This window comes from Haliotis rubra, unplaced genomic scaffold, assembly GCF_003918875.1.
Source record: "Haliotis rubra isolate DU_JTF1 unplaced genomic scaffold, ASM391887v1 Scf49, whole genome shotgun sequence".
Classification (NCBI taxonomy): domain Eukaryota; kingdom Metazoa; phylum Mollusca; class Gastropoda; order Lepetellida; family Haliotidae; genus Haliotis; species Haliotis rubra.
Window position 1 is genome coordinate 1343731 of NW_025767179.1, and position 72089 is coordinate 1415819.

General features: G+C 39.6%; 5 protein-coding genes across 6 annotated transcripts in view; 3 read left to right on the forward strand and 2 right to left on the reverse strand.

Moving 5' to 3' along the window:
• Nucleotides 1-585: 585 nt before the first annotated feature.
• LOC124291327 (MFS-type transporter SLC18B1-like) lies at nucleotides 586-29400 on the reverse strand. 2 transcript variants are annotated; one of them, XM_046728303.1, is made up of 15 exons: nucleotides 29347-29400; nucleotides 21090-21168; nucleotides 20411-20600; nucleotides 15955-16050; nucleotides 14623-14696; nucleotides 13461-13608; nucleotides 12924-12992; nucleotides 11575-11665; nucleotides 9657-9808; nucleotides 7021-7119; nucleotides 4263-4357; nucleotides 3753-3848; nucleotides 1851-1925; nucleotides 1407-1500; nucleotides 586-1225 (listed from the first exon to the last, which is right to left on the reverse strand). In XM_046728303.1, the coding sequence occupies exons 3-15, from the start codon at nucleotides 20555-20557 to the stop codon at nucleotides 1091-1093; spliced, it is 1371 nt and encodes a 456-aa protein (XP_046584259.1). In that variant the 5' UTR covers nucleotides 20558-20600; nucleotides 21090-21168; nucleotides 29347-29400; the 3' UTR covers nucleotides 586-1090. The 2 variants fall into 2 exon arrangements, with proteins under 2 accessions (XP_046584259.1, XP_046584260.1); XM_046728304.1 differs by lacking the exon at nucleotides 29347-29400 and having other exon boundaries at nucleotides 21090-21277.
• A 4631-nt stretch (nucleotides 29401-34031) lies between these two features.
• On the forward strand, nucleotides 34032-35681 carry LOC124291282 (MFS-type transporter SLC18B1-like). The gene is made up of 3 exons (XM_046728255.1): nucleotides 34032-34366; nucleotides 35305-35452; nucleotides 35554-35681. Exons 1-3 carry the CDS (start codon nucleotides 34260-34262, stop codon nucleotides 35632-35634), a joined length of 336 nt encoding a protein of 111 aa, XP_046584211.1. The 5' UTR covers nucleotides 34032-34259; the 3' UTR covers nucleotides 35635-35681.
• A 1111-nt stretch (nucleotides 35682-36792) lies between these two features.
• LOC124291369 (MFS-type transporter SLC18B1-like) lies at nucleotides 36793-42427 on the forward strand. Its single transcript, XM_046728356.1, has 8 exons — nucleotides 36793-37128; nucleotides 37969-38117; nucleotides 38599-38697; nucleotides 38943-39040; nucleotides 39244-39339; nucleotides 40866-40940; nucleotides 41491-41584; nucleotides 42086-42427. Exons 4-8 carry the CDS (start codon nucleotides 38967-38969, stop codon nucleotides 42251-42253), a joined length of 507 nt encoding a protein of 168 aa, XP_046584312.1. The 5' UTR covers nucleotides 36793-37128; nucleotides 37969-38117; nucleotides 38599-38697; nucleotides 38943-38966; the 3' UTR covers nucleotides 42254-42427.
• Nucleotides 42428-44473: 2046 nt separating this feature from the next.
• On the reverse strand, nucleotides 44474-45544 carry LOC124291380. The gene is made up of 2 exons (XM_046728366.1): nucleotides 45081-45544; nucleotides 44474-44803 (listed from the first exon to the last, which is right to left on the reverse strand). Exons 1-2 carry the CDS (start codon nucleotides 45313-45315, stop codon nucleotides 44637-44639), a joined length of 402 nt encoding a protein of 133 aa, XP_046584322.1. The 5' UTR covers nucleotides 45316-45544; the 3' UTR covers nucleotides 44474-44636.
• A 20422-nt stretch (nucleotides 45545-65966) lies between these two features.
• The window catches only part of LOC124291371 (tenascin-like), a 7628-nt gene continuing 1505 nt past the window's right edge, over nucleotides 65967-72089 (forward strand). Inside the window, exons 1-3 of the mRNA XM_046728358.1 lie at nucleotides 65967-66102; nucleotides 68091-68233; nucleotides 68860-69120. Coding sequence (XP_046584314.1) covers nucleotides 68164-68233; nucleotides 68860-69120 — 331 coding nt within the window. The 5' untranslated portion in view covers nucleotides 65967-66102; nucleotides 68091-68163. The remainder of the gene's footprint in view (nucleotides 66103-68090; nucleotides 68234-68859; nucleotides 69121-72089) is intronic.

The window sequence follows — 72089 nt, forward strand, 5'->3', positions numbered from 1 at the left end:
TGGTGTCCCCCGCCATGATGTTGCTGGAATATTGCTAGAAGCGGCGTAAATCCAAACTCAGTCAGCCAGTCAGTCAGTCAGTCAAGGTAGGGAGGAGGATTTCGGATGAATATTTGAAGAATTCACCAATCAGCAAGCAAACAAACACCAATACAATGCATTTGACTGTAATCACGTGATAAAGACACATCTCGTCGTGTCTGCAAACTTTATTTACACCTGTTCCACGATTTAGCAAATAATATGTAACAAAATAACCCCTTCGGACATAACACTGGTTGGCTTTAAATCACGGAATTGTTTCTCGTACGTTACTGTTGTATGAATATGAGAAATAAATCCGTGATGGCTTCGAGAATATGGAACGGAAGGGGGTGTATCTTTGGTTTTCACCACGGGTTAACTGATAGTAATTCCATAGTGTGGAAGGACGCGTGATATCTCTTTGACCGTATGAAGCTACATTATATCGTTGCGCGGCCACAGTCCCAGGACGGTTATTGGTGCTTCCGTATCTGGTGGAGAATAGAGTCATATTATGTCTGGATGAACGTCGCAACCTTAAGCTGATTCATGTACCGTCATTTGCGATGTGCGTACCGTGATCATCAAACACGAGGAAAGTCCAAAGTGACGACAGATCGTTGATGTATCCTGTTTTCATGACACCGATGTGTGCTGGCGTATGGCATTGACTACACAGTGTTCAGACATGTGAAGATCCTTGTCAGAATTCGTCTTCAGACAGACATGTTTGTCGAAAGAGGCGGCTAACGTGGTCGGGTGTTCAGGCTTCGCTGACTTGGTTGACATATGTAATCGTATCCTAGTTGCGTTGATCGATGCTCATGGTATTGATCACTGGATGGTCTGGTTCAGACTCGATTACTTACAGACCGCCGCCATATAGCTGGGATATTGCTGAGTGCGGCGTTAAACAACAAGCACACAAAACACAATATTCATAGTTCATAATCGAGGCGAAAGTTAAAGTTAATTCGGAAAGGTTTCTTGTATTAGCTGTTGTAAGTTGCATTCAGTGTACAGATGTCACTGGTAAGCAATATGGACTCAGATTATAGTACTCCGATCACTTTAACGTTGTCATGACAATGTCGTTGTTTGCAATTACCTCTCCATTCAATGTATCATAATTCTTCTTGTCAGCCTTTGATTTGCACTTGTCATAAGCAACGTACACCAGAAAAGGACTAAAAAATACTATCTGCAAAAAGGAAAATATTTTTTATGAGAACATGTTGGACAAAAGTCTGCTTACTTTATATATCAGTTATAAGGTACTAAAATAATATCTTGAACAACCAATAATAGATTAATTTTTTTTTGTCAAAGAACAGATATAGTTCAAGATATCGAGAATACCTAATAGGAAATGATCATATTACCGGTATCAAGGCAATGATAGCTCCTGCTACCATCATCCAGGCAAATCCAAAACGTTCGGTGAGGGAACCTCCTAGCAGTGGACTGATCAGCGTGCTTGAAGCATAAAAGTTGGCTATACACAGTACTTACCGCCGTACAGTAGACAACAGTCACGTTTACCAAGATCGAACTACAGGAGTTCCTACATTTAGAGGATATAACTTTGTGAACATTAAACAAAATATGCTGTCCTCTTCCCAAAACATACACTACTGAAGAGTGGCCGCATATTTGCTTGGTCACACATAGTACATCATACTTTAAACGCCTTTGTTTTCATATATAAAGGTACATGATCTTTATAAAAATTGAACAGAACATGATAAGAGTGTATTCAGCGTATTTCTTATCTCTCCACACTTAAGATTAAAATCAATGGTTTTACGTTGACATGAGCAACTTACCCCAAGCAAACTGAGGATTGGACAACTCCTCCTACAACACCATAGTTGGCACCATTTGCAACGAAACCAAGGTCCCTGGAACACATGAAGGATTGGCATTTCCCTTGGAGACAAACGGATAGGAAATAGTCTCCAACACCATTTGCTTATTGTACGAGACGATTCGATTGGAACGAGTGGCCATGATAAGACTCCATGTTTACCCAATGGCCGTTACAGATTTATATTAGACCTATCCCCGTATGCGTATGCTTTTGGAGGTTCGAACCCATTCTTAGTGACATGGATGAATGCTTCCATCACTCTCTCTGAACATAAATCAAGTAGTTCAACGGTAATATTGCTGTGTGTGACGTTAAGCAACTGACAGTAACCAAGAGGTACTGTAATCAAATTATGATTTAATAATCGCTGTTAGAAACATGGACTTGAAATACTATCAAAGCAGTTTTAACGGACTGCTGTATTATACACTTCAGTATTGACGAACAACAGTATTGGCAGGGCTACAGTCTTAAAGAACTAAGGTCACTATCTTACATCACATTCTAAGATGCCTAGCGGTTAGAACAATCGAAAAAAAAATACATTATCAGACAATAAAGGTATAGTTTTTTGATGACGTAACAATTGAATGACGTTATCCCGTCACTGCGCCATTCTAGTGTGCCCCCTCGTAATCGAACCATTTTACATTACGTCACAATGTAAGCGACGTCACGATGCATGTCAGTTGTCATCGCCTCGTACGGCCACCTACAGTAAACTACACCGTTGCATCCAGTTTCTTGGTTTGCTGTTGCTTCACGCAGCTAACATCACTTGTGGAAACATTACGTTTATGTTTTACGACGGTTAAAATGAGTCATTTCGACTCACAAGTTTTCAGCGACATGGTAACGTTTGTAATGTTTACATTCCCACAATGCAATTGTGAAATGTCGCTTGACTACTCAACTTCCTCTGGATGTACTGATTTAAACTTACGCTGGTAGTAGAAATGCAACGTTCATATTGCCCCATATGGTTTACGTTAATGACAGATGTAATTAAAATAATTCAGAGAAGATATTTAATCCGGACGTAAACCGTCATCAAACTGTTATCATTTGTTTTTTTCTGGCAACGTTCGTCTTAACGTAGGGGGCAGACACATCAATAGAACAGCGCGCCAGTTAGCCCTGTGCGAGGATTCTTAATTTAGGTCACCGACACCGTCGTTTGTTTTCTGCCTTAAATTAATCGTAATTATCTTTAGAAAGTATTAAATTTGGCATCTTAGAAAAGAAATACACTTCGCCCTACCACCATGTATAGTGTAATAAAACACACTTTCGCCCTGAACTATTATAACGTTAAAGCACTCGGACGCAAGCTAACTATAATAGTTCAGGGCAAAAGTGTGTTTTATTACACTATACATGGTGGTAGAGCGAAGTGTATTTTTTAGTTAACATGCTAGTTAGGTTACTGAAGTGATGTGTTGAGGAGCGGACAGTTCTTCGTATGATGATAGCCTGTTGATGCCGCCATGTAACTCTTGTCCCGGGATACATCGGCGACATAACGTCATATAGATCTCAAGAACGGGTGCGTTTTGTTCGTTTTGTTTGTTCGTTGCTTATCTCCGCACTCAGCGATATTCCAGCTATGTGGCAGTCGTCTGTAAATAATCGAGTCTGGACCAGACAGTTCAGTGATCAACATCATGAGCATCGCTCTACACAACTGGGATACGATGGCATGTGTGAACCAAGTCAGCGAGATTGACCACATCTACTGTTCTTAGCTTCTTTCGACAAACAGGGGATGGTAAAGACCGATTCTAATCCGCAAGTATTGTTTCAAATGATGGACAGTAAATTGAATAAATAACTACAGAACTTTGACTATGAATCTTACCTTGCTCCTTCAACCATGCACTTGATGGAGCTGATGATCACCGGTCCCATGCACAAGCCCATCAACACTAAGGTCACTATACATGTCACCATATCACTATGGAATACAAAATACCATTTAAACAATATTCTGATGTGTTGCATATTGTAGTCTCCCATGTGTTAAACAGGGAAAGGTACTTAACAAGAAATGATGCAAGACACTATCATTAGATCAAGGAGGCAATCGCGTCATTTGAGAATTTTTTCCATTTCCAACATCGTTTTACATTTCAATGTTTAAATATGACGCTTTTATCAGCATGCCTTTTAATACATTATAGGATAGATGAACAATGATATACCCGATATAACTCGCAGTTTATTGTCGAATTTCATTATATAATTCGCCAGTGCAAAAATTATTTTAAGTGGTCAAATATATAACACCTGAAATATTTTGTTGCTAAAAACGGAGCTTTTCTGACACTGAGAATCCACTGATGATATATATAATCTATTTCAAACATACTTATGTACAAATGGCAAAAAGGGAGCGGGTCCAAACACCAAGCACATAATCGAAAGAAGAATAAGGCCGACGAGTATCAAGACGATGGGTGGAATCTGAAAAGGGTAAACATATGGTGTTATGGTGATGTGTTAACTTTCTTATTCAAATACTCAATAACACCCGGAAATTGGCCAACACATGATGTATATCGACATTGTAAACACAAAAGTAAACCAAAAGGTCCACACACGTTTTTGTGTCTGCACTCATTGACATCGAGTACGGGTACAGCAGTGTAATGTCATCAGCCGGCCGTTTCGGCTGTCTCCCATGGTAGCATCTAGAACTGCTCATTTGTGACGTCATTCGGACTTTACGTCACAATATGATTTGAATGACGTCATCTCAGCTGACGACGTAACAATGCAATGGTGTGAGCGATGTTTTTATGTATTAATACGCAGCGAATTTCCGGGAATCGAATACCATTTGATCACGTTTTTCAACCAATCAGATTAAAGAACACAGTGACTTTAGGTTTACAAATTGTAATAACACCGGCGGAGGAGAGTGAGTGTGAGTTTGTGAATTTAGTTTTACGCCACTTTTAGCAATATTCCAGCAATATCACGGCGAGGGACACCAGAAATGGGCTTCACACGATGTACCCATGTGGGGAATCGAACGTGACGATCGAACGCTTTAACCACTAGGCTACCCCACCGCCCCCGACGGAGGAGAAACATGACAGGCTGGATCACACTGATACATTCACACACAACTGCGTCGTTTTGGACACTGGATTGTTTGGCCCAGACCGCCGCCACATAGCAGGAATAATCCTGAAAGCGACGTTAAGCTACCAACAAACAAAAGCACTTGGGTCACACCATGTTCGACGTGACCTTCTCCCATAGCCAGTCCTGTTTGGGGAGATGAGCCCCTCATGAGGTGAGGCTTCTGTTTTGGCTCAGTGATGGTTTCGGAAGGTAAGGTGAGGTGAAATTGGGTTTTACGTCTTACTTGAGAATATTTCGCTCATATGACGACGTGCATGCGTGTGTATGTGTGTATGCGGCTGCTTGTACTAGCCCAGACTTAAGCTGGTTTTATAGTGCTAGCCCACTGAGATACCATGCCGCAGTGAAGCATGAATACCCCACTCAGACACATTATACTGACTCCGAGCCGACCAGTCCTTGTTGTACCCATTAATGCCGAGCGCCAGGCAGGGACCAACAAGTACCATATTTTAACATCTTTTGGTATGACGCGGTCGGGGATCGAACCCGCGACCTTCCGCTCTCCGGGCAGACGCTCTAACCACTACACCACGGAGGCGGTTGGTTTCGGAAGGCCTGATCTTCAACTAACCATCACTCACGATAGTCCAGTGGCATGTGTGCGTCATCATAGTGGTTTAACAAATCAGTGGGTGAAAGTAAGTGGTAATATAATTGAAGTACATGTACTTGGGTATTTATCAGATCAAGATTTTTATCATCCTATAAAAAAGCAGAGAACACTGATCAAAAAATGATTCTGACATGGGTCGCTCATAACTTCATCACCGTGGGGATTCTTTGTTTGAGATTGGTTGTCACATACGTACCTTTCAAATAAACATACAGTTAAAGGCACTAAATTTCACCCCACACTTCTCTAAAAGTAAATGATGCATATCTCTCAATAATACATACTATCAGTCCTCCGGCAAGCTACCATATCATTTATCCCCCCCTAAAAAGTACGCATTGAGATTGCATTCAATGTTAAATTAAAAAGTTCGAATAAATTAATGCAACGTTGCATTAAATTGACTATCACTCCCTCTACCGGCCGAACAGTATTTTCAAGAGTTCCATAGAGTTGTCCCTTGGAGGACTCGTTACAAATAGTAGTCTTTATCTCCTTTGGAGCCAGAACTCAGTCCTCGACAAAAAGACGCTCATGTCAGGCGCAAAAACATACGCGCAACTTGTGATTGAAATCAGTACGTACGACAGTTTTCGATGTACGGAGTAATTGTTTACAAGACTTTTATTGATTCAATAGGAAACTAAAGTGGGTGCATATGCCCCAATATATAAAATATAGGCCAAAATATTGTCGAAAATGTGTGAAATTGTGCTTTAACCTTTTAGAACTTCTTAAATGGTTAGGCCTTATAAAACGTGTCTTGGTCACATATTAAAAACCCGATTATCTATCTAGAAAACAAAAGTGATGAGACACGAACACTTTGGGGATTTTTTCCCAAACATAAAAAAGCGACACACAAAAAACCCACAACTACACATAAATCCCACCTCTTCAATGCAATACCAGGTGTCTGTCATACATACCAAAGTCATGACGCAGGCATTTGAAAACGATTATTTCTTGGTAATTGACAAGTGGGCGGCATATAGCGGGACGCCGACGCAAGAAGCGGGTCATTGTTTAAGCCTAGCAAGTTATATATGTGGACCGTGAAATTGTTTTTTACACCATCCATTTCAAAGTATCAAAGACCATTCCGTTTGAAGAACCTTGTTCTTGACGCGGATTAATTCATTGATATTTCAGCTATATAGCGTCGGTCTGTAAATAATCGAGTCTGGATCAGACAATCCAGTGATCAACAGCAAGAGCATCGATCTACGGAACTGGGATACGATGACATGTGTCAACCAGGTCAATAATTGTTTTCTAACACTGACCTTCACGGATCTAAATGCAGCATAAATGTTAAGCGGGAGAATACCTGTCACTTACTGTAGCTGTTTGAACATACCTTCCTGTCAATAAGATACCCCCAAAAGGGAGTCGTAATGGCGTACATCCCTGGAGGGATAGTGTACAATAGACCGATTGCAACCTGGCTTAGATGAAACTGTAACAGAAATACGACACAGTGTGAAATATGCGGTTGTTCTTTTCATTAGTGAGTGATTGAGTTAAAATTTTACATCGCGTCGGCAATATTACAGCCATGTAGCGATTCTTTTCATTAGACAGATTAATGAAAAAAAACTCACAACACATTATGCTCAAATGTCCAGCACATTTTCACGATTACAAACTAGTTTGTCCATCATTTTCGATAGGGCTGCGCAATATAACCGTTTTACCGGTATTTACCGGTTCAGACATGAAAACGATACGTATTGCTATACGCTGATCGAAAACCGGTATTTTGACGTGCATTCGGAAAACTTCGTAACACTCGGAAATCTCGGATATTTCCGTTTTTTTAATCGTTCTTTTGCCTGTTTCAAAAGTGCCAAATGTTACTTACATTTTGGTTTTGTCATGATTAATAGTTTTTATAAAAGGTTTATCAATCATAGTGATTTTGTTGTGTTTTTCCTTTATAATCAAGTATTAACTCGATTATAAGTAGTTTTTGTTAAAAAAATAATCCTTGCAATATATTGCAATACATATCGCAATATATGCTTCCGCATCGCAATATATCGCAATATGAAAATTCTCTGCAATACCCACCCCTAATTTTCGAAACCATGTATTATTTGTAATCCAAATTCTAATGTGATCTTTGAAACCTGTAATAGGTTTGCAAACACTACGTGGCGCTGCCATTTGTAAATGTACTGAACAAAAAAAAACATTTTAGGGGCTATGGTTATGAAAGTTGTGCTCGGTCGCCATTTGTGTTCAGTATACGTTCGGTGTATTCGCTATGTTGTACCAGCGCACCAAATATGGTCACTCTCAGAGCAATAGTTTGTGCTGAATGGATATCAGTATTGGCGTAAATACTGATTGGATTTCTTTCTGAAAATACCTGATTCTGTCAGCTTCCAACACTATTCCGAAGTTAAAAACAGGGACAACCTTGATTTTAGCATTCGAAAGCAGCGATAACACCATACCTCCTTAAGTGCAGCGATATCATACCTCCGCAAATGCAGTGACAACACCATGTCTTCTTCAAATGCAACGATAACACCATACCTCCTTTAAGTGCAGCGATACCATACCTCCTTTAAGTGCAGCGATAACACCATGCCTTGTTTAAGTGCAGCAATACAATACCTCCTTTAAGTGCAGCGATACCATGCCTCCTTTAAGTGCAGCGATAACACCATGCCTTGTTTAAGTGCAGCAATACAATACCTCCTTTAAGTGCAGCAATAACACCATACCTCCTTCAAATGCAGCGATAACACCATGCCTTGTTTAAGTGCAGCAATACAACACCTCCTTTAAGTGCAGCGATACCATACCTCCTTTAAGTGCAGCGATAACACCATGCCTTGTTTAAGTGCAGCAATAACACCATACCTCCTTCAAATGCAGCGATAACACCATGCCTTGTTTAAGTGCATCAATACAATACCTCCTTTAAGTGCAGCGATACCATACCTCTTTTAAGTGCAGCAATAACACCATGCCTTGTTTAAGTGCAGCAATACAATACCTCCTTTAAGTGCAGCAATAACACCATACCTCCTTTAAATGCAGCGATAACACCATGCCTTGTTTAAGTGCAGCAATACAAATACAATACCTCCTTTAAGTGCAGCAATAACACCATACCAAATCCTTTTGTTTAAGTGCAGCAATACGATAACACCCTCCTTTAAGTGCAGCGATAACACCATGCCTTGTTTATACCTACCTCCTTCAAGTAACAGCCTTGTAACACAACACCTCCTTTAAGTGCATACCATACCTCCTTTAAGTGCAGCGATAACATCATACCTTGTTTAAGGGCAGCAACAGCAATAGCGACACCATACCTCCTTTAAGTGCAGCGATAACATCATACCTTGTTTAAGTACAGCAATACCATACCTCCTTTAAGTGCAGCGATAACATCACACCTCCTTTAAATGCAGCAATACCATCATACCTCCTTTAAGTGCAGCGATAACACCATGCCTTGTTTATAACAATACCTCCTTTAAGTGCAGCAATAACACCATACCTCCTTTAAGTGCAGCGATAACACCATGCCTTGTTTAAGTGCAGCAATACAATACCTCCTTTAAGTGCAGCGATACCATACCTCCTTTAAGTGCAGCGATAACACCATGCCTTGTTTAAGTGCAGCAATACAATACCTCCTTTAAGTGCAGCAATAACACCATACCTCCTTCAAATGCAGCGATAACACCATGCCTTGTTTAAGTGCAGCAATACAATACCTCCTTTAAGTGCAGCGATACCATACCTCCTTTAAGTGCAGCGATAACATCATACCTTGTTTAAGTGCAGCGATACCATACCTTGTTTAAGTGCAGCAATACCATACCTCCTTTAAGTGCAGCGATACCATACCTCCTTTAAGTGCAGCAATAACATCATACCTTGTTTAAGTTAACACCATAAGTGCAGCAATACCATACCTCCTTTAAGTGCAGCGATACCAGACCTCCTTTATGTGCAGCTATAGCATCATACCTCGCTTAAGCGCAGCGATAACACAGGCATCCATATTAAGGCCGAGCCATAAGCACAGATGTTCGTACAGCTTCCAAACCAGACCCATGGACTTGTGAAGATGGTCCAGACAGACTGAACTTTATCATCAGTGGCACTGCATTCCTGTTTTCCTATATACATATTAAATGTCATACTAAGTACAGGAACACTTAAGTACTCTACAGACCCATGGACTTGTGAAGTAGACAGACTGAACTTCAGTACTCACAGAACCAGAAGATGAACACTTGTCACCTTATCATGACGCTGGAATGTAAGCATTCATATTAACAATGGTGAGATATACCAAACACATGATTACGCCTATGCTCGTTCAGTTATTTCTTTCTCAAATAGATGTTACACCTCATGTATTATCCACGTTCGACAAACAGGCTGGCAAAAGACCTCTACAACCCATGGTGGTCATGTTCGGTGACTTGTTTACAACTCAACCCAACAAGTTGAGAATGTGTAATCCCAAATGTAACAAACGTTACATTTGATCACTTTCTAAATGGTATTGCGTATTCACAGCTATCGGCCGTGTCAATTTTCGAGCTGAGTCAATTTACACTTAGCAGAGGGGTACACAAAGTCGGGGTTCTGGACTACTTTTTGTGGAAGCGGCTGTGGCAGAATGGGTTAGACGACTGACTTTGTGTGCTGGAGATTAGGTGCCTGTTTCTGAGGGTGTGGGTTCGAATCCCGGATGGGACTTAACCCAACAAAAGTACAGTACTAGACAAAGTGTACACCCAAATATTACATACATACTTACAACAGTCAAGCTCTCAGTAAAATTTTAGGGTAGACACGTGAAGGGCCGTTGCAATTCCTATTTTGTCTTGTGTAATCGATTCCCGATCCTTTGTTTATCCTTTTCGTGAACACGTGGTATCATTACTATTTGATAACGATTCATAAACACATGCTCGGTCAACTTACTACTGTTCTGCCACCTAGTTTTGAAAAACACTGCACATCGTTGACATCATTTACGTCATCCAAAGTTTCTGTTCAATATTATAATCAACATGACATCTTCACATCGTTAATGAAGAATTATTCCGCTTACTTTTCCACTAATTTATCCTAGTCGTGATCGATATACATTTAGCCGCCCTAAAGGGATTTCGGGTTATAACAAATCCAAGCAATATGCATTTATGCCAATGACAGAGTGAGTGAGTTTAGTTTTACGCCGCACTCAGAAATATTACATCTATCAGACGGCGGTCTGTCAATAATCGAGTCTGCGCCAGACGATCCAGTGATCAACAACATGAACATCGATCTACGCATTTGGGATACGATGACATGTGTCAACCAAGTCAGTAAGCCTGACCACCCGATCCCGTTACTCGCCTCTTACGACAAGCATGGGTTACTGAAGATCAGTTCTAACCCGGCCAGTGTAAGGCCATAACCGCGTGTCATCGTTCCCCGAAAGCGGGGCCTTTGTTTAAGTTGTCAGTTACTGTCTGGTCCACACTTATCAAATTACCTGCTACCGTTACCTATGATATTTCTGTGTGAGTTGGTATGTAGGTATATATCAGACCCGTCCCTGCAGGGGAATACCCATTAATGCTTATTAAATACTCAGTGACTTGGCTAAATGCTTCCGTCACTGTCTCTGTGTGAGTGTGTAACTTGAGTTTTACGCCGCTTTAAGCAACATTCCAGAAGTATCACGGAGGGGGACGCCAGAAATGGGCTTTGCACATTGTACCCATATTGGGAATCGAACCTGGGTATTCGGCGTGACGAGGGTAACCACAAGGCTACCCTACCGACCCTGATATTGCTGAGTGCACGGTTACACAACAGACACAAATTATAAGAAACTGAATCTGTTGATGCTGAAAAGAAATACTTTTACTTAAGTACTCACTCTGTTTAGTTGGCAACAGAATCCAGGATGCTAGTCCGCAAGCAAATGTGCAGCCACCAAGAACCCAGAATGGAAGACCGTATCCACCTAACTGAAACAAAACAAAATGTCATTGCCATATCACAGCTATCGTGAAGGTCCGGGTTAGAATTCATCTTCAGAAACCTATGCTTCTCGAAAGAAGATAATAAGGGGATCGGAAGTCATCGTATCCCAATGTGTCGGTGTTCAAATAGCTAAATACATTTATGCCATGTCATGTTCGCATAGATGACCATGCTGTCGATCACTGGATGGTGTGGCCCGGTCCAGGCTCGATTATTCACAGACCGCCGGCAAAAAGCTGGAACATTATTGAGTCGGCGTAAACAACAAACAAAGACACCAACCACAGCTATCTGTTCTGTAACCTACGATTCTAATTGTCATAAGCATGGGTTTGCCAAGGTGTTGTCACTGATTAAGCTATTTCTAAGCTGTACCTGTGATGATAGCAGGTGTGCCTGTGAAACGCTGACAGTGGTATCCTGTCTCCTTGAAATTTGACATTGAAGCTTAGAACATTTGAATCATGCATAATTTTTTACCTTGGTTTGTTTACAGCTAATCTTCGGTGAGAGAAACTGTTGTAGTTACAAGGATAAGCAATTACAGTCTCTCATATAAAGACATATCGCCCAAAATAAGTTTGTATAAATATCATTTCATTATTATTGATGATGCCTTTGACGGAGCTGGAGAAAACCATCGACTATTACTCCTGTCTTGTCTAGACATGATACAATCAAGTGTCGGTTTGTTAGTACTATTCAAAGATTCGCGTACAATCTTTACGATAATATAGTCCTTGACCGGAAAGTGAAAATGCTCATAAAATGCTCATATTAACATGTAAATGCATGCTAAGTCTCTTTAATGTCTATCTTTAGAAGTATATTTGATATTATTGACCAGAGTGAAAGGTAACAGCTGGACGCGGTGACAATTTTGAAACCTTAATTATAGAATTTCCGAAGTTCGTGGACACGAAAGGTCCACTGTACCATACAATACCTTCAACTTCAAAGTGTCATTCAATGTGGACATGTTTTATTCCATGGATTTGCATAAACAAGCCATACACGTCAGAGTGAGTGAGTTTAGTTTTACCGCGGTTTTAGCAATATTCCAGCAATGCCACGGCCGGGGACACAAGAAATGGGCTTCACACATTGTACCCATGTGAGGAATCGAACCCGGGTGTTCGGCGTGACGAGCGAACACTTTAACCACTAGGCTAACCCAGCGCCCCTCAATACACGTCAGAGGTTGATGATTGATAATATGTAGTTACTGAGAGTATTGCTTACCTGGTACAATCCTCCGCCCATCGCTGGCCCTGCCATAAAGCCTAGGCCAACCGCCGTCTCCAAAATACCCTGGAGATGCAGGAATTTCACGATCATATTATACATCTTCCAGGTTTAGCGATGCTACTATCCGCTTTTGATGGGATACCAAGAGGATTGTAATTTTTTAAGGTTTCATTTCATCTGTGAATCAATGGGCATTGTTGAATTGTGTGGGAGCGAATGTAGGGAGAGCAGTCTAGTGAAGACCAAAGTTCACGATCAGCAAATCAAATGCCTAGAATGACAGTGAAGTGAGAGAGATATGTGATCCTATAAGTTTCACTTGCCAACCAGCTAATTTTTAGTGAACTGTGGTCACTAATCCTCCAGCTGGCCGGATCATATCTCACAGGGAAGAACAGTATTTGTACAATCAATCAAGCATAACTGTTAATCCCCCTAAGCTGCCCGATAAAACAAATATTAAAAAAACATGTCGTAAAACAAATTCCCCAATTAAGAGATTTAAATCTGGTAATGTCTTCCAGGTCTTACATATATAGTCCCTATGTTATCGGGATAGTTTTGGCCTGCTATCATGAAAGATGCAGATATCAATGACGCGACTCCCGTTGCTTGAATCATCCTGACAGCAAAACAGGTGGCGATGAAGGGAACGTATGGTGGAGACTTGTCCAACACCCTGAAGTTTAGGAAGACAAAAAGCAAATGAATATGTAATAACCCACATAGTGACTCACAAAATGTTACCCTTTGTATGATTGGTAAATAGCAATCACATAAACTTTGTCTGGTTACATTATCCAAATGTTTCATCACAAAGGGAGAAACAATGTGTCGGTGTTTAAATAACTGAATACCTTTATACAATGTCATGTTCGCATCGATAGTAGCGGGTGCTCATGTATTTCAAAAGATGTTTTAATAGTTTATCATCCCAATTATCTTTGACATTATCTTTGAAAATCTTTCTCCAATTTTTAACGAAACTATGCTCTGTGTTCCTTAAATACGAGGGGATATAAAACGTTATAATCATCGCCATGAATTTATTGAGACATTATGATGAAAATGTAAAGCTCACTTCAGTGATCCTTATCTAGTAATGGACCCAAAACTATTTACTTCACTTTTTCAACCTTGTGCTAATTGATCCTAAACACGAGTAACCAAAGTATAGATAAGATCGAGAAGCGCAGTGTTATCACGTTTTTGCACTTGAAGGGTTGCAATGCCCGACAGATTCACGTTCAGATGAAATCTGTTTATGGTGAAGATAGCCCATCTTATGACAATGTTGTGAGATGGAAAAGGTATTTTCAAGCCGGCCATATGTCCCTCACAAATGAGCCAAGAAGTGGACCCCATTTTGACGATACCAATGATGTCATTCAAGAGGTGGAAGGTTGGTTGTAAATGATACTAGGGGGTTTCTATTCAGGCGGTCTACGCAAGGTCAAGAGATGCTGGGAGACATGTGTAACTCTGGATGGTGACCATGTTGAGACGTCTTTAAGACAAGAAATCAAAATACAGTTTCTGCCCTGAATACGTCTCGGTGATAATCAGAAATTGTTGATAAACACTCATATGCTCTGTACACTACGTTGGTACTGTAAATAGTTTGGAAAGACCAGTTTTATAGTTTGTTTTGTGTGTCGTTGACCTACATTACTGCCCATGTACAGCAACTCACCCAAAGAGAATCCCTGTCACGCCAATCACCAAAATACCGGTAATGTAGAAGAAACGTGGACTGACTGTAGAAATCTGAAGAAATAAACAATGAGTCAGTCAGTGAGTTTTACGCCACACTCAGCAATATTGCAGCTATATGGCGGCAAAGAAATAATGTGTATAGAGTCCAAGGTTAATTATTCATGTAAGAGTTGTGAATGTCATTTGTTATAGTAACAAACTGCATCCATGTTTATCGGCGGCTACATATGAAACACAATAACTCAAAATAACTAAATCAATACATAAGATGTAATGTGAGACAGCTGACGCAAAATTAGTTTCCCTAATATATACATTGTATACGAAAACACTACCAGAACTATATCTAACTCTCCGGGTCAATATACACTTGAATTTTAGATAATGTGTCTAGAAATGTCCACCTGTACCGTCTACCTGTAACCAGCACACCACGCCCTTCTATGGAAAGCTTAAACCCGTGGATGCCGAGTTCCTGTTCTGAAGCTCATCTACACTTGCTTGATTAAGATGTTAGCATCTCCACTGAAACGCCGCTTACATTAATAATAATTAAGTTGCATATCCATATATTTTCCCCGTTGTTCTTCACATTTTCATAAGATCTGTAAAAACAATACTGGATCTACCTACGACTATAAAAATTGAACAGCTTTAAAAATGTTTAATTTTCTATTTAATGGTGTAAATACAAGTGCAGACACTGTTTAATTTTGTTATGCGTTAAACATTTCAGGGAAGTCTCTCCGAAAAAGCACATTGCGACAATTTTGTTCATTTGGTATCTTAAGGGAAACTGCGAACCAACAAAATACTTCTTCATGAATTAACCACATAACAAAATATCAAACGAATGTGTTAGCCTTTTAGTATAACGTTATACATTCAATATTTAAAATGGCTCACCATTGATTATGACGAAACGTAATTTTCCTCTTTTTAATGTTGTCCAAATGTAACACTATTGATCAATGTTTCCAAACACTACCACAAAACAACAACATGTTCATTAGTGTAGTTTGAGACACATTCTCTTCATTTTGTTCAAAGTTATATTGCACTGACCATGTGATTCATATGAGAAGCGAGGTTTTCAAACCGGATTTCCTTATAAAGAGAGTTATTAAAGCAGCTGGACGAATGGGACTTTCTGTTAGTATGTCATGTGTTTTCTCAAACGAGAAGCACCAAGCACAGTTAGACGCATGGTAGGCCTATTGGCTTTTTTTCTTCAAAGTTGAACTGAAGGGTATATGTTGCTAATCACAACCGGGAATGACTGCTGAGCTTGAAGACGCATCCGACTTACCAAACGTCCCATCAGCGGGGACATCAAGAAGATCACCAATTCCGAGCTACTGTAGATTAGCCCTATGACAGTTTCCCCTAATCCTTTCTGCTTGGCCTGGAAATACGCAGATTAGCATGCATATCACGTTATATATAATCATATGAATGTGTGTTCCTTAAGAAAGAATATAATAATTGTCACAATGAAATACATGACTGAATCTATTTGTTGTTTACCGGTTTCGTATCTCCTTTCTGTCAATATAACTTAACATAAACTACATAAGTCTTGTATAAAACAAGGTTTTGCTTGTAAGCAGACTCAGCCTATCAGAGTTCAGCTGAACCTTGTTTGAAAAAGACCTAGTCGGGACCAAAAAATCCAGTGATTGATATTGTCAGCAACGGCCCTCGCTGTCGAAGCAAAATGACAGGCTATAAGCGGTCATCGTGCCTGTCATTAAATGACCAAGACCAACTCCAACACTGAACTCCCACGTGGTCAATGATTTACAATAGGAATGACAAGTCTTCATGGATGATCATCTTCTTTATTGTACAATAGCGACGTTTCGGTATATATACTTACACCGTGAGGTCTGAAGCATGAGGTCTGAAAACGGTATAGGTATCTATACCGAAACGTCGCTATTGTACAATAAAAAAGTTGCTCACAACTTCTAGAATGCCTCTCAAACAGTTCAATGATATACAAGAGCAACAAGTTATTGTTGCGCCCCCAATCTCTTAATCAGGCTGAATTTGTCTCTCAATTGAAATTTCTCTCTATATATACCCTTGGAATATTCAAAATGAGTGAGTGAGTTTAGTTTTACGCCGCTTTTAGCAATATTCCAGCAATATCACGACGGGGGACACCAGAAATGGGCTTCACACATTGTACCCATGTGGGGAATCGAACCCGGGTCTTCGGCGTGACGAGCGAACGCTTTGACCACTAGGCTACCCCACCGCCCTATTCAAAATGAACTTTCAGCAAATGATACTTAGTCTTTTTGTATTTTGGCAATTCCAAATGACCAATGAACATAGCTGGAGCCACGTGACCATGCGGGTAATTCGAAATAATTGTCCCGCTTTAATGCGGGAATCGAGTTTTCTATAAATCTCTAATTTAAACACATTCTGTGCTTTTACTGATCAAAAACGTTAATAAATGGATACACTTTCAGTTCAATTCAATTTACAATTAGAAGCAATTCTGTAATAGATGGAGGTATGGTTAGGCCATCCACATTTTTTTTATGCTTCTCATCTCAAAACTGGTGGTGATGAGGGGCGGGCGGGCGAAATAAAAATAAGCAAAAAAAAGTAGTTTGCCATCTTCTTTTTACGCTGATGACAGAAAACGCCATGAAAAATCGGTATATTGTCACGGCATGTCCTACGACAGAACACGAGACAGTGTAAATCTCGGGTGTCATAGTATCCATGAAATAATGAAAACTCACTTTATATATCAGCCCGACGGCAATTCCTCAACTATTGCCGTATTCAAATTAGACAAATAGTTCTCATACTACCACCGACCTCAATGTAGAAAGAATCAGATATACATCTCCAAACAGCGGACCTGTATCCCCTGGAAGGCCTTTATCGCAAATTTGTAATAATTACACCCCCCTGACATTTGACGAAATTCCGTGTAGAATGTAACCTTTAATTATAAATATGAATAGTACGTTTTGATCAGCAGTTCCTCACACATTTCATTTTGTTTTTAAATTCTGACACCTTGTTTCTGATGCATACTTAATGTACCATGCACCTATTATCCAATAAGTCGTTGCAGCATAAATACCAGTCATCATAGTTTGAAATAAAAGATTTAGCCCTTATAAAATGTGCCCATCAGTGAGTGCTGTGAGTCATTATATATGTTAATTTATTGATGCATTTATAACATAAGTTTAACACTATTTAACCATGTACTATCTAGTTCAAGGTTTATATTCTGATTTCCATTCAACAGTTCTGAAGAAAACTTTAGCGACATGTCTGTTTGTTAGGAATTAACATAGAAAATGTATAAACTTTATAATCAATATGTTTTTGATGACATAAATTTAAATTTAACCCCACAATTATTCCATGTAGATATGTGTATGCATTATTATTTATATTTTACAGATTTAACAGATAATACTTATGTACTATGACTGAATAAAGTCATGCATGTGTAATGTAATATAAAAGTACACACGCACCATCATACAAAAATATCAGATACAATTCACCACGAAATTCACAAATTTAACAATGCTTTCACATTTCGCGCACCGCATTGACTGAATGTAGCCTAATCGGCTTAATACGATATAGGTTTGAGTGCAGATGCAATGAAAATACACTGCAAGCTTATAAGTGTGCTATTCATACATCTAGTGCCAGACTTAAATTACCGATTGCAAAACGTCAACAAAACGACAAAACATGACCTGAAAAAAACCCCGATCAGCTGATTCCACCGCCTCGCCTCGAATGGCCATTTCGCGATTCATTAATGCAATATAAGCAGTCATGGCTATCCCCGGTATATCATGGAATGACGGAACAAATATTTCAGGATACCACACTTGATATATCATCGGTCAAGGGAAACGATGTACTGTCCATATGCACTAGCGAGAACGTTACGGTGATGGTGAAGGCTGTACTGGTTAACTGTGTTAAAAGTGTTTAGTAACACGTAAATTTTGTAAATATAATCTATTTTTTGTTTTTGTTCCGTCGGAAGGAAAATTTAGGTCGGTCGGGAGATGAGAAACACAGGAAAAAATACGGACGGCCTTATCTTGATGCTCTTCAAATCAGCTTCACCTCCCAAAGCATCTCGCGTCCTTGTCATTAAATTTCTTAATTTACTTAATTTATACTTTTAGGTGCTTTTTGTGTGTTTCCCGGAACTTTTCTCACCCTTTTCTCTTCTATACCTGCTATCCCCGACCGCGTCATACCAAAAGACGTTAAAATATGGTACTTGTTGGTCCCTGCCTGGCGCTCGGCATTAATGGGTACAACAAGGACTGTTCGGCTCGGAGTCAGTATAATGTGTCTGAGTGGGGTATTCATGCTTCACTGCGGTATGGTATCTCAGTGGGCTAGCAATATAAAACCAGCTTAAGTCTGGGCTAGTACAAGCAGCCGCACATACACATACACATGCATGCACGTCGTCATATGAGCGAAATATTCTCAAGCACGACGTTAAACCCAATTTCACCTCACCTCACCTCTATTCCTGCTGCGTTTCGCTATGGTTTTTTGTCGCAGACGAACATTATCGGTGGATATTCAAAGGGCCATAATTCTTCTTGACTTAATAAACTACCCTTTAGAATATATCTTCATGTCCAATCTATTTCACTTGATGGGGCGATAGGGTAGCCTAGTGGTTAAAGCGTCCGTTCGTCACGCTGAAGACCCGGGTTCATCCCCAACATTGGCACAATGTGTGAAGCCCATTTCCGGTGTCCCCCGGCGTGATATTAGTGGAATATTGCTAAAAGCGGCGTAAAATCATAGTTACTCAATCACTATTTTCACTTGATACATAAATAACATATTCTTAAAAAATGATAAAAAGATCTGTTCGTGATAACAATAGTTGAATTCTCCAAGTGACTTGGATGTCAGTGTCAATGGTCACCAATTGCAAAGTTCAAGGTCGTCCATTCTACTCGTTTGAACAGGGTAAGATGGATTCATACTATACCTAAAACTTTGAAGTGCGCTCTCATATGCAACCAGTCGAAAGTCTTCTAATCTATCTAAATGGTAATAAATGGCTCCGTGGTACATATTCCGCTGCTGGTAGGCCAAAATCCCAATTTTTTCGTATGTATGGTATTTCGAATTTCACCGTGCCAATGCTAAAGATACAATGCAGAATAATTCGCAATAATATTAAAGTAAGTTAACCATATAGATCACAACAATTCCTTTATAATTATACAATGCCATTTAGAAAGTGGTCAAATGTAACATATGTTATATTTGGGATTACACGTTCTTAGTAAAGTACAGATTCTTGTACTTTTGTTGCGTTGAGTCCCATGCGGCATTCGAACCCGCACTTCCACGAAGTGGGGGTGGCTGAGCGGGTTAGGCGGCTGGCTTTGTGTGCTGGCGATTAGGTGCCTGACTCTGAGGGTGTGGGTTCGAATCCCGGATGGAACTCATCACAACAAAAGTACAAGAAGCTGTACTTTACTAAGAAAGTGTAATCCCAAATATAGCATATGTTCAATTCCTTTATAGCCTAAGATGCTGCTTAAATATCCTAATCAGGTGTTTTATATCACGTAGATATGCAATTGTACCACAAAATAGTTAAAAGTTTGTAAATAATGTCATAGCTTCTGCGTTGTCTTTGAGTGACGTTTGCCAACAAATGTAAGATATATATCTGTGCGTTGTAGTCATCTGCCTCACCTGTTCAGTGTTATACATACCTCGATTGGAAAAAATGGAGCCATCAACGATAAACATGACCAGGCAATAAAGTTGGAAACGATCATCGCTGATATAACAAACTTCTTCTTGATTCCGTCCTTCGGCTTTGGCAGTAGAGCTTGTCTACCTGGATTTGATGCATCCATGGCTAGTCTGCAGTTAATCGCCTTGATTTGTAATTGGACGTATCTAAATGGAAATGACAGATACATTTTAGTTACATGTTCCGGAGGCGTGGCAGGTTGTACTATTGTGACATTTTTCAAAGACTGATTATAACACTGATTGAAATTTGCGTGTGTGGTGTTAGTAAAGAATGTGAACACAAAGAATAATGGGTCGTGTGAGGACCCCGTGTCAGCTTCATTTCTACATGTCTATGATATATATTTCTCTCTCTCTCTGGTGGGAGTTTTAAATATATTGTCTTTCAAAATCAATTTTTGTGCATTTTACCTGTCCAGCATGTAACCTATAGGCCTATTCATTGTTGGACCACACTATCAAGTTATCAATTTGATAAAACAGTTCGCGGATTCAGCACTCTTTACGAACATGCATTACATCATGTTGCAGATGATCAATAAAAATTGAACGCGTGCACTTACGAATAAAACTTTGGAAATGGGATTTCCTGACACGAAGTCACGCCAATGCTATACCTAAAACAAATCTTACCTTACTCAAAGCAAATTGGCTAGAGTGCTGTCATATCGTAGTTCTGTCTGCTGGCGCTTCACTTCCAGTGGTTCAGGTTCTACATTAATCGTAAGAGCATTAATTGTAAAGTGGCGATTGATCAGTTTAGGAATCAGAGCCCCTATTGCCCAAATTGAAAATAAATATCTAGATTGGCCGTTGTAGGATATTTGTTCATTTCGTGGTTGCAATCGATAACGACCAGTAATTGGTGAAGATATGCATTAGCCTATTAGAACGTGACGCAGCACAATACTGCAACATGTGGGGAGGTAAATTACCAATGATACCTCGCAATTAAGGATAATATGGAGACAGCCGGAGCCCAGTTCAATAAAACTGCCCTGGAGTATCATAGCATAAGTGATGATAATATGATTAATGCGAATGGAATAATTAGAACACTGTTCATCCTGTTGAGAAAACAGGCTGTAATTATCAATGACCATGATGGCTTCACTGTGCTTTCTGCATTCTTCCTTGCTTTATTTCAGCTGTATAATATTGCTGCCTTACACATTGTTCCATACTTGGTTTCTACTATAAAGAATATTATTTTTCAGTGTGTTTCAATATATTTCAATAATTATGTATAATGGCGCAAAGGACATATGCAGCGCCAAAGCACTCTTGCTTCAGGCAACAACTGACTAACTGAGTATCAGGTAGATACAGTTGAAGAGAGATAAAACTTGACGGTCATGTCACACAGCGGGGTGGATTGACGCTCATCGATCAAAGGTTTTCTTTGTGCACGTCACTGTTAGTGCTATAATATTGCTAATAGTCGTCCATCATCATCCTCGTTTATTTCTCAAATTAATTCACCATCGGTGGTACATGAGTATAACAAAGGACTACATACAAAATGTACAGCAAGACGACTAAATGATGCATCAATTAAACTGTTTACAAACAATACTAATGAACTTGGATACATTTTTAAGCGTAGATATTTACTTGAAAAAAGTTGACGGTACTTTGACAAATTCGGCCAGGAACAATAAGGTTCTTTTAACAATGATTAACATATGTTTGCGAAATAATTACATTTAAATAAATAGTGAAACTCATCTCCAATCAAATTTGAATCACATAAGTTACAAAATCTGAATTCTTTAGGGGTATTTTGACATCTCCCAGTTTCTATGGGAAGTTTATGGTCGCATGTTCTAAATTTTAGGATCGGTTTAGAAACTATATATCATCTGAGAGAGGTAGGTATTGTTCAAATTTGGGAGAGCGCTTCAGAACTTTATAATATATTCCTTTAGGGCAATTTGGCATATCGCTCGTCCATGATTGTAAAATTGGTCTTTTAAAATTTGATTCAACATTTGAAATGATTCATGAATTTGAGTATAGATGTGGGTTGACAAAAACATCAGGCAATCCGCACTTACAGAGAATATGTTTAATATGACTTAGCCAGACATAGTTATTTGATTTTTAGTAATATATTGAAGAATAAAAGCTGATATTTTGTTAATAGACGTTGAAAACGACATGTAATCAGTTCCTGTCATGTTTTTGTTAGAACGTAGTTCGCGATGAGGACATCTAGCACACGAAGGGCAAATTGTCCGAGCTAGTTTGAACGAGCAAAAATACAAGTTGAGTAAGAAGAAGAAAATCTTATTAACGTTTCACAAAACATAAACATTGCATACAATGTTATACATAAAAAAACAAATACTTCTACGACCAATCCCACAGCGATAATAGAAATATATGAAGTTAGTTCGTGTTCGTATTGACGGTCAGCTAAGTTTCTGATCCAAAATTGTCTGAGCCAAAGTTACAATTCGCAAAATTTCAATGAAACATAGTGAGGTTTTGTCTGCCAGAAAACCAACACTCCATGTGGACATTGTCTCACATGTGTATTTCATCGTTTATCACTATAACTACAGAACGAAGGTGTGTGCCAGGACAATAACCTATGACGTCATTTGGGAAACTTGCCTATAACATTCACACGAAAGAACGCTCAGTGACGTCAGTCACTGGGGCCAGCGAGTCCGTATTAGTTCTTGTCACTGGAACAATTCATACGTTCAGTAATATGTAAGAGATGTTTTATATTTTGCTTCCAGTTAATCAGACATAAACAGTCTCGCCAAGTGTTGCATTACCATTCCACATGCTCTCTAGTTTGTCCACCTATGTCATCTTGACTTCATATGAAACAAAAGAAGACACAGTGAATACACACTGAAAATGTCTCTGGATTGTAAGAATGGGCAAATACACACAATGAAATATATTTGGGTGGTTGTAGGGACAGGGGCCATGTCTTGCAGAACTTGTTGCATAGAGCCCGACTCCAGCCGTCATATTTGAGTACCATCGTGTAAGGTTCCCCGAAAGCTTGGCACTGGTACAACTGAAAATTCAATGTGAATGTATGTGTGTTCAGATTGAATTTCCAATTGCGCCAGTTATATATATCTGTGTTGTGTTTTGTTCAATCGTATATTGATACCAATCCTTTGTTGTGATAGAATGCCAGCTAATTTCAAACTCCGTTAAGTAAATCCGCAAAATAATGTGTTTTTGTCAGTGGACAATAGAGTATATAAATATAATTACAATTGTACCAAGACGATTATGATATCGCCATTTGTCATTATAATTATAAATTTGGGTTGATTACCCGCATGCACGCCCGTTTCACATACACAGTGTGGTCGAGAGTTGCCTGTATATCGTGACCATATACACAGTGTGGTCGAGGGTTGCCTGTATTACGTGACCACATACACAGTGTGGTCGAGGGGTGCCTGTATATCGTGACAACATACAAAGTGTGGTCGAGGGTTGCCAGTATTACGTGACCACATACACAGGGTGGTCGAGGGTTGCCTGTATTACGTGACCACATACACAGTGTGGTCGAGGGTTGCCTGTATTACGTGACCATACACAGTGTGGTCTTGCCTGTACATGACACACAGTGTGGTCGAGGGGTTGCCTGTATTACGTGACCACATACACAGTGAGGTCGAGGGCCACCGGTATTACGTGATTACACATACATACACAGTGTGGTCGAGGGTTGCCTGTATTACGTGACCACATACACAGTGTGGTCGAGGGTTGGACCACATACACAGTGTGGTCGAGGGTTGCCTGTATTACGTGACCACATACACAGTGTGGTCGAGGGTTGCCTGTATTACGTGACCACATACACAGTGTGGTCGAGGGTTGCCTGTATTACGTGACTACATACACAGTGTGGTCGAGGGTTGCCTGTATTACGAGGGTGCCTGTACGTGACATACACAGTCGTTGGTCGAGGGTGTGGTCGAGGGTGCCTGTATATCGTGACAACATACAAAGAAGTGTGGTCGAGGGCTGCCAGTATTACGTGACCACATACACAGTGTGGTCGAGGGTTGCCTGTATTACGTGACCACATACACAGTGTGGGTCGAGGGTTGCCTGTGTATTACGTGACGTACATACACAGTGTGGTCGAGGGTTGCCTGTATTACGTGACCACATACACAGTGTGGTCGAGGGCCTGTATACGTGACCATACACATTACGTCGACCAATTACATACATACAGTGTGGTCGAGGGTTGCCTGTATGTACCACATTACACGTGAGGGTTGCCTACATGACACATACACAGGTGGTCGAGGGTTGCCTGTATTACGTGACCATACATACACACCACATACACAGTGTGGTCGAGGGTTGCCTGTATTACGTGACCACATACACAGTGTGGTCGAGGGTTGCCTGTATTACGTGACCACATACACAGTGTGGTCGAGGGTTGCCTGTGATACGTGACCACATACACAGTGTGGTCGAGGGTTGCCTGTATATCGTGACAACATACAAAGTGTGGTCGAGGGCTGCCAGTATTACGTGACCACATACACAGGGTGGTCGAGGGTTGCCTGTATTACGTGACCACATACACAGTGTGGTCGAGGGTTGCCTGTATTACGTGACTACATACACAGTGTGGTCGAGGGTTGCCTGTATTACGTGACCACATACACAGTGTGGTCGAGGGTTGCCTGTATATCGTGACAACATACAAAGTGTGGTCGAGGGCTGCCTGTATTACGTGACCACATACACAGTGGTGGTCGGGGTTGCCTGTATTACGTGACCACATACACAGTGTGGTCGAGGGTTGCCTGTATTACGTGACCACATACACAGTGTGGTCGAGGGTTGCCTGTATTACGTGACTACATACACAGTGTGGTCGAGGGTTGCCTGTATTACGTGACCACATACACAGTGTGGTCGAGGGTTGCCTGTATTACGTGACCACATACACAGTGTGGTCGAGGGTTGCCTGTATTACGTGACCACATACACAGTGTGGTCGAGGGTTGCCTGTATTACGTGACCACATACACAGTGTGGTCGAGGGTTGCCTGTATTACGTGACCACATACACAGTGGTCGAGGGTTGCCTGTATTACGTGACCACATACACAGTGTGGTCGAGGGTTGCCTGTATTACGTGACCACATACACAGTGTGGTCGAGGGTTGCCTGTATTACGTGACTACATACACAGGGTTGCAGTGTGGTCGAGGGTTGCCTGTATTACGTGACTACATACGCAGTGTGGTCGAGGGTTGCCTGTATTACGTGACTACATACGCAGTGTGGTCGAGGGTTGCATGTATTACGTGACTACATACGCAGTGTGGTCGAGGGTTGCCTGTATTACGTGACTACATACGCAGTGTGGTCGAGGGTTGCCTGTATTACGTGACTACATACACAGTGTGGTCGAGGGTTGCCTGTATATCGTGACAACATACAAAGTGTGGTCGAGGGTTGCCTGTATTACGTGACTACATACACAGGGTGGTCGAGGGTTGCCTGTATTACGTGACTACATACACAGTGTGGTCGAGGGTTGCCTGTATTACGTGACCATATACACAGTGTGGTCGAGGGTTGCGGGTTGCCTGTATTACGTGACTACATACACAGTGTGGTCGAGGGTTGCCTGTATTACGTGACCATATACACAGTGTGGTCGAGGGTTGCGGGTTGCCTGTATTACGTGACCACATACACAGTGTGGTCGAGGGTTGCCAGTATTACGTGACCACATACACAGTGTGGTCGAGGGTTGCCTGTATTACGTGACCATATACACAGTGGGGTCGAGGGTTGCGGGTTGCCTGTATTACGTGACCATATACACAGTGTGGTCGAGGGTTGCCTGTATTACGTGACCATATCCACAGTGACTACATACACAGGGTTTGCGGGTTGCCTGTATTACGTGACAACATACACAGTGTGGTCGAGGGTTGCCAGTATTACGTGACAACATACACAGTGTGGTCGAGGGTTGCCTGTATTACGTGACCACATACACAGTGTGGTCGAGGGTTGCGGGTTGCCTGTATTACGTGACCACATACACAGTGTGGTCGAGGGTTGCCTGTATTACGTGACCATATACACAGTGTGGTCGAGAGTTGCCTGTATTACGTGACCACATACACAGTGTGGTCGAGGGTTGCCTGTATTACGTGACCACATACACAGTGTGGTCGAGGGTTGCCTGTATTACGTGACAACACACAGTGTGGTCGAGGGTTGCCTGTATTACGTGACCGTACTTGGTTTATCACCTTCCTTGCTCCGCCATACTGTTCTTCTCTGATTTGTGATTATTTTTATAATGGCCCAACATGTCAAATATTAGCAGATTGCTTGGAATACATGTCCTGAAAAACTGTCAAATTTCTTAAACCTGTGATGCCGTCATGTTGTAATGCTGTAATAACTATGTGTAAAATGTAACTCACGTACCACCGTTGGTGGTTCCTTTGAGTACTAAAAGTGAATCCCCAAACAGTGCGGTTTCCCTGACTTTCCCTGAGGAGCATTTCCACCTAACCTTAGTCTTCATGATCGTTCATGATCGTCTTCTCTCTCTCCCTCCCTCTCCCTCTCCCAACCTCCACATCCAACCACAACAACGTCTCACTAATCTTTGCGATGTTCCTGAAATCGTCATATTTTTGTTAGGTGAACAACACTCATGACTTCGCAGACACAATTTATGATTAGATGCATGCAAGAATCTTCCAGTACTTATCATCCTACACACTAATGTTGTTTGAATATAGCAAAAGCTACACAATGAATATATCGCAGTTCCCCATCGTCAATCATCTGTTCCCGTCACGAGGATAAAACCAGGGTATTACTTGGATCCACATAGTGCAGTTCGTTGTCACGAGGATAACGGATTACGACCTGTCGTAACTCATTAGTTTATCAAAGGCTTTCTACGAACGCTTTGTGGGCGGGGTTTGTTAAACCCGCCGGATCGTAATAATGACCTGTATAGGTTAAATATCCTTTCAATGAAATACAATTTGCACTAGTTAACATTAAACATTCATACTCTAGCATTACAATTAATCATATGAGTTACGTTCCCTGGAAATCGTGATGAACCACGGGATAAAGAGACAAGTGCAAGATGTTAACTTCAGGTGTCAGGCTCAGGGTTGATAAGACAAACATGGCCTAGCTATCGAACAGTTTAATAAATAACCACAGAATTTATCTTCTTTTTTTTTCAAACCAATCCATAGCCGAACATTCTCAAACACTGTATGAACAAGTACTTTACAATTACAAAAAGATTACGAAGTAAAGTAAAGTAAAGGAAGACTTGTTTTGCAGACGTAATCTCGTGGACGTATTTTAGTGATTGTTTCCCGATACAGATAATTCCTCCGAGAATATCACTGACTTCTAACACACCATAGCTCACCCCGTTATGAACAGTTTGTCTTGTGAGGTACTGAATTGTAGCAAAAGATTTTTTTGATAACTATGATAACTAATTATGTATTTAAATAGAGTCATATACTTCACATTTGCAGACAGGTCTACTTTCATACTAAACACACAACGACTTATGTCCCTTGCAATATGACGTCACTGGCGTCAGTTGATAAACGTGTGACGTCGAGGAATCTCATTGGGACTCGTTACACGTGGTGTAGGGACAGATGTGAGATTCTATCGTCTGCTGGTTCAAACCCAGGGACATATACTTCCCTCCCTCTCAGATTGATGTCGCATAAAATGCAGTTTCAAACGATCACTGTATCGAACGCAAAAATCAGGTACACTGCGAAATCACCATTTCCGGCATTATTTATGATTTGAAACGTCGGCGATGACCCTATAATCGCTTCGAACAACGAAGTGAACTATCAACCATGTTGCATTATAGTATTTATCAAACATGTCAGTTATGTTACGGCCATTGCATCACGTTTAATTACAAATTAGCTGATACATAAATACCGGAATTTCTCATACATTGCACATTGAAATGACAAATGGAAAACAAAACAAAACCCATCAAGACATAACATTTCAACACTTACATTGAGCTTGCTTTCTATATTTCTACAAATGAATGTATATTTTCAAACATTAATATTAGCTAATTCTGAAATAGAGTTTTGTTTCCTTTTAGAAAATAGGTAGTATATATTTTACACTTTTAAAATTATATGTACAACATTCTGTATAAAGTATTTTGCTTATTTGTAAGTGATTTAATACTTTACATTTTATACTGTGACCAATATGCTATGTCCAAACCTTAGGTTTTAACACATCTGGTGGATACATTCTGTGAGATGAGTAAACGAGTGAATTAATGTTGAATTCTTTACAATTTTCGTCGTATAATTGTGTATAGTGAGTGAGTGAGTTATTATTTAACGTCACATCGGCAATAAAGTGTATAGTATTACCAATAATAAAATAAAGTTACCACATTGCAAGGTGTCAGTTTATAAAAACATGCATTTAAGTGTTATTAGTTTTATGTTTAAAATATACCGAGTGAAACAAATAAAAGAAAACAGGAAAATGCAATCGTTCCTTTATTATTTTCCAGTTTTCATGACCACAGCGCTATTCACAGCTGGTGATGAAAACTAGAAAATATTAAAGGAACATTTGAATTTTCCTGTGTTCCTTTACTTGTTTCTCTGCGTATAGAACATTTTCGGAGCTACAAATTATTTTCAAAATCAGACAGCAAGCACATGTATCAATGGTCTTGTGGTTTATACAGAGAAAGTACATTCATTCAGATGTGCAGGCGATGGTATACGTTCACTTGACAAGTGAAGACAAAGTAACAAATACATTACAGCATATTATCATTTAATTCAAAATTTAAATTTGAACTTACCTGGCGAGAGCTGCATTCATCGAGTGGCCTGCACCTGTGTCATAGGACGACTAGTGCATTGTCCCAGTCGTTGATACTTAAACTTACATTATTTACCCAGATGTCTGCTTCATTTAACGGATTGTACACCATGTTAACTTTTAATTAACGCTTTTCATACCGTGTGATGCACAGTGTACAAACGGATCACCTGAAACATGCAAGATGCCGCATACCTACATGTCGATTGCATATATGTATATGTCTGGATCAGTTACTGACACGGTTCTCTGCACAATCCGCATTCCTTGCACAAATGTTGGTGCTCATTGTTCGAATAAATGAATAATCATCGTCAATAGAAGGATGACCTTGATGGGTTCAAACATTCAGAATGGTTTGTGAGGTTGTTGCATAACGCTATCGTCAAGACCTAAAATATTCAATTTCTGTTGCAGGTTTCCCTCAGTTTGTGTGTTGCATATTTAAAAGAACAGTCCAGCTGGTGCTACTATGTTAAAGTCGGGGAAAGACGCTCCAGTGATCATCATGCTGTTGGTTTTGACCAAACGTCCAAACGTAAAACTGGAGAAAAAAAAAAAGATTTTGCAAAGATATTCTATATTAATATACTATGAACTTTGAGAGGCATTTAGAACAGTTAAAACAGTTAGAACAGTTAGAAGTTGCGAGAAAGGAAAACAATAAGTGGATGAACCATTTCTTTGTTACAGTGGGAGCGACGTTTGTTATTACATCATCACTTGCTTGGTAACGGTGTTAGAGCCTACACACTGAAATATCAGCTCTAAATACACTTGTGCATGCCTCGCGTGGTCTACTGTATAGGGCATCAGAACAGTCACGTCACAGACTCCAGAGAATTCAAAACAGTGCAGCTAGATTAATCACTGCAACCGGACGCCGGGACCATATAACCCCAGTTCTATCTTTAAAGGTTACCTATTCATCAAAGGTTTATGCTCAACATCCTTGTCTCAGTGTTTCGGTCCCTGCATGATTTAACCCCACCCTACATTAGTGAGCTTATCTCCCATTACGCCGCCAGGTGGACTCTGCGAAAATGAATATCACGGATATTTGAGATACAACCCATAAAAGAAAAGTCCTATGATAACAGGTCGTTTTCGAAAGGTGAATCCATATGGTGGAACAATCTCCCAACAACATCCAGGACATCGACTGTATGCTTGAAGCCACACAATGAATGCTTTATGTTGAGATTTGTTAGGATGTATTTTTCAGGTACTTTACTTACACTTTTGTTTCGAAACTCTGTCTTTCCTTAAATTTTAAACATTTGACAGAATAGAAATGACAATAAAAATATTACTAAAAAGACATAACGTGATCATCTGTACATTTAATCAGAGACATTATGCAACAGAAGGGTACTTTCTGCCCAGTCGTTTAAGACCGAGTAATCCGGTGTGCAGAGATATTCTGGTACACCAGAAATTGTCACAGACAATGGCGACAGAGCAGATGTCCTGCCATCGGATCTTTGATGGAAGGAACGAACAACCCTTTTCCTCTGAAGTGCTGTTCACGAAGCGCTCTCCGCCACGCTTATGGTCTTCTCTCAGCATGTTCTTTGCTGCTTGGAACATCTGACGCGTCGTTCGGATCGAAATATCTTTGTGAAGGGCATCACGGTTGGGGAGCGGCTACAGGGATGGTTTTCCACGAGGCTGTACTAATCATACCCACAACGAATCTTTCATGATGTCATCGTGGACGTTGAGCTGACGTACGCCGTCAAGGTGCAAGGTTTTGAATTCCAAGCACTTCTATGGATCGCCATATTTTGTTTATTTCGCTATGGTATTCTGTTCTGAACTCCAAAGATGGATGAGAGTAGCAATGACATGGAGATGGACATCAGCCGTTTAAAGAGACAATTGAAGAATTGGTCTTCAGCAACCCATTGCTGTCGTGAAAGACGACTAACGGGATCGGTTGATTAGACTCGCTGATGTGGTTAACACATGCCATCGTATCCCAATTGCGTAGAACGATGTTTATGCTGTTGCTTCCTGGATTGTCTAATCCAGACTCGATTATTTACAGATCGCCGCAATATAGCTGGAATATTGTTTAAACAACAAACAAACTGGTGGCAGCTTTGTTTGCTCTACTAATTAACAGCCTTCCTCGTTCCAATCCAGCAATTCATGTCAAGGTTGGAAGCTACAAAATTAACATCACCAATCCTTTATTCCCTATGTATGTAACGTGTCAATATTTATAAACCAGCTGCCAGGAACGGTCACACTCTACTCTTATAATATCATCCTGTTGTTGCCTCTTCGCATTCACGTCGTGATATGAGCGAAATATTCTCAAGCACGACGTAAAACCCAATTTCACCTCACCTCACCTCTTCGCACTCATACGACGATTTCCTTTCGTTATTAATATAACAAATAAAAGTAACACTTCATATGTTCATATCGCCACGGTCTTGCTATTGTATGTGCCCTTATTACTTTGGCAATGAATTTGACACAATGGTGTGTTCTACTAATATACAAATATAACTACATACGTGTTCACGATTCTCTTATTACACGAGTAGCCAGCAACATGGCACCATTATCATCTGTAAAACAAAGGCTTCAAGAAAACTTTACATCTGGACGATGGAAGCTATTTTTAACGTTTGGGATCATGGCAGTATCAAACTTGTTTGCCTGGTGTTGCCTTTCTCTTTTACCACCGTTTTTCCCATTAGAGGTAAGACCACGTAAACGTAATTTGGATTTGTCATGTTTGTAATTTTATGATAAAAAAGGTTTTCATAGTTTGTTAGTTGATTTCTTTGGTAGGCTATTCATCTATGATCTAATTTCTATGATAGAACTTTAATGATTCTTCTACTATTCTTCTATGATCTAGTGTCATTTTTATAAAAACGTGTTCCAACCACATCACGTTTGAATTCAACACGAAATATGAAAAGCTCCTACGTCCCGAGAAAGATATATTGTTTTCATGCAGCTAATTGGATAACACAGGGTCACAATTGTTTCTGTGCACATACCTTTGTATATCTTGATATAGACTTGCACTGCACGTTCAACCGACGTCGATATACAACCATCAATACTGTCACGATGAATCCTCCACTCGTCAACCTGTAAGCTGAATTTCAGTTTCAATCTTTGACGCATTAGTGACAAAAACGATGTCCTGTGCAAATCCCTTCTTTGACATGTACCACACGTCCCATATTGTTTCAGATGATCTAGGTGATTAACTAGTCTCTGCATCTGTTTATGATGACTGCCACCGGTAAGGCAGGACACGCTCATCTTTTCCCGAACCCCAGACATCACAGTATTACCTATTTGATAGTGGTTCATAAACACAGGCTCGTGATAGTCGGAACTGTACAATAAATTATATAATACAGCACCGACTATGTTTTAGTGTATATTCTTGATGACAGGCAGAGAAAAAAGGAGCAAGCTGGACAATCATTGGACTGATAAGTTCCTGTTCTGAGCTGGTCATCTTCCTGGTGTCGCCGCTGCTCGGAAGTGTGGTAACATGTTTAATTTCTATATCATGTATAAAGTGTATGAGTGGGTGAGCCTTTTTAGACGCCGATTTCGGCAGTGTTGCAGTAATATCACAGCGTGGTATCTTGATGTGTTATGATGAATGATAGTGATGCAAGCCTGTGGTGTTTACCACTTTGGAGAAGCCACAAGCAAAGACATGGTGCTGATAAACCAAGTAACTATGACTATTAGGTTTCTGAGAAGCATTAGTGAGTGAGTGTTACGCCTCTTTTAGCAATATTCCAGCAATTTTTACAGCGGGGGACACAACCAGAAATTGGCTTCACACGTTATACCCATATGGGAAATCGAATCCGGGTCTTCGGCGTGACGAGCGAACGCTTTAACCACTGGGCTACCAAACCGCCCCTGAGACGCATTGATAAGAAATTTGTTCATATTATTAACTTTATTTTTGATAAAGTGACGCTTCGTGCTTAATTTCGTACCGACTTACCGTGAAAAACTCCTTTATTTAACAACGCGTTGTTTTACATAATATGATGAAACTGTCACAAGCGCGTCACACCATTCGCCGAAGAGGTTCTATGAGGTTAAACGTCGGTGAATACTGTTACACATGAAACTGATAGATATGTATGTATAGATGAAACAAACAGTGAGATTGAATAGGTTTTCTGCATAAGAAAAACAGTTATTCAGCGTTTATCACGTGTTGCTAGAACATAAGGCTGACTTGACTTCGATATGTTTTGCGTTTATGGAATTATACATGTAGAAACCGGTGAACACACTGTGTATATCCGCGTATCCGTGACCTACTAACCTTTAGCTTAAACACCCCTGATATCAATATGTGGATGAGTCTTGAAGCCCATTTCTGGTGTCCCCGCCGTGATATTGCTGGAATATTGCTAAAAGCGGCGTTAAACCATACCCACTCACTCACTCACAACTACTTCAGATGTCTGTGTCCTGTCCTCGATACTTCTAATAACCCTTACGTAAAATACTTTACATACATGTTTAACTATTATGTCTCACAACTACTTCAGATGTCTGCGTCTTGTCCTCGATACTTCTAATAACCCTTAGGTAAAATACTTTACATACATGTTTAACTATTATATCTCACAACTACTTCAGATGTCTGTGTCCTGTCCTCGATACTTCTAATAACCCTTACGTAAAATACTTTACATACATGTTTAACTATTATATCTCACAACTACTTCAGATGTCTGTGTCCTGTCCTCGATACTTCTAATAACCCTTACGTAAAATACTTTACATACATGTTTAACTATTATATCTCACAACTACTTCAGATGTCTGTGTCCTGTCCTCGATACTTCTAATAACCCTTACGTAAAATACTTTACATACATGTTTAACCATTATATCTCACAACTACTTCAGATGTCTGTGTCCTGTCCTCGATACTTCTACGTCTCTGGACTGTGGATAGTCGGCATCAGCATCACGGTGTTTGGGTAGGAGCATTTCGTGTGTTTTACAGCCAAAACATACACGTCAGATATTATTTTATGCTGCAGCGGTGTTTTCATACTTTTAAGACTGAATATTTCAAGAAACTACCATTTCTATATCCAGTGGACTCCATGTACGATTCCGACTGTATCAGAAGCATCTGTTTATGAATAAAGATCCAGTAGTGATGAAACGATGCCCTCCATGTAACGCCTTTTGATGCATTAAATGTTGCAACCCTCCGTTGAATGTTGAATTGTGAACATGGGTCGTATTACGATCTTTGAAAGTTTTGGTTTTGTCTCTGTATCTTGATGAATGACCTTTTTCCGGACATTGTAAACGAATATGTTTTAATAATTAACAATTCACTCCCTTTAAAAGTCTATTCACTCTAATTGTGAAGGTTCTGAAATAGAAAACGAAGTGAGATCAGATTAACTCTAGATGTTTTACCCATCAACAATTCGTCAATAGGTGGGAATCTAGGTTCAGTCAAGCTTCAAACTTCAAGTACCCGTGAAGATCCGGGTTAGAATACTGATCTTCAGTACCCCATGCTTGTCATAAGAGGCGACTAACGGGATCGGGTGGTCGGGCTCACTGACTTGGTTGACACATGTCATCGGTTCCCAATTGCGCAGATCGATGCTCATGCCATTGATCACTGGATTGTCTGGTCCAGACTCGATTATTTACAGACCGCCGCAATATAGCTGGAATATTGCTGAGTGCAGCGTAAAACTAAACTCACTCACTACAAACTTCAAGCCAATTGAGTACTGCACGATTGATAGAATTAACAATCAGTATAAACCAGAAACTTTCGTCGATATTAAGATTGCAAAATTTTGTAATTTTTGCTGTTTAGTTTAGTTAGATCATTTTCTTCTGAAGAGTTTGCATGGTTCTGTTGCTATATAGTGACCAATTATTTTAGGTGGATAAACCATGCGCCAGCAGGAACCCCGTTCATTGCTATCTGTTTCGCAGTGAGGGTTGTTGAAGCATTGGGTACAGCGTCTCTTCTCACAGCCAGCTTCGCCATAGCCACCATCAACTTCCCCGACAATGTGGGGACGGCCTATGTACGTACATCTATGAAAGTCGATAAAGTATAAGTTTGAGGTGCGTGTAGTGTATTGTGGTTAATGATCTTTGATAACGCATCACTTTTGTCCATACTCAGGGTATCCTGGAGACAGTGACTGGATGTGGATTCATGCTTGGTCCAGCAATGGGAGGGGGACTCTATGAGGCAAGAACTTAACTTAAAAAGAAGAATGAATAATTTGCTTATTTCACAACTAAACAAACCGTGATATTTTGTAAGATGTTCACCGTGTATGTTTTGCTACGTGTCCATTTTCAAATTGAAACAATAGTGAGAGAGTAAGTTTTGTTTTACGCCACTTTTAGCAATATTCTAGCAAATTCACGGCGCGGGACAGCAGAAATGGGCTTCACACATTGTACCCATGTGGGGAATCGAACCCGTGTCTTTGGTGTGACCACTAGGCTACCCCACCGCCCCATTGAAACAATAAGTCAACCTAGAAATCTTAACAAACATGAACCCAGTGTAAAATAAACAATGCAATAAAGATGTTTTATAATTAACAAAATTATTACACAATTACATAGATTTACAAATTAATGGCAGCTTACAATAGAGAACAATTACAATAGAAGTATGAAACACAAAAATAGTTAGTTATTGCAATTAAAAACGTGGTGACAATACGCAGCTTGCAGCAACAATGGTCAAGGATCCCAAACATGCCTACGTTTGATAATCAGGATGAACATATTATCTTCATACAATCGCATGTCTTGATTTAACGTGAGATAATAGAAGCATTCATGTGCCCCCTAACATACATTGTAGTCTCATAACATCATGAAATGTCTATACCATGTTGGATAGGTCATTGCTGTTCTTGAAGCATCCATGTTACTCGTGACCCCAAAGAATCTAAATTATTAACTTCCAAGTAATTGTCCTCTACTGAATCTCAACAGAACAATATATTAGAATTACCAAATTCTTTTACAATACATTTCACTAATACATAACAATACATATGCTTTATTGCAGTGTGTACCTGTGTATGTATCTTTGCGAAAGTGCATAGTCATTAATTCTACAAAATGATATTTGCCTTTTGTTTATTCATGCGCCCTTACTTCTCATTAGGCAATTATTTATTATTTTTACTTGTTAAGCATTTAATGTGTTAAAATGGAACAGTAGTATTTGTATTTGCTTTTGGTATGCTATCATTCACATTCCATGACGAAGCATGGTCTTGTTGGAGTTAGACGACAGAGTAAAACTCCAGTTGTGAATGCTTTTCCTGTTGGCCAACCAAGACATGCCTACATCACGTTGTGATGATTTAATTACAAAGGTTTACTTGATATTGTTACTGGTGTGTCTGGTCCAGTGTCAGATATGTACAGAATGTCTCAATACACTGGACAAGTCTTGATACTATTATGCCATGCATTGTCAATAAGCACCCTGATACAACGATTGTGTAAAACCGTTTTCTCTGATTTTCAGTGATCCATGCATATCATCTTCACAGCCATTTGCAAATACTTTTGCTTTTTCTGTCGTTGTGAAATCAAGACTTTATCCCCTTATATGTCTGACAGTATATGTTTTAGCTTGGAGGATACAGCCTTCCGTTTTGGGTTCTTGGTGGATGCGTCCTAGCCTGTGGAATTCTTTCATTGGCTATCGTTCCATCCCAAACGCGTGAGTTTTAAGAATGCACTTATCCTTTAATGGTAACTTATATCAAAGCATAACTTGTTGAACTTATGTGTTTCGGTTTAACTGTGTATATCAAATATATTGAGGCCATTGAAGATCGTGAGTGAGTGAGTTAAAATTTAAAGTCATTTTGGCAATATTTCAGCCATATCGTGACTAAAACAACATATATATTAACAATAATTAAAGATAGATTATAAAATCCTGTCAACGAAGGACAGTAAAACAACTAGAATATCACAGATATAAATGTAAAAATAATAATTAAATCTAAAACAGTTTAAATATAGAAATAGGCTATAGATCACCAGCAACTGAAGGAAGTTCACCATACTAGGGACCATGGGGACTTACAGTACCTTTGCTACCTGCATGGACCCTAGTTGGATTTACACAATCCCTTCAGCCGCTGGCGATTGTAGGAAAATTTAGCCGGAAGTTAAAAGAACAAATATACAACGATTAAAATGTGGTAAATTAACATTTTACTTTGAAAGTTTTGGGGCTTACGTACCGTCTCAGGAGGACAATAATTTTACAGTACTTTAACACCCTTTGAGGGTACAGCCACTAACAATCTAAGTTACTCATCTAAACTACCAATAATAAAATACATATCTATTTACAAACTATTCATCAAAATTTATCTTGCAACTGTATTTCTTTTAAAAATTCAATGATTAAATTATAATTAACACTAAAAAGATCCTTCACTATTTTGACATTAATTGATGGCAATCACTGCAGATCGAGAAAGTAAAACAAGGTGACACATGCACATTATATACATGAATAACGATTTACGGAACATGTCATACTCAGGTGAAGTGACAGAGGAAGACAAAGGTAAACGCCAATCCAGCGTGACGTTACTCCGAAGTCCTCTGGTATGGTTTGGTGCTTTTGGTATTGAAAGTGCTCTCATCTGTTTCACACTTTGGAACCCTGTTTTTGCTGATTATCTAACCCAGGTTCGTACATGTAGAAGTCCCAACACACCTTCACTATAATTGAAACGCTGTTATATAATTGAATACTTTTAATATATTTAAGTTCAACCTAGTTACAGACCACATCGTGAAATGCTTGGGGATTTTTGTATCCTTGTATCTATCATGTGAGACGTATGGTTAGATACCTGATCTACTTACATGTATATGTGTGTGCTGTCTGGTGTATTTCACTGAGGAAAAATAAGCATGCCAATACATTCGATTGTGAACCACCGCTATGTAATCCCCATACCAATGTCCATATCCAAAGTTATAACCCGTGTTTGTGTAGGCTTCACACACATATTTCACACTCACAAAGAGAAACCCATGACCACGTTAAACCTAACTCAGTAACCCTTCAAGTCTTCATGAAAACCGTCTTGTCTGCTTGTGTTTAATATGCGCACTTCCATGTCCACAAATGTTCACATTTCTTCAGTAATGTTTCACTTTTCAGTTCAATCTCAGCCAAGGTGTCATCGCCCTAGTTTTTATCATAGGACCAGGAATCTATTCGTTCACAACGCCTTTCTGGGGATTGCTGATTGACAAAAAAGTAATTTTGATCTATATCTCCGAGATTAAAGCTAAAACAAAACTTTATTAAACCTAGTAAAGTCGGGGCGTATTCCTGTTGCCTAAATATGTCACATATGTTCTATCTCAGGGATAATGTCTTGTATGTTGTCATTCTCTTTATAATAAGACAACGTCTTTACTAAGTTATGGCACGATCACATTTGTTTTTGCCGATTTTGATATTCTAAGGTGTTTTTTCTCAGAGAGCGTTGCTTTTTTCAGCAGGTACCTGTAACTCCTTTGATTATGGCGGGTCTGACATGTAGCGGAATTTCATTGCTGTTCTTTGGCCCTGCACCTTTCATTCCAGCTGTTACTCCGTAAGAACAATCACAGACTGACAAGTAATTTAGAAACCTCCCAACTCCTGGTAACATTCATTGCGTTGTGTAAATTCATCTATGGAGAAGATATACCACCTTTCAAAAGCTTTAAATAAAGTTTAGATATATATGCATATATGATATTTCAACTTGAGACTTGTTAGAAATGCTTATTTTGTAAAATGACCCAACTGTTTCAGATCCTTCTGGCTGACCATCACAACACAGGCTTCCCTGGCTGTCTCATTGGGACCAGTTATCGTTAGTTCTATGAAGTGCATCGTTATTGGTACAAGGTGAGCTTTGAAAAACCCAGTGCGCAAATCCTTTGCACAAATTATATATAAACTGCCATGTGATTTGTAATAAAAATATCATGAAATCAACTCAGGTCCAATCCAAATATTCGTCTCCCAGGTTCCCCTTTACAAAGGTGACATGATCGAAGAAAGCATTATCATTAATATTACTTGGATAACAAGTCTCTCCAAAGACTGTCAGAAAAGTCACATTATTTAAGAAATACAGTTCGCCCTACCACCATATGTAATAAAGTACAGTTTTGCCATGAACTATAATTGTTAAAACACGAGGAAGCTTGGTTTTCCTTATTCCATCACACATGGGGGTATTGAGAACTGTTTCTTTTCAAATATGCTAAATTTAATACATTCGGACGATTAATCTAAGGAACACAAGGTCGGTGACCTAAATTAACAATCCTCTTCCATGGCTTACTGACGTGCTGGAACAATGCAATATCACAAATGATAAAGATTTCAGGGCGGTTTACCTTTCAGTTCAAAATATTTTCTCTTTATTTTTTTTTGCAATTACATGGTCTGGTTGGCTAATATTGCCGTGTCGATGTTTAATTGTGAGTCAAGCCGAGTCATTTTCCCTCGACAAATTTAACCATAATGTTTCCACCAGTGAGTGAGTTAGGATTTCAAGTCACTTCGGCAATATTTCAGCCATATCGTGACTAAACACAAGTTATAATTTCATAATAAATAAAGGTAAGTTATAAAACCCTGTCAACGGAGGACAGTAAAATAACTAGTTTATCACAGATTTCAATTTAAAACTAGTAATGAACTCTAAAACATTTTAACTAATATATGACTACACAATATAAAAACAGGCTATAGATTGCCAACAGCTGGAGATAGATCACCATACTGGGGACCATAGGGTCCACCAGTGATGTTTGTCGACTGACGCAACTAGACACGTGGTGCTAACCGAGTTGGTTAGATTTTGGTAGACGTGGGTAAGCAAGATTTATTTAATTACGAGGGGTTTCTGCTAGAATATCGTAGGGACGTCAATTCAGTGTGACGTAAAGTAAAAAGTGTATTGTATCGCCTGTCGTTGCCTTTGGTCTCTTATCGAAGCATTTTACAACAGACTATGGTGTACGGGAAATGTTGAATAAAACATTGAAGATGATATATTTAGGCCAAATCACATCTTACACGCCAGCTCTATTGATTGTCGCGCGTGTTTGTGTCCCCAAATCACCAATCTTACGAATGTAAGTTTAACATGCTAAGTGAGGTTTTTTTGCAAGCGCATAGGTGTTCAAGTGAACGAAGCGTTAACGTGTATTCCTGATCTTCCAGTGAGTAAAATAGTTTCTAACCTTGACCTTTACGCTTCCAGTGTGTAGAGAGCTAGCTTGGCCTTTAGGTTTTCGTCTCGATTAGCAACTATTGCCTGCAACCAACATAGTGTGTGCGTCGCTCAAGATGCACGTGTGCCACATCAAATGAGGGCAGTCAGCCTGTGAGACATTGATACATGCCTTTCTTTTTTTCAGGGAGCTGGGCTTTGAAGATGACCGAAAAAGTGCCAGTCTTATCTCGGGTATTGTGTGTTCTGCCACCAGTTTAGGGTGAGTGACATCCAGTTCAATCTTCAGTACTTTGATGATATTGATTTGTTAAACAGTTCTGTAGACCATGTACACACGCCGCTTCAGTCAGCTAAATGTGCATGCAACAGAGCGTGGAGTCCTCCCACAGATGCTATCCTTACCTTGCTGACGGGGTTTAGCTATTTGGCCATGTGGACAAGATGTCCGACTTCGGATCAGAAGGTCAATGGTTCGAATCTCAGTAAGGGACTCGGAAATGGTATGGCGCCCAAGGTGAAAATCTTTATATAATTTGAACAAAATAAGCCTTTGCGGCCCAGGACGTAGCGTTTGTTGACAGGGAGAGTATGTATCAGGGCGTTGAGTCATCCTTACCATGTCAGCTTGCTGACGGGGTTAACCTCGGAAATGTTATGGCAGCTACATGCATTTCAAATTGTTATTGTTCAGCATGCTTACTCAAATGCCTCGCTTTTCAACCAGCTCTTGTCTAGAAAAGAACACGAAACGTATTGTAAATAATGTTGCATTCTGTTCGCTCTGTGTTAGATTATCAGATGTGTTTCAGGACATTTTGTGGTCCCGTGCTTGGTGGAGTGCTGACGGAATATTTTGGATACAAATATGCAATGGCACTAGGCACAATCTGGATCATGGCGCCCGTGAGGATATATATTTTTGCTGCTATTTTTAACGTGTGCATGTCTGCATTTTCTCTGCATTTTTTTCATAAATAATTAATTCAATCCCATTGGGGATTTCTCGGGTTTCTCCTTGCACGGTTAATGTTGATTTTGTTGCAATGTGTTACCTTATTTTTAACGCGTCCTTGCGCTATAGATCGCTGCACATGACAACAATCACTAGTTTGCTTATATGAAATTTGACTGTTTTAATTTAATAGGGAAATGGCTGGAGTACTGCCTGAAACATTCATTCACTTTCAAATTCTTGTTTATTTCCAGGATATATTTACTGATTAACTTATGCAATGCATATTGCTTTGTAAATTCGTTCGCTTAGATCAGTAATGTTTTCTCCGCATGATAGGATAGGCTTAAGGCAGACATCGCTAGAATAAATAGAATACAATTTCTTCCATGTTTTCCTGATTTGCAGCAGCGAGAGCCTTCACTCAACTATGTGTTGCTGTCTTATTGCAGATGGTTTGCTTTACTCCATATCTATGTCTCAGAGAATGGCAACGCCGGTCAGATACAAAGAACAAGCTTAAGGACATATGCCAACAAACAGACCAAGAGACAGATGCCCAACCTCCCATGGAACTGGCTACAGTACGAAACCCACTTCTAACCGTCTGGACAGAGTAGCTCAACTGTCAGTTAAATCTTATCTAAGTTCCTTGCCTGTGTCTTTGTGTATGTCTATGTGTTCTAATGTTATGTCATTAATTCGTAATGAAACATGGTTTATTTATGCGAAAAACCTATTTTGCTCTTTTGCGGGTGTTGCACACCCTTATGTTTATTTATATGTCGATCTTACATAAAACGTGTAACAGTACTGATCATGAGATAATCAGTTGGTATTTTATGAGCTGTTGGGCACTGTTCAGATATGTTTATTTTCAAAGTTTGTGTTTCACTCTGCTTGTATATTGGTCACAGCTCGTCTTATATACCTATACTCAAAGGCAAAAGTTATTGTAAAACGCCAACAACAAACAGAATCAGTGTAAAACATTTACTGCTTTGGAGAAAATGTCATGATTACATGGAAAGACATGGTGTTTCAATGCATGCTAACGGTCACCAATCCATAAGAACGGTGCACCTAGCACATGAAAATAAACTAAAACACAAGAGTGAGTTAACAAGTCTTGTGCACTGATGCTGGTCTGGCACCTTCGTCTCAGTGAGACGACTGAGCGAAATTAAAGGTCATAGATATGTCCGTGTCCGACCAAGGATAGGACGGAGTTCCTGCAACGGTGTTGAAGGATTCCGATGATGTCGAAAACGTCGTCCATTTCATCCCAGAAGAGTTCGATGAGTGACACGTTTCCTGAAGACAGCTCGATGAAGAAGGAAACGTGACTTATCTGCGAAGAGAACTCTTCTCAACGAGTTTTGTCTGCTCCATTGGAGACGTCGGCGTCACCGTCGATTTTCTTGCGTCCAAATTACACGTCAACTGTTGCTGGATGGAAGGTTTGCTAGTTGGAAGGTGTGTAATGCTATGGTGCGTAGTTCAAATCAATCGGTCTAACGTAAGTGCCGAATGGTGTTTCCATGGACGTTGATCCATGAATCGGTGAACAAGATGCGAGCTACCATAGTGAAGCATACCCTTAGCGTTCCATCAGCTGACCGGATGACCCTGAGAAAAGTAGCGCAGTTTCATTCTGATGGTAAGAAAGTCGGACTCTCCATTGCCGGCGCAGTTTTTCGGTATGGTTCATGGGGTAGCTCCTTGTCAGACACATTGGGACTTCCAGGTCTGGGGCGATCCTTAACTTAGACCACGTGCTTCCTCATAAGTTGACAAATAATGGACAAGTTAGCATGCATGACATCCATGTGTCATACATGTCATGCATGCCAATAACTTGCCATTATGTATTTTCTGAAACTCTACGGCTTGCTGCATTAAAAGCGCGTAATTTTTAGATCGTATTTTAGATCATCGTCTTTCAGACAACTATCATGGGTATGCTGCAACTGTGAAAGTTATACGCCTATGTGCTTAGCGCTTGTCATTGTTCAGATAGAACTGAACTCTTCTGTGATAGGGACGGTGAGGTAACCTAGTGGTTTAAAGCGTTCGCTCGTCATGCCGAACACCCAGGTTCGATTCCCTAAATGGGTACAATGGATGAACGCCCAATTTCTGGTATCAGGCATAGTGATATTGCTGGAATATTGCTAAAACCGGTGTAAAATTAAATTCACTCACCCACGTCTGTGATATCATTCACTGTCATTATAGGGAAGGTAAAATTACCGAAAAGTTCGAAAATTAACATTTACCAGACTGAAACGTTGGAGATGACCATGCAGATGCTAAGAATGTTTTGGAAACTACGGAAACACGAATGTTTCTTATTACTTACAGGCTGAATCCATGTACACACTATCTCTGTATCAATGAGAGTGTGCGTAAAATCCCATGTACCCAGGTCAGTAGCAGTTGGTCTCTGGTAGTGGTGTTACACCTCAACGATATTCTTGTACACATTTGGTATTTTCCTTTATCTGAAGGGTTGTGAATGAAAGGACGAACGATCAATCTATCCTGCTGCATACAGTTTCAGTGATAATACATTGATTGAGACTGATCGATTGACTGATCGAAATTAGCAGCAATTAGGTCATATTTTAAGGGGGGAAACTCCTGGTGGTAAAAGCGTCCACTTGTCAAGCCGAAGACTAGGTTCGATTCCCCACAAGGATACAATGTGTGAATCCCGTCACTCACTCACTCACTCACTCACTCACTCGGATACTGGTTGAATTGGATGTATAATGTAACGTATAATACAACATGAAGGAACATGGATAATCACCATGTTTGTTTATTTCGAGGAAACGTTTTGCACACACTTTGCCCAGTCAAACCAAACTAAACTTGAAACAAAATTAATTCTTAGCTATAAACGTTTCTAATCCAGTTAGGTTCCACAATCGTTAATGAGTAATGGACATACTGATGTTTACAATTAGCAAGGCCTGATGATGTAGGTCTCCTGTGCTTTCATTGACGTCGCACAGTTCTGATAGATCTTGTTGTATGTAAATCCAAGGCATCCTTTTGTTGGCTGCAGGCGACTGCACACGCCCTTTTAGATACAACATGAGGCGCTCTTGGCGATTCTACCAAAGGTGACGATCGTTTCATCTTGGTGAAGCAGGTAAACCTACCTGAAAACACAAACCGATATTTTTACAAGCCACATACTAAGACAATACAACATTCTTTCGATGCGGATTTTCTCGCCCTTTAACGCTAGAGTTACAAATATCTCAGCTATTTCGCAACGGTTAATAGGTCAATAGGAACAGACAAAGCTAACGAGATTGACGTTAACGCGGGATTGAAAGCGAATGCGATACGTTCGACATAACCCTGGGGGTACACGCGGTCGGGGTATTGTGGACGTTATTTGACGTTAAGGTGACAGAAATGTTGATATATTACCTGGACCATGTGTAAGTCCTACGTGCTTACTTGAACCACGGTGTAGCTTCTTGTTGAACTCCACCAGTTTCAGTGTAAACCCAACATCATCAGTTCTCCTACAGAGAAAGAAATGAATGGCACACGCTTGTGGCTTGCTACTGTGGCTGTAGGCGATGCAGTTGGCCAGCCCTGAACAAAGGGATCGACAGGATTTCTCCAACACTTTACCCGGTATCATGAAAAGACACTTCATACTGCCGGACACTGGTTCGGCATATGTGACTTCGCCTGCCAAACAACAACAACAAAGCCAACTTATGAGTTTTAATGAATGAGTGAGTTTAGTTTTAAGCCGCTTTTAGCAATATTCCTGCAATATTGCGGCCAGGGGCACCATAAATGGGCAGCACACATTGTACACATGTTGGGAATCGAGCCTGTGTCTTCGGCATGACGAGCGAACGTTTTAACCACTAGGCTACCCAACCAAGTAACTTACAGAGATAATATTTGCATTACTTCATCAATGGACATTCAATCTCAATTCAATATTTCATGAAATAAAGTTACGTCGCTTTGAGCAATATTCCAGCAATATCACGGCTGGAGACGCCAGAAATGGGCTTCGCACATGTGGGGAATCGAACAAGGTTTTCAGCATGACGAGCGGACGCTTTAACCATTTGGTTACCCCGCCGTTCCGCCTATTGGAATGGCATTGTGACAATGAATGATAGGGCACGTCAATATGTAAACATTTTCATATCTACCCTTTCACAGGAGAATCACGTGCTGTATTACACCATTCACCTAAACGTGTATGGGATTTGAGGGATCTGAAATAAGAACAAAAAGCAATAACTGCATTAGACTCGTACCTTTGTTGTGGAAATCCTCTTGTGATACAAACTGCACTGCGGAGAAATGATTATGGATAACTTTACCCTTGCCTCCTTTTGGCACCAGCAGGACTGATCGTTGGTGTCAAAGTCCACCAATGAACACTTATTTTTGCTTTGTAGCCACATACATACAGATATATCGCTAACACCATTTTCTCTATCTGCTCCTTCCACGTTCCGAAACAGCCTGATCACCGACGGGCGACGACCTGTGACGGCAAATGATGTACACATCAAACACGGCTGAGATAGGTCTCGCCAAACACTTACTTAAATTATTATGTCATCCCGTCATGTAAGCTTGGTGCGAAAACAATAACACCTTCCTGTTATAAATAGTATCAATATTACAATAAAGTACAGATGTTCTTAGTTACATTGGCTGCCCTCCCATAGTGATGTCTAAAACAATGTCTCGATTGACGTGTCTTTCACTTTTACATATTTCATTTACTGCAAATGATTAAAGTATTAATCTATGGTAGGATGAGCTAAAGTACAAAGGATTAATACCGAATTCCGATGGAACTAAACAACTGACAGCGATTGCGGGGGCGTGTACTAACATATCGGTAAGCAGTTATTAAGATGCTACCTTTACAGTTTGGGTCTTTAAGGATGATCTTAGTTCCTTTTCCCTTTTTGTGTTTGCTGTTAATTGTGCAGATGTTGTCTCTCCACGCTGCTGTTTCACATGTGGTTACTGCTCTGCACAGTTCCTGACACTCGGACAAGGGGATAGTGCCAGATATTCTCTCTCCGCCTTCCATCGTCCCTTCTGTTACAGACATGCAGTGTGATTCTGCAAAATAAGCTTACAAGGGTACAAGTTTGCTTCGTGGTAATTTGTATATCATTTCCACACGTTACAAATCATATTTGTCCCATCAGCATATTATTGCTGTGCATCAATATTTTAACTGATATACACTGTACCAAGAGATTCAGTATAGAGCAGATATGTGTTATATTTAGACTTGTACTAGATTACACATAATGATCTGGAAAGTGATACAAGGAGCCACCTGCCTTGAGAGTATTGTGGAATTTAACAGTAATAATTATGTTTAGTAGAGTTGTCCAGGGACTCGTGGACAACATGCAGTGGTGTTCTCACAGCCATAGTAATTCAGTTCCAAATATTATGTTGTAAGACGATGCCATTCGTATGACCTTCGTTTGGACCGCAATGGAATCAATTGGTGATTACCCCAGTTTACGCTCGAAACACGTCTGGCTAATGTGTCCAGTTATTAGCGGTGGTACACTACTTGGTCTCAGAACATACCGATTACAATAAACCGTAAAGACTGTTTCTTTCGCTATCGATCCATGACATGCGTTTTTGGACCTAGGCCTCTATGTGCTGAATCGATCTTTAGCAGTTTGTGCCTCCAGAAGTCGGATCCAAAGACTTCCATATTGAACACATTGGCCACCTCGTTGTTAGTTCTACCGGTTTGAAGCTTGCCAAAAGCGATTAGGTGTTCATCAGATCAGGATACGCATTTCCCAGTTTGCTACTTTGAAGCAAGAGTAGAGAGCTTGCGTGTTATTACTGATAAAGACAAACACTACACTGCAGATGTGTGTGTGTGTGTGCGTGTGCGTGTGCGTGTGCGTGTGTGCACCGACTGCAAAAGTCACGCCATGGCTATACTCAATACCTGTTACTTTCTCGCAAAGTGCGAAGGTGAATACGACGACCGGTGCCTCTTGTGTAGCGACCCTTTGGTTTTGAGAGCACATTCTCTTCCTGGCATCCCAATAGACATCAGGTTTTGAAGCTTGTGTAAAAGCGTAGGTTATACACTCCAGCGCGCTAACGTTCTTCAGGTCAGAACCTGTGCTTTTGTTTTCTACTTGCATTGACACGCACTGAGAGGCTGAAACAGGCAACAAAATAGGCAGTGCGTGAGTACAGAATACAAACAAACAAACAAAATTCATTGAAATATATGGGGGAAACTGATATCTCGGTTTTATCAAGAGCCATTATTCAAGAGATATGCTTGTGACATAAACCATGCTTATATATAGTGACTGAAGCGCTATTAAAATGAAGGCGCTATCGTTAGAGAGGTTCCAGGAAGGAACATTGAGAAGAATGCTGGTGGTTACTCTATATAATTAAGGGCGTTAGGTTAAATATTTAATATTTTAGTACCTACTTCAATATATATGAGTAATTCTCAAAATTCGTGTATATTTATGCTTTATGTTTATGACAAAATTAAGTCAAAATCAATACTTTGTTATGGAACTAATTTATCTCAGTTTTTCCTACACTTTACAGTCACAAAATTGTGAAAGAATATTTTTATGTTTATTTTAAACACTCAAACCCACCAAATTTTACTCAATTTTCATGTGTCACAACTCCAGTGGCCGATGTTTAATTTGATTTTTGGGTCTTTTTCAAAGACATTTTTAACAAATCATAATTAAAGATGTTACAACTGCATGCCTGGCATGGTTTGGCCTTTTTGTATGGAAAAACATTTTGCTAAAAAAAGGTCAAACTTTGTCACAAGGTTTGATGTCACTATCGTAACATCATTCAAAAAATTGCAATAATGATTACTCCCTGTACTGTCTTCTGATTCTAATCATGTATGCAAGCAATGGCAGTGAGGAAACGACAGGCAAACACTGACACAAAACAATCATTTATCTGAATGCTATCGCAAAAAGGTGTGTACAAAATGATATCTGAGATTTGTGCATGTCCGAACCGTTAAGGTGGCTACCGCTGAAACCAATTAATTTTGTAAAGCCAAACAACGCCAAGTACCTTAGACAGTACGCGAAATCATTTGAAACCATGTGCTCAGTATACTTTGGGGACCAGTTATTGTTTTAAAACTGATATTGTTAGTGGCTGTCACTACCGTTACGGTCAATGTCGTTATCATGTGTTTTGTTGCGGTAAAGACAGATTTTGTGACGGCAGTTTAGTTTATTTTTCTAGTTTAGTGTTGTTTGTATCTAAAGTGACTATTCAAAGATGTCAAATGTTTTGGAATCTTATTTAACATAAACAATTTATATCAAATGAATAAGTATCATTTTTTGAAAGATTTCCGCCCGTAACCCCCGTTTTATTTTATCATTCTATACCTAAGAACAAATGTTTTTCTGTCAAAGAATCTTAACACTAAACCTTACCCTGACCCAAAATCACACCTAACCCTAACCCTAACCCTAACCCTAACATCTTAAGCCTAATCCTAAAACCTCGAAATAATCCTAATAAATAGAACTCACTTGAAGCGGGGGTTGCGGGTGGAACTCTTACCCGTTAGGGTAGTGATATTATATACCATCACAATGTCACTGCCGCAACATGCAGTCTTTACCTGTTCTTACATGCCAGGGACATCGATAAGTAAATCTTTTGCCTATTACATATTCTTCTAACATTCTGAAATATCTGACTGACAAATTTCATTAGATTATCTTTTAAAGTAAACATATCAAACTGGCTATTATAAAAAAATGTCACTACCGTGGTTGTGTCACTACCATAACAATTAATTCCAATGTTCATGCCATAACAATATCATTTCCCTTATTCAATTAAAATTGATTTATCTGTTTATCTATGGAATTAAATGCTCTGGGTACATTTGTGCAGATATTAGTAATATAATGTCCCTTGTCAAATAAGATGTTCCAAACCTAACAATTGCACAATATTTCATATTGCTTTGAATTCGATATATCACAAATACCAGTCCGTACACTTCCAAGCCGGTCAAAGGAGGGTACAAATTGCCAATGGAAACTCGTATATATCAATCGCATATCTGTTTAAAACAATAGATAGATACATGCACTACTGTTAACTGTGAAAGTCATCTTTTATTGCTTGATGCTGACTGCAATTGACACAATTGGTAAAATGTATATGAATATCCATATATACATGCAAGCACATAACACGGCGTGAGTAATATAAACTTAAAATATACATACGTGTATCTATTTCTATCTGTTTCTCCTCGCTCTCCTGGGAGTTTATGTGTTTTAATCTACATACAATTATTCTTGTAAAGCTCGGAGAAGCTGGGGAAAGCATCGGCCAATGTACTTTCATCATCTAATTCAGTAATCACTGACCTGGACGCAACGTTGAAACGAAAACATTACTAATTTCAGAATGATAATGAATAAAAACGCCTGTGGCATCGAAATAATTCACTAAGTACTTACTTGTATTTCTTGGATACAGAATAAGTAGGAACAAAAACCACATTCTGAGACACCGTGATGAAGTGAAAGCTTCTTTCCTCTGTTGTATCACTTTAGTTGAAAAGGCCGTTAAAACAAGAAGTCATACACAGCTGAAAGTATTTCATACGTGAATCACGACATGATGTAGCTCACCTGACACACGACATTGGACCATGTCACAATATTCCAAGAATCTGGCCCATCGTACTTTGTAATTCAGATTTAACATTGGTCTCTCATAATTGCCTAAGGCGGTGGGGTAGCCTTGTGGTTAAAGCGTCTGCGTTCTAAGACCCGGGTTCGATTCCCGGACTGGGTACAATGTGTGAAGCTCATTTCTGTTATCCCCCGCCGTGATATTACTTGAATATTGCTAAAAGCAGCATAAAACTAAAATCATACACTCATAATTACCTTACATCAGGCGCAATTTATCATATATAGATATCAGTGTAGGTGTTAAGCAAGAAATACCAAACTGTCTTCTCTGTTTCTTGTTCGTTTCACCTCCATATAGCTGGAATATTGCTGAGTGCGGCGTAAAACTAAACTCACTCACTTGTTCATTTCTACCCTGTATTTTAAGATTATTTGACCTTCCCCTGCATTGTTGTTCTAGAATGCTTCAAATGAGATCGTCAATGGCTGATTATATAAAGAAACAAATCGAGTAGAGCTACAAATGATACTACATGCGCATGTTACCTGCTAATAATCTTTGATTCTAATTTGGTATCATAAATGTTTTTAAGAATCACTGTCGGAATCATCGTATCCCATGATACGTGGATCGTTGCGAATAATTACTGGATTTTCTGATCCTGACATACAGTTCTCATACAGCTGTATTATTGCTGTAGAATACACAACAAACACCAAAATCAAAACTACCAAATTGTTCTACGATCCATCACAAAAGCAAGTCAATTGTTCATTTACAAAGAACGCTTGAACATAGGATATCAACATAGTACAACACACATTCGTAGATATCTACTCATGGAAACGAATAAGGGAACACATGAAAGTACAAGTGTTCCTCTATTCCTTTCCAGGTTTCTTCACGAGGTATGTATTGCACTGTGGGTGAAATTCTGGAAAAAAAATAAAGGAACACTTGTACTTTCATGTGTTCCCTTATTCGTTTCCATGAGTAAAGTTTTGCAGAATTCGGCATCACACATGCCACTCAGTGGCCCCATTTATATCTATAGTCAAAACAGAATCGAATAGTGTGGCAATATGAATGATCAGGTAAGCTAGGAGACCTTTTCAAAGTTGATAGGAATCAAAACTACTGGTGGTAACTCCAGAATTATTTTTATTTTTCAAAAGCGAATATTTAGAGACAAAGCCCAGGGTGCCTCTGTTTATCTGTCATATAGCAGGAATTGGAAATGTACATTCATTTATGATATATTGATTTGAAGGTACATTGTACACTGGCATTCTATTTTAGGGTGGTAGAGACCTCTTAAGTGCCAGCTCAAAGAGTCGGATGAATTACATTAAGCTCATAAGTATGGCAGAGGAACAAATGCTGGGGTTTGAATTTCTACATTTCATGTAAAGATAAGAAGTGATTCCTTGGGGGATAACACTGAGAGTTCTATAACACGATAACATCATGATGGCATCCATAAACCCATCATCTTTATTTCAGTAGTTCTGGTGTCAGTTTTGAATTTCCATATGTTGGGTTCCAGCTTGATAACAACTATCCTATGGGAGGAAGTACACATGTCTTGTGCTGACGAAGATATTTTGCTCTTAGATATTTTTACAGATATAGTTTCTAATTTCAGTGAGTGAGTTACGTTTTACGCCGCTTTTAGCAATATTACAGTAATATCACGTCGGGGAACATCAGAAATTGGCTTCACACATTGTGCCCTTGTAAGGAATCGAACCCGGGTCTTCGGCGTGACGAGCGAACGCCTAAACCACTAGCTATGCTATCCCACCGCCCCGTTTCTAATTTGAAAAGTATAAATGTGAAAATATACAGTTGTAAGTATACACAACTTGCTTTTAAAATACATTGGACTCTTTGTATAAATCCCAATATTCGATTCGGTATTGCCTGTTTAAGGCTGAAAAAAGTGTCCCTTGTTACAATTTGAAAATATATTTTTCAGCTCTCAGTCACACAATAATGTAGACGTTCTTATGGTCTTTCTCAAATAATAGCCATGTGTAGTTACGTGATAATCTACTTGTTATTACTTTTTTTCTCTAAAGTTTACAATGAACGGGAAAATAGTTCCATGTTTGAACACAGTGGTATAGCCTACGACCATTAACTTATTCCGGGCTATTCCGTGACTTTAGACAGGAAGTAAAGTAAATGAGGTTTGCGATAAACTAACAGATTTAAGATTCTGATCCAAACTTTAACATGGCCTCCAAGGTTATTATGACCTTTCCTACGCCACTGTGGCATGCCCGATGATACATTTATTATTAACCGGGTATTAAAATATTTGATTGAAACCGACATAATCGTTGACGCTAAAATGTGAAATGTCTAATATACACTTAGTCGACTGTGTAGGTCCGTTGTATCATGTACCACGATCAAATAGCGATGGTTAGTGGTGTGACTATTCATCTATATGCATCGATCCATGGGCCGCCGATACAGTGAATCGATACATGTTTTTACATTGTCGTATATCCTATAGGATACCTCAAATGGGCAACGATACATCGATGTTTAACTTTGAATATTGCCGAATCGCGATATCTGTCATAGAAACTGGACTTACATTTGTTTGATGATAAATATATATGCTTACTTATTTTCCCTTCATAAGTAAACGTTTTCTCGGAAATTCTCGCGTCAAGAACAGTGTCAGACATAGCGCTCGCATTTTATCAAAATTCAAGAAGTCCGTGCGTAACTTTAATTATCTCGTTTCCGAATGAATATTGAAAAACGCTGGCGGAATTTGACGACATATTTTTAAATGGTTTTGCTTTGATCTTAAGGTGTTTTATGGTTGGTGTTAGAATTAAGGATTTTATTGTGATACGTATCGTATCGCCACCCTTGTATCGGTATTCGTATCGTATCGTAGCTTCAGTGTACTTTTCAATATATCGTCGTGACTAAAAATTTTAGTATCGTGATGTATCGTATCGCAGGTTGTATGCCAATACAAGCACTAGGATGATACCAGGTGTTCGCGAAAAGGTGACTGTATTCACCCTTTGACCCTCTGTATCACTGTGGCCGCTAACCTTCGAAGTCCAACTCTTTTCTATATAAATAGGATGTAACCTGCTATATAAAATGGTTTATGTGACATAATGATGTTATCTACTCGTCACGTCATTTGCATGAAATAAGGATGTTTGTTGTTTCGTTCTGGAGCATATGGATGTGTTGTGTTGATTCCATGGAGTTTGTAATGATAGTGTTGTCAGCTCATTCCTGATGTTTCTTGAGATAAAGGTGTTTATCCTCCGGTTTCTCTTTGGTTCGGATTTATACTCACTCTAACACCTTTTTGATGAGCTGATGGACGTTTAGTACCATTATCAAGAACATGACAACAGACCCGTCACGATCCGGGCTAGAGCTGGTCTTCAGCAACCCTTACTTGGGATCTGTGTCGTCAGACTTGCTGACTTGGTTGACACATGTCATCGTATCGCAATTGCTCATCGATGCTCATGATGTTGATCACTGGATTGTCTGGTTAAGTCTCGATTATTTACAGTCCGCCACCATATAGCTGTAATATTGCAGAGTGGGGCGTTAAACAACAAGCAAGCAAAATATACAAACACATGACAAGATGTAACATATGTAACATTTGGCATTACACTTTCTTCGTAAATTACAGATTCTGGTAATCCGGGATTCGAACCCACACCCTCAGAGTCTGGCACCTAATAGCCAGCACACAAAGTCAGCCGCCTAACCGCGGTTAAGGGTGTGGGTTCGAATCCCGGATGGGACTCAGCCCAACTGAAGTAATAGAATCAGTACTTTACGAAGAATGTTTCATTACAAATGTAACATACGTTACATTCGACCACTTTCTAAATGGCATTTTGTATTCACATGACAAGATAGTATTATGGTCACCTTTTTATTACATTTGTAGCTACCTTTCTCATTGAAGGAGACCTTTTGTCCACTTGTACAGTGTTTTCGAACAGAAATGCTTATGCATGTAGGCATACACAATCAGCATGCCCTGAGTTTGTAGTCTTCAGCTGCATTGAATGATTTAGTACATAAGTTGTTCTGACTATTCCTGGTGAATGTGAACCCACGACATGCCTCTCTGTGGCTGCAGGCGACTGCACACGCCAGTTTAGATGTTACGTAAAGAGGAACAGCTTTGGATGGTATTTCCAAAGCATTGTCTGAAGGCAGGCTCCTTTTGGTCTTTGTGAAGCAGGCAAACCTTACTGCAAAACAGAAAAGTCTGTTATATTTCTGAGCATTAATGGATTTAACTAGCACACGGGCATTGCTACTTAAGAATCTAAATTCACATTGTAACGGTTTACTGGTGCATGATCTGTGCATGTTAAAATACTGTGAACGCTGGAAATTCATTTCGACGATTAATTATATTGATTTGACATCAGAAATGACATTACGTCAACATAGAGTACTTGTTAGAGTATTGCTTATTAGCATTAAATAAATTAATATGAAACTTTGAGCATGAATACTTGTGTGTGGACAGCACTCAAAACTGCGAGACGTGAGATGTCCCACCGTTCACCAAGCACATGTTGCCGTTGAATGTGAAATTACAGTTGTTGAAAATGTTTCGTGACATTATGTCATTCGTTGGGCCTGTAATGGTTTACATGAGCTGGGACTGGGAGTACTTGTCGGGTTGACCGGGTTTTGTACCTCAACAGTTTCCTCTGCTGTTATACTTCAACTGACTGAGTATGGTTGTACGCCGTTTTTAGCAATATTCCAGCAATATCACGGCGGGGGACACCAGAAATGGGCTTCACAAATTGTACCCATGTGGGGAATCGAACCCGGGCCTTCGGCGTGACGAGCGAACGCTTTAACCACTAGGCTACCCCACCGCCCCGTTATACTTCAAATAGTCTCAGAAGGGCCAATATAATATATATTCTTTCTTTTGGTTTACTAAGAATATTACCCCTCACGTACGACTGGTGGAGGTTTAAGAACATACGCGAGGCCAACAGATCTATAAAACTGTCATTGTTTATCATGTTAGGCAGTAGAGAGGATTGTCTATGTGGTATGTACTGGTCTATCGTTAAAGATTTTCAACGCTATTAATGTGAAAAATGGTGAGTTTTATTAACAATATATATAGTTATTCTGATAATAGGTGTTTTGGGTCAGTCCTTTTGACTTTGAGCCTGGGTTTCATCCAGTTATCGTGTAGTCGGTAGTATATGTCTATGATGTAGAACTACATCTAGATGTGTGCTTTTAGACATGTATTCGGGTAAACATATTCAGCGGGGTTCATTGTACGTTGGTGTGAAAGAACAACGCTTGGTTCAATACTCATAACATTGAAAGTGTACTGGCTAGCTGACTTTGATAACGCCAACCTATGAAAATAGCGCAGGTAGATGTTAATCACTTGAATGTCTGGCCCAGTCTCAATTATTTAAAGACCGCCCTCCTATAGCTCTAATATTGCTGAGAAACAATCCTATGTGGCAATGTCAAATTTTTATGCTTACTTGGGATGTTGTTCAACCTTCCATCAAACTGCACTAAGTGTAGAGTCATTCCAGACTCAGTCTTTCTCGGACACGCAAAGAAGTGAATGAAACACTTCTGTCGGTCCCCGCGGTAGCTGTAGCCGATGCAGTTGCTGACGCCAGAACACAGAGTTCGACAGGACTCCTCCGACGGCATCGACAGCGGTATGTCGAACCCACATGTCAAAGTGCCAGTCAGCTGTTCGCCATACATGACCTCACCTGTCAAAACATAATACTGTAAAACAATGACTTAAATATATTAATGGTCTGAAATGAATCAAGTAGGCACTTACTTGTTAACAGTGAACAAAAAACAGGTGTTCCTTAGCGACACATTTGGCAGCAGATATATGGCGCTGCAACCGAGGTTTGATACCTAGGCTGTCAGAATTGTGTTCATGGTCATTTAATGGAATACCCGATTTATGCCAATGAGGAGAACATTACGCGGGCTGTACACTTCTGTAACTGCAAGGTTACATATGCTTTACTTAACTTTCACTACGTCAATTATGTAAGGGATGGTGTACATGTTGTTTGTGTATTTGTTTGCTGTATAACGCCGTACATAGCAATATTCCAGCTATATGGCGGCGGTCTGTAAATAATCTATACAATCCAGTGATCAATAAAATCAGCATCGATCTACGTTATTGGGATACGATGACATATGCATGTGTCAACGATGACACCCATCCCATTAGTCGCCTCTTACGACATGCATGGGTTGCTGAAGACCAATTCTAACTCGGATCTTCACGGATATGGTGTGCACGTCTCTGGCTTGTGGCCAGTATTGTGTAATTAGCTGTATCACTAGTCTATATACGTTCTCACACCTTGACCAGGGAACTGCCAGTATTGCCGATATTGTGGGCTTGAAAAGGACTTGGAATGTCGATGCTGGTTGTCACAAAAACAATCAATTTGATACTTGTGACAGTTGATTGGAGTGGGAGGTGGGAATTTCAGCTTGTGTTTCATATGTATAAATAGGGATGTTCTTTTGGAAAGTCTCACTCAAACATAGTTTCATCATTTGCACAGCTACTTTGTCTGTTTTGGTGGATAATCTATGGCGCTGACGCATCGTATTTAATCAGAGTATTTGTTTTCGGATTTCAAGTTTTCGAGCGGCGGTGGTCACACGGTATAACGAGGCGGATTGCGTCACACAGCCATTGTAAATACTTGGATGATGGCGTATGTTTAAGATAATTTTGTCTTTAGTAAGCTAGTGACGTGTTTTCAATCAAGAAAACAGCAGTTGTTCCTAAGAGCCCAAAACCGATAACACAAGGATAATCGAGGTTCAAGTCAGTTAAACTGATTAATTTGAATGAACATACATGAACAAGGGTGGGAATCAAACCACGAATCACCACATGGGTAAATCTGATTTGATTTCGATAGCGGGTGCACTACGACCCCTATGTCCTAATAAGATGTGACATTGAAAATACCTTTAGGTTGGTAGTCTTTTTGTGGAACAAACTCAACGACTGTGGGGTGTTGGTGGTGATCAATTTCTTGAACGGGGTATTCACGGTACCAGCACGAAGCATCACGAAAATCGAAATCGACTAAAAGATAGCTGCGTTTGCTTCGTTCCAACATGCAGTCAGATAAGCCATGAACATCATGTACTTTCTTTCCGTGATCTACGTTACGGTGTACCCTCATTACATTCGGACGACGACCTGTGATGGCAAACATAATAGTGTCATTGATATTGTCATACAAAACAATTTGAAGTTGTGTCGAGATCAAGCTTCGTGAACCATTGGCCAAGACGTACCGCGATGTGTTACCTCGATTTGCCAGCATTTTGTGCCTTGGGATATTCTTTTATCTGATATTCTTAGGTATTGCATCAATTTGTACAAAACAGAATCAAGAATTTTCTTGATTACACCCACAAAGCCCTGCCTACGTTCACAAAGCCCTGCCTACACACACACAAAGCCCTGCCTACGCCCACAAAGCCCTGCCTACACCCACAAAGCCCTTCCTACACCCACAAAGCCCGGCCTACACCCACAAAGCTCTGCCTACAACCACAAAGCCCGGCCTACACCCATTGATAACCGGAATTTTGGTATGAAAAATATTGCCACAATCATCGTTATATTATGTATTCATTAGAAATGAACCTATATATCAGCGGAGTTGTTTTCAGGTTAAGGTAAAATTTTAAATAGGTAGAGCATTATTGTTATTACACTAGTACTACTTGTACCACAGATATTGTGTAAATGGACTATGTGAATACAATGGTGGAATATAAAGGTGATCATGTAAATATTGTCACAAATTACTGATACCCGGCATTCGTTTTCTGTGGAATTCAGGTTACAGAATATGCAAGTAATTCTGTTATCATTAGTGATGAAAACCTGCTTATTGCCATATCTTTCCATATGAACGAAAAGGCCATTCCTGGTCAAAATACATATAAGGGACATAATCTTACATGAACATATTGCATGTTGGTACAATTTGTATAACCATAACGCACGTTATTGATTTCAAATATGACGTAAGAATAGAAACGTATTGGTCAGGTACTTAATCAATCTGCTTGTACGATGTACTGATGAGTAAGGTGATGTTTAAAAAAAACAAACCCGAGAAACGTCTTATATGGAAAATAAAATGAATTTCATCAACGAAATGTTGACACCACTCTTTATTTACGGGTGTTTAATATATTTGTATATGACAATTAACAGCTAATACCTTCATTCTATCTCATTGTAGGCTGTTATGGTTAATGTCACATATAGGTGTCAAGGTATCACAATGCCCTGCATCAAGACGTTATAATTATTCCGATACCTTTACAGTTGGGATCTTTGCGAATAACGTTGGTCCCTTTCCCCTGTTCATATCTGCTGTGTCTGTGAATGGAGCAGATGTTGTCTTTCCACGTTGCTGTTTCACACGATGTTACGATTCTGCACAGTTCCTGACACTCAGAAAAGGTGATGTTGCCAAATAATTTCTCTCCGTCTTCCATCGTCCCTTCTGTCACTGACATGCAGTGTGACTCTGCAACAATGTGAACGGAAATGGGTATGCGGAAGGAGCTTGAAATTTACACTCAATAGGACTAGTTTAATAACACTCAAATGTCTAATTTACATGCGTTCCACACTTGCTCAGTTTACCAAGGTCACATTTGATGACTGGATATTGGAACTGCACACACTATGTTACAAAAACAAAATAAATGCGTACTTCACTCATTGTGTTCTATCCTATCTATCACATATTCTTCAAGTGAGTCGCCACATCCAAACCTCACAACATCAGCGATATTAACCCACTCAGACACATTTTAGCTTTGTCAAAATAGATCCCATGACAGCAAAAACATTGTGATCCCAAAATAACGTTTGATATTACGCCTGATCAATTTCCAAACGACATTGTGTGTCCATAGATTTTGGGGGCGGTGGGGTAGCCTAGTGGTTAAAGCGTTGGCTCGTCACGCCGACGACCCGGGTTCGAATCCCCACATGGGTACAATGTGTGAAGCCCATTTCTGGTGTCCCCCGCCGTGATGTTGCTGGAATATTGCTAAAAGCAGCGTAAAACCAACCTCAGTCAGTCAGTCATAGATTTCGGCCATGGTAGCCAAGCAAATTTACACACGTAAAAGAGAGCTGCACAAAGTACGAGATATAGACTGCTGTAGCTCGTTGACGTCCATGTTGTGGACGTTGTGGTGGCTGAGTGAGTTCGATCGCTGACTTTGTGTGCTAGTCATTATGTGCCTAACTCCGAGACTGACTAAACCCAAAACAACTAGAATTTGTATTTCACGTAGAAAGTGTAATACCAAATATAACACGTTACTTCAGAAATTCAGTTGGATTTTCTTTCTTACCTGTAACTGTTTCACACCGTTGGAAAGAAAATTTGATGAGTTGAGTGGCTTTGCCCCTATAACTAGGGTTTTGAGAGCAAACACGCGTCTTGAAATCCCAATAAAATGCCTTCGTTTGAGAATTTGTGAACCCGTAATGAACACACTCCAGTACATTCCCAAAAGTTTGTCCGGCGCCTATCCCCACTCTTGCGTTATTGGCAGACACACACTGTGAGGCTGAAATATACATCAAAATGTTTCCTTATTAATAAACAGATCATGTAAGGATTCCTTGCTTTGAGCAGCCTCCTAAAATGTTTAAAATCATTATGGTTGCATGTATACCAAAAATAGGCCAAATGAGAAGAGTGGAGCCCATTGAATGGTTTTCAAAGTGAGTTACTGCGTGATGTAGTTATGTCATGGAATAATGCACGATCTGAAACGGGGAGAAACGGAATTGACAGAAGTTAATTCTGACCTAGCCACCTGTCATCCAAAGTCTGGCTGCTCTACCTAAAGTTTATAGACAAAGTTGTTCCTATCACATGTAAACATCACTACATAAAATGTTTGACCAAAGAACATGGTGTAAGGCTTGCATGTTAACTGAAGAAAACGATCTTCAGTCCTATCACCTGTTGCCTGAAACATGAAGGCATGTTCATTCCTCTTTTGAAATGGAGGATACCAAATCACTCGTGAACGATTAACAAAAATCCATAACCCTATCATAGTCGGACTCTCTTTATATTCTCAGAAAGTATTTGAAGCAAATGGATGTAACACCATTCTCAACAACTCAAAGGATTTCCTTCATGTTTTACAATTTTAATCCAGTTCCGACAAAACACATGACAAGTTTACGGACAAACTTAATTTCTTCATCCATTGGACAATCGTTGAAAAATAAAAGCAAATATCATCTGGACTAGACTTAGAAAACAATATGTGAAATTCGTGACTTCCTCATTGATAATATCAGCGTACAATTTGGGGTAAACATTTAGACAAGAAGGCACCAATATAATTGTGCTCCCCTTCTTTCGGATTTTTTCTTGTTGCATATGAGTCAGAATTTCAGCTCGGGTAGGTAAAATGTGTCCACGTTGGTTAATTAAGCTTCAGGTATGCATGTGTCGATAAGCTGTTAATATATAAATAATATAGCCAAATCCCGTGCACTGGCTGATTTACCGTCCTGCAATTGAAATGAAGGAGACCAATGAGAACACTTTCATATTTAGATCTATACACAAAGATTCAGCGTGACCAAACTCAGCTCTCCATAAATCTGTAAGACGAGGGATGACTTCAACTTTCCAACAGTCACTTATGTCGCGCAATATCCCAACTGTCTCAGCCTTTAGTGTGCACATATAAAAACTTTTGAGGTACAGTCGCGAGCATACTCTTATGATCAGGAATTGAATGAGCGTCATGTGACACTTACTCAGGAAATGTTTGATCAGGCGTACAGCATTCAAGGTCTCAGTAAAGCTTTCAAACGTTTTCTGGTAGAAACATGGAGGACATTTCCAAATTTGAGGCATCAGTGACAAACACTGCAATTCCCTATTGTTATGTGTACCTTAAGTTCCCGTGCACTGCTCAGGTTACAATCTGACTTGCCTCTGCGTTTGTCTCTGACGGGTGCCACCTGTATGGCAGGATACGCTCACCTCATCGCGAACATCTGGTACCATTATTTTAATGTCAGTGATTCATAAACATGTGCTCATTACATAGTCGGAATTGTACTACAGACTCTCATGAACCAAGGTTAACTGCAAAAGCGTTAACAAATTCACAACCAGCAGCCAAACACCAAGAGACAGAGCCTTTCAGTGTTAAGCACAATGAGACAACCTTTCCATTCAGAGTAAGCCCCCTTCCCCAAAATCTGGAAGGCCTACATTCTTTCAAATCTGGAAGGTCTTACATTGTTGATTGAAGCAAGGGAGTAATATCATTATATTGCTGTCTACTGAGAACACGTCTGTGTGAAGCGTTGTACTTTATAAGAACAATAGTAATACCATACAGCCTGATTAAAATGCATAAATGCACATAAAGAAGCCCCTAATGGAATCGACCAGATAAAACAATGCCTAGGGAAATATTATAAATGTAAAAAAAATGTGTCTGGTGAAGTTAAGGAATATGGCCTTACTAACAGACTATTGTAGAACGCAGTGCAAACCTGAGTTAACTATTTACCAAATACTTACTGAAACACCGCGAAATCGCGTAACGGCCTTGGTTTACTAAACCAAGTGGAAATGTTGCATAGATAAGAGTTTCAAACAAAAAAACCCCAGATAATCTATTAACAACTTATGAATTATCTACACTCTCTTTATTTCTTTCGACGAACATTATCAAGAATCAGGCAGTGAAGATGTGCAGTGAGGCTGAGATAAGGATGACAATGAATTTCCATCTCTATTCATTTATCACTTAGTTCTCGCATATGGCTTGTAATTTACTATATAATATAGATCAAGTACACTGCCATCTGCGTATTTCCCTCTCTTGGAACACGAATTCTGTTAACATTAATGCTACTGACGCAAGATATAACGTGTACGTTTTTCACATTCGTGCCAAGTAAACCATGAACTGTCTGGTCTTTTCCTAAGTTACACAAAACTATTGTATATGCCAGTAAATTCACGTAACAACGAAATTGCTAAATATTTACTACTTTATGTACTTACATGTCTGACTTGGATACAAAAGAATTAAAAAGACAATCCTCATTCTTGGGCGCTGTGAAGATTCCCCTGCTGTGCTGAATGTACATTTGATCAGGCACTGAAGTCATATACAGCTAGAAGCTTGTACATAGTATAGCCATAACAATTGGAAGCTCACCTTATTAACACATATGGAGATATATTAGTGTAAGGCCCATATACACCGGAAAACATTACATTGTCAAGGAACTTTTACAAGGTATTACACTAAATAGAACATAATGTGGCTGAAGCCTTCTTTCATTAAGCTAGCAAGAGTACTTGTTCATTGTACCTCCCAGCCTGTAAATGTGATGTTAAATATGGTGTAATGCTAGGAAATGCTGCAGCCGTTGATCTGACTTATATGAAACTTGAAAGTTCAAGGTCAACATAAGATATCCTGCCAATGCACTTGTTTTAAACATATTTTATTTTCCAACAAGACATAGGGTTTAGACGCAGATGCGCCAGTTAAACATAATACTTTATAATGGGAATGAACAATTTACAATGGAGGCTTTTCATTGTGGAAACGTTATTGATCATCCAAAACTGTGTTCCACAGGAGATATCGCTTGTGTGAGATCAAACGATATCTCCTAGGAGATATCGTTTTGACAGTAGATTTTGTACAATGCCCTGACAATGCTATGACGTCATGTACTTGATGACGTCACAATGCTATGACATCGCTGCACTGCAAGTCTAATGGCAGTACCATGTTCAGAGATGTACATTTTTCATTGAAAATTAATTCAGAGTGATTTTGGATGATAAATAGAATCTCACCCTCGTGTCTTCTGATATCAAATATATCAACACTCATTGATAAAAGTAAAAATATCCTCGGCAAGCCTCGGATATTTGTAACTTTATCAACTCGTGTTGATATAATTGATATCAGAAGACACTTGGGTGAGATTCTCTCTATATATAAACAGTGTTGATTTACAGAATATGTAAATGTGCTGGAAAGTGAACAAATGTGTGCATGTCATGCATGTGCAAATATTATACAGTTTACTTTCGATATATAGCATGATTAAACTATGACTTACATTTTGGAGACAATGATATTATGTTAGCTGCTGAATCTATTTGTTATTTTTACATATTTATGTACAGCCAATAATAATGTTTTGTTCAACACATCATTCATTAGGAAAGGGTGCCCTGTATGATGTGCCAGAGTGAGTGAGTGAGTTTAGTTTTAAGCCGCACTTAGCAATAGTCTAGCTATATGGGGTAAATAATCGTGTCTTGACCAGACAATCAACAGCATGAGCATCGATCTACGCAATTGGGATACGATGACATGTGTCAACCGAGTCACGAGACTGACCGCCCGATCCCGTTTGTCGCCTCTTACGACAAGCATGGGTTACGGAAGATCAATTCCAACCCGGATCTTCACCGGTTAATGTGACAGAGATTAATCAACCACTTATTTTATAGGTTATAATGATAATCGGTTTTAACATCGTCGCAATAATTTGACAATTTGATGATCAAGTGAGTTTCACATACTACATTTTATTGTCATGATATCTAGTACACTTTTGTAAATCAGCATAATATATTATATGGAAATGCTGTCACTTAATGATGCTCGGAGAAACAGGAAACGAGTCAAATGTCAAATGAACATGAATGATGCATTCGGTTAATAGAAAATATGTCCCTGTTGGGGTAATTATGTTCACATAAACGAATCACTCCACTTCAGAGAACTTTTGTCAAGGATGAAGATAATGTCAAATACAGATGTTGAATTCCTCTGCTGTGCAGCCTGCCCAGAGCATATAGGTGGTAATAGAGGTGTTCCGTGGTCTACTGTCTCTCATCGTTCATGCTTAGTTAACAAACTTCTTGTGTAAAATATATATACTACTTACACTTTACAAAGGATCACAAAAAATCACAACTTTACTTAAACGTAGATTCATAATTTGAAATGTAAAACTGGATATATAATAATATGGTAACCCCTATTTAGGCAAACAGTCACTTTAATCTAACCTTATGCACTTGATACATGAGTAACCATAAAAAATGGTTTTCATGGCACCAATCAACCATTTTGTAAATAATGGAACGAGTCATTGACAACACTTGTCAATAGCAGGTATGGGATCCACAAGATGAAATGACACACTGGAACCTAGGATCCATTCTTACAATAAGCTTAGATATTTAAAATCCAATTTGACCCCACATCATAGTTTTCTGTTAAATCCATGATTTGATCATTAGCAAAGTGTGAATAGTAGTACTATATATAAGGGTGGTGGAAACCAAAAACAAATTAGAATAACATTATATAGGATTTGAAGCGATATCTACAAGGATTTGTTGCTACGTGAATTGAATTTACAGGAGAACAATATGATCAGTAGTATGCCCCGCCGCATTGAAGCCTGCATTGCTGCCCATGGTGACTTGACAAACTACTAACTGTTCACCTGTCAATCTTTAAATTCTCAACAATTTTTGGGTTGTACTGTATGTGTGCATTGATGTACTATGGGAACATTAAGTATGGTAAATTTTATTTGAATAAGTCAGAGTTTTGTTGAAAGAATTTGTCGTATCTTATCCTTATTTTTACGCTGATAGTTGGACAGGTTGAAATTATATGTTTAAGTTGTGGGTGAAAACTCAGGACAAATCCAACACGACTAAGAAGCTACCGAGCAACCAAACATCTACATAAACATATGTTAAACGCGTTCAGTATCATCTATGTAGATGGAGGTTTGCAACACAGCATACTCGATAGTGCCTTAAATATTATCCTCCCACTTAGTCGTAAAGTCTTATGTGTTTGCCCTAATGGTATATATTTCCTTTCTTGACCTGGCGCCATCTTATGAAATAATTATGTGTGGATTCGCTTCCATCTTGGCATAACATAAAACATTCTGATTTGAAAGTGTGTGTAATTTGCTGCTTAATAGATTGAATCACCAAGTCAGAACAAGTTAAAGCCCCGAATACGACAAAAACAAATATCTTCTCTTGAAGCAAAGCTTGATTGTTTGTACATTAAAACCAGTTATTCAATTGCACATGTTGATTCATTTACAGTTGTGGCTTTGAAAGAAAAGAGAAAAAGAATTTATCTTAGTTTGTTTGATGAAAACAGTGCATTACATTGTTTTGCGCCAACCTTAACAGGATACTCCATATTCAAAATTTACATGTAGTAGTTTGGAGTGGCTGTGCCTCCTTGTCTCATACCCAAACAATGTATAAATATAACGTTCTTTCATCGCTTTAATTCATTTCTATATATGGTCCAAACTCTTAAGATTACCTTTGAGGGGAACTGTTCAGCATGATTATCGGTAATCGATTAACCCCTCAAAGTAAACCGTGATAATGACGTTATGTACTACCAACCTATTCTTCCCACTGAACGACCGTGTTGTGTTCAAACATACACAGGACGTACACTCGCCGATTTGCTGACACATGATGCATTTTTAACGAAGCGTCAATAACAGTCAAGCGTGAACCGATGTCTGTGTGGAGTGTCACAACCCCAGAGACAGGTACGTTCAAACTACACCGCTATATATGTGTTGAAAGATGTTTGTAATTACAGTAAAATACATGTTGTCAGCATCCGTATGTTGTATCTCATTGGCCTCTTATACCTGATAATGTCCACTTTGTTGCTGAGACCATGGAAATGGTGATGCATAATTTGTGACTCACGATCCCAGTGATGTGTATGCACATATACGTAGAGTCCCATTACAGCTTTCTGGATACTGAACTGCTGGTATAGATTTCGAGTCTGAAGTTCAAGAAATTCGAGTTTAATGGAGGCTTAGGCTCACGGGATTCCGGTTGATAATTGGCACCGAGGATCCTGTGCTTGTATCGAAATCGAATGAGGTATCAGGTGATAAAGCTATGTCACCAAGCTGAAAGTGTGTTCATCGCTGGTCTTAGTTCATGCGTTCCATCACCCTATTGCCTGGCTCGGATTTCATTGTTTTAAAGTCGAGATGAATCAGCTGAACCGTGAATGAACTACCACTGTAAGAGTTTGTTGATAGTGAAATAACCTGATTGGTTACCTGACTGGCGGAGTCTTAGTCAAGTCCATTTTTAAAACCACTAATGTCTATTATTACTGACAGTGGGCGGGTATGTAGCTTTCATATCTAATGGAATAGTTGATGCGCCGCCACAAAATTTGTGATACACATATTTGATTTTCTGTATCACAGTGTCATGTAAAAAGTGTTGTGTTCCCGTATTGCTTAGGTCAACAACTGAAATGCCATTGCATGTGTTTGTGTTACGTGTCATCGTTGGGGCAGGACCCTCCCATCTTTTTTGCAAAATATATATGGGTAGTCAGTTGGTCAGTATTGGATTTCATGTTTAAAGGTAATTGAACAGGGCATTACACAGTAGTTCACGCAGGTTTACTGTGTTAAGACGAACAAGCGCCGAAATAATATCAATAGTATCGATACAGTTATACAGTTATTTGAGACCCACCCGTCCGAGCCGTCGCAATTCGCTTTTTAGAAACCTTTGGTCATAAGTGTGAATCCGGGTTCTTTTTGTTCACAGGCTAATCTACACTAGACAAATGCTCACAGGTTTCCCGGTGTACTGTCTCAGTCCTGTCTCACCCTCTACCTCCATCCGTAATTATAACTGAAAAACAATTCACCGCGACTTCAAACCAATGTTCCTCACTACCCCGAATACCTTAGTTTATGTAGCTTTTTACCTCTTACTGCAGCACACGCTCAGAGCTGCAAAGTTAGATCATCACAGGTTGTGTTATCACAAAACTCGCATATCCACGCATTGTCTTCTTTATTGCTTCAATCCTTGTGAATTATTTATCTGCCATCGATCGTCGAGGACGTGTCGAGGTGGTAGTCAAGGAGGTTGCTTTTATGACCGCCACTATAAGCCATATCCAACACCGCACTGATACAAGATCCCAATGGGATTGATAGTCTACAAACGGACAAATAGATACGATAGAGTCACATATGAGTCTTAATTTACGATAGATGTTGATAACAATGGAAACTCTAATCACCTGGGGCTCCTTTCACAAAGCAACTTTACTTAGGTTAACCTTGACTCCCATTCTTTAACATTGCACTAAGGTCACCTTAATGCTTTGTAAAAGCAGGCCATGTAGTTCTTTAACTCAATGTTACTTTCAAAGAGTACAGACCCACACGTATATTATAGTAGTATTGGAATTCGTTTGCATTTACATCCTCATTGTAGTTATTGTAACACCATAGGCGGTGGGGTAGTATAAAGGTTAAAGCGTCCGCCCATCACGCTGAAAACCCGGGTTCGATTCCCCACATGGGTGCAATGTGTGAAGCCCATTTCTGTGAAGCGTGATATTGCTGGAATATTGCTAAAGGTGGCGTAAAACCATATTCAGGTACATGCGCAGCTAGGATTTCTTTCTACAAATGACAATTTTGTCAGTAACGCAAACTGTTACCATGTTGTCTCGTCTAAACGTTTTTCTTGGATATTCAAGAAGCAGCACAAGTCTTTCCCGATATGTGACAGGGGATACTGACGAGGTGGAAAGAAAACACCACTCCCGAGAGATGTCAACCGTTACATCGCTATGGGCCATGTTGCTAGTCGCGTCCCGAGCAGTTGTAACACAAGATACAGGTGCGTCTATAATGAATTATTAAATGTTTTCCAATAGTTTCAGTACAATAAACTTCTACACAAAGAAACCTACAGTGCAAATAGAACATGTTCTTTGGTCCGTTAAATGAGCATTGACTATATTCAAACCACATTACATTTTATTCTACCATGTTAAGGTGTACTGGAGTTTTAACTCATCAACTATCTATGTTTGTTTCTTTGTGTTGCCTTGACACAAGTGCCTATTTTCGATGTACAACAGTTTCAAATGGACATACATTAATAAACATCAGTATCATTTCAAAACCAAAATGGCATCGATCGGTGGTTTGTGCCGATATCGTTTTTGTCACCAATTTTATCACTTGTCTATCTATAGACATAGTTCATTATGATAACTATCATTCATTTTAAATTATCAGTAAATCAGCCACAGTGTGCCATCGAAAATGAACTTAATAATAGTCTATTACAAATTGACTTCTCAACAGCGACATCTCTGAACACTATCAATCACTATTAGATAAACGTCATTGAAATAGCAATTGATAAAAATTTTGGAGAAATCAAATCCTGAAATTATGTTTTTGACAAGGGGTCATTGCGAGGCATTATTTTGGTGAAGAAGACCATTTCCGTTTCAGATTGTCAGGTAAAGAACTGTCTCATATGTAGAGACGGAATATGCACTGTCTGCGATCCCGGCCTGTACGGGAGGGATTGTTCTCTTCAATGTCCTGCGAACTGTGCGAAACGACTGGTGTGTCCGCACGGCTACTGCAACGGGGGTTGTCGACACGGCTGGTATGGGTCGAGGTGCAACACCCGGTGTCCAGACAGTTGCCCTGTGTGTAATGAGCACACTGGCCTTTGTACAAGAACTGACGCACCGCCCACTCAAAAAGGTAAATCCTGTCATAGGAATCTGAGAAGAATCTGGCGTTCTGATACAAATACTGATTACCTTTTATTAACAAGCAGTTGACTATTTTTACCTCTTGTACCTACATCCTTGTACATTATTATTCTTCTCCAAGTCTATCGCTTTAATCAGTGAAGTGATGCTTGAGATTACATTTCTCAAGATGTGTATCTGTACTTATAGCGGAGGGTTGTTTCAGTAGACAGGACAGACAATGTCCATATTTGATTAGGAACTTACAATTCTTGTAGTAATCCAATATCTGTGGTGCTGGTGTACAGATGCTCTGCATTAATTCGTAGTATTCTCTTTTGTTACACAACTATTTAATCTTACGAATCAGGCGATTCCGTATTGCACTATGATTTCCTTACTGAAAGGCTGTGGTTATGGGTGTGATTTTGGAAGAGTGTTCCAAATCAAATGGAAGTTGTTTTGTGTAAAATGCTATTCTGTCTTGGTTCTGTCGTGATCGGAACCTGGCACTTGGCACGTCATGCGGAGGAATGCGATCTCACGTATATAATATATATACTGAACCGCAAAAGAAACGTCATACAGATAGAGGTGTCTCAAAGCACACACTTTAATTCACTCTAACTAACAATCCAAACGGAGGATTGAGTTCAGACTTGGCAATTATGGTACATTTAGAGTTCACACAAACAAAATCACTAAAAATGGCACCATTAACATATCCCAAAGTCAGTATCATGTGTGACCTCCATGTGCATCGATCAAAGCGTTGCATCGTCTATACATGAAATGAATTAACCGGTTGATGAAATCCATAGGCACTTGGATCCATACTTCTTTGAATCTCGTCCCAAATCTGTTCTGTTGGACTTAAATCCGGAATGAGTGCAGGTCATTGAAGGGTTTAGATTGCCATGTTGTCTTAGGAAGTCAAATGTGTCTCTGGTTGTGTGGGCACAAGCGTTGTCTTGCTGGAAGATGTGATTTCTGTGACGTCTAAAACGTGATACAAAGTGGGGTCTAATGACTTGGTCAATATAGCGAGCAGCTCTCACGTCATTTCCTCATCCTGGACCGAGATTCTGGAACACCACGGTGACTACTCTCTGGTTCAGACCGATTGCGCCCCACACCATGATGCTTGGACCACCCCACGAGTCTCTTTCAACAATACACTCATTGGAAAACCGTTCCCCATGCCTTCGCCATACTCTCACTCTGTCGTCGGTTGTCGAAACACAAGGCTTTCATCAGAAAAAAACACAATTCTCCATTGTGGATAACGCCAATTTCGATGCTGAGTTGCCCACTGCAGTCGGTTTTGCGGTGACGAGCGGTGAGGACAGGACCACGATATGGTCTGTGACAGCAAATGTTTCTTTATCGCAAGCGTCGACGCACTGTATCGGCAGTAATGGGTCTGTAGTGGGTCCTAATGGTCTGGCGTGGTGTTTCTGTCTCTCTGGGCAAACGACCCTGCAGATGGTGGCGTATAATCTGTCGGTCTTGACGTTGTGATGTTGCTTAAGGTCGCCCACTGCGTGGACGGTCTTGGATGCTGTTAGTAACCTAATACAGCTCCTGCAGTCGCTAGATTGTCCTAACATGAACATTAAAATGATTGGCTACCCTCCGTGCAATGGTCCCAAGGCTTGGTTCCTCTGATTACTCATAAGTAGTGGCATGGCGATTGTGTTTAGAGTTTGGAGTTTGGAGGGTTGTCATGATATGCACCTGAATTTTCATTTTCACGAATGGCATACGGAACCTTTTACCACGTCTGCCTTTTTAGGTACGTTTGGTCGATATGCGTTTTTATCAGAAACCACACTGATGTTGGTGATAACTGTCAATTTGGATTGAAAAACGTGTTATCAAAACGGTAGAATCATCATAACGACACCACCCTGTGAGAACAAAATTTTGCATTTGGTTTTGAAAGTCGACGTTTCTTTTGTGGTTCAGCATGTGATTCGTCTCTTTCGCGGAGTGATACACAGGCCACTGTAACCTCAATGAGGACGTATCAGTTGTGACGTTAAGAGTTAGATTAAAACACTGTTTGTCATGAAAAGGATATGTAAGAAATATAGACGGTCACACAAGTGCATTTAAACCCGAAGATATCATTGTAGGAGAGAAACAACTCGTTGATTCTCTAGTACCATATCTTTTCGTTCAATACATAATGTGGTGTGACGTTCTATATAGATATTTCCAGATTCATAATTTAGTTATTTAATATAGCTAATGTGTTGGTTTTTTTACCCCAGATGCATTCAGATTGACTGTATAGTTGCAGTGCGCGTTGAGTGTACAGACATGTTTTCGATAACTGGCGTGTTTGTAGTTCAGGTGTAGAAATCACAACATGTATAGCAAGATATGTTCACATTAGTATAGAAATACTTAATATGGCAAACAGCTATAAAGCTTCGCTAATGGTAAAGGTTAGGGTTAGAATTCGTCTGCAGCTTCTCATATTATAATGATTGTTGTGCGGGGCAACCAACGGGATCGAGGCATCAGACTTGCTGATGATGCCGTTGTTTCCAAACTGCTCAGCTCGATGCTTATGACAGTAATCATTTTTCTGTAGAATAAATTGCTTCGCCTAAATACAACGCGAATATGGCAAGACGTTTTCACATTTATTAAGAAATTACTGATATCTGTGTTTTAAAGACATCTATTATATTCTTAGATATAAATACTGTGTTTGAGATATCAGTAAATAATTCAAGATACTTTTAATTAATTTCTCATTTTCAGAAGAATGACTTATATCTTAAAATGTTACTGAGATATAAGATATTTCTCGATATCACGAAGTTTGTTCAAAATATCAATAAAACAATTGTCATCGTATGGTACAAATTCACATCAGAAATTGATTCAGGATAATTTTAACTTCAATTCGAGATATATGGAAAAATGTTTACATATCCACAAATGCATTACAGATATCAAATCGTT

Bases quoted from the DNA above. Each gene is read 5' to 3' on its own strand.
- LOC124291327 (XM_046728303.1), bottom strand. From the start codon at position 20,557: ATGGATGCATCAAATCCAGGTAGACAAGCTCTACTGCCAAAGCCGAAG. The intron at 16,051-20,410 runs GTATGTATAACA...GCGTATTTCCAG, and splicing joins CTCCATTTTTTCCAATCGAG to GCCAAGCAGAAAGGATTAGG. The intron at 13,609-14,622 runs GTGAGTTGCTGT...CCTAAACTTCAG, and splicing joins GTGACAGGGATTCTCTTTGG to GGTGTTGGACAAGTCTCCAC.
- LOC124291282 (XM_046728255.1), top strand. From the start codon at position 34,260: ATGTTTAACCATTATATCTCACAACTACTTCAGATGTCTGTGTCCTGT. The intron at 34,367-35,304 runs GTAGGAGCATTT...CAATTATTTTAG, and splicing joins ATCAGCATCACGGTGTTTGG to GTGGATAAACCATGCGCCAG. The intron at 35,453-35,553 runs GTACGTACATCT...GTCCATACTCAG, and splicing joins ACAATGTGGGGACGGCCTAT to GGTATCCTGGAGACAGTGAC.
- LOC124291369 (XM_046728356.1), top strand. From the start codon at position 38,967: ATGGCGGGTCTGACATGTAGCGGAATTTCATTGCTGTTCTTTGGCCCT. The intron at 39,041-39,243 runs GTAAGAACAATC...CAACTGTTTCAG, and splicing joins TTCATTCCAGCTGTTACTCC to ATCCTTCTGGCTGACCATCA. The intron at 41,585-42,085 runs GTGAGGATATAT...GTCTTATTGCAG, and splicing joins CAATCTGGATCATGGCGCCC to ATGGTTTGCTTTACTCCATA.
- LOC124291380 (XM_046728366.1), bottom strand. From the start codon at position 45,315: ATGAAGTGTCTTTTCATGATACCGGGTAAAGTGTTGGAGAAATCCTGT. The intron at 44,804-45,080 runs GTAATATATCAA...TTGTGTTTTCAG, and splicing joins AGGACTTACACATGGTCCAG to GTAGGTTTACCTGCTTCACC.